Source organism: Martes martes (assembly GCF_963455335.1).
Source record: "Martes martes genome assembly, chromosome: 4".
NCBI classification, from domain to species: Eukaryota; Metazoa; Chordata; class Mammalia; order Carnivora; family Mustelidae; genus Martes; species Martes martes.
Window position 1 is genome coordinate 54,371,191 of NC_137891.1, and position 72,089 is coordinate 54,443,279.

Genomic DNA, 72,089 nt, shown 5'->3' on the forward strand with positions numbered 1-72,089 from the left:
TACCACTGCGTCTCCAGTCCCAACATCTGTCTTGAAGAATATTGATTCTTTATTGGAGCCATTGATCTCTCCTGCAGGTACCTCAGACTAAAGGTGTTCAAAGCTGACTTACAAAAATGGGAGATGGAAAGCTGTTATTTTTAACACTTCAGGGCAATTCTGTTGCCTCAAAAGGAAGAAATCACCAAGAAAGATGAAAAATTTAGAATGTAGGAAATTCAGATTTATGAACGTTAAATGTTAGTTTACCATAGGGAAGGTCAATAGACCCAAGTAGGTATAAAATTCTTCCTATATGCCCAAGTGTTAGAAGGAGTAACACTATGACTCATTTCTGTTCTGTTTTATTTTATTCATTTTGTCCTGATTACAAACATAATAAAATTTTATTACCAAGGAATTGGGAAAAAGAAACTAAAAAAGAGAAAAATACAAATGACTTCGAAGTTCACCATCCAGAAATAATAAGCAGTCAATTCTTAAATTATATTTTATTCCAATCTTTTTCTCTATGTATATATATTATACTCCCTGTTTGAATGCCATTTATTTACGTAACTATTTATATTTAGGTAAAATTACCACACTATGAAGTGATTTTTTGCTGTTTTTACTTAATGTTACATAGGGAATATTTTCATTTCATTAAAATTTCCTGTAATTATCACTTGTAGTGACGGCAAGTGTGTCCCATTGTCTGGTTATGCTATAATTTATCTCTTTCTTCTCTCTTTGTTGGTACTTTCCATATTTCCAATTGCATTTCTCTGCTTTTAAAGCCTATCAGACAAGAGGACAGGGCAAAGAACCAAACTCTGAGCACTGTCAGCCCCCAGAGAGAAGCCGAGAGAGGAAACTAAACGATGGAGGAGCTTGCTCTTTGATGATCATCCTTTACCTATACCTCAGATCTTATGTTTGATGATTTTCTTCAGAAAAAGTTCTAGAAATTGCTGTAACTAGAGTTGGGCTTTTTTTTCCTTTTCTTCAACGAAGATTCAATCTTCTTTATCTAATCTGCCCTGGGATTAATCAGGAAGCGAGTAGGGATGGCTTAAATCCAGCGGACCTTTTTACTATAACTTTACTTTGTCCAAAAAAAAAAAAAAAAAAAAAAAAATTCAATAGCTTGTCTTTGTAAATTACTTGTAAAAAAAAAAAAAAAACAACCTTGTCCTCGTAAATTGGAGACTTCTCCAAATGCATATGCATCTCCACATGCTCTTTCGTCAGATTCCTCCATAAGGAACAGTAACTCCCACCTCCCGCCTGGGAGGGATGTTTAAGGTTCTAAAGCTAACGAGGCCAGAGAATGGGGCTAGTGTTTCAGGGAGGGACATCATAAATATTCTCCTTGGTCCTCTAAGGGGGATAAAATTATTTAATACACAACCACGTATTTAATGTTTTAGGCAGTGCAAGATGCGCTGGAGACCTGTACAATTTGGACAAAGGACATAAAGATAGTTTATTTCGGTTTAAGAGTCTTTTCTCCATCCTAAGTGGCACTTTGAAACACCTATCAAAATCAACAGACTTGATTCTTTTGAAGGAGGTAATTGGTTGTTATAGCTTGAATGTTTATGTGCCCCCCCCTCCCCCGGCCCAATTCACATGTTGAAGTCTTTAGCCCCGGTGTGACTTATTTGGAGATGGGGCCTCTAAGGAAGTAATTAAGGTTAAATGAGATCATGAAGAGGAGACTCCGATCCCATAGGATTAGTGTTCTTATAAGAAAAGACACCAACAAGGCTTGTTGTCTCTCTCTCTCACCCCTGGCACGGAGAAAAGGCCATCTGAGGACACAGGGAGAAGCTGTCTGTTTACCAGCTGGGAAGAGAGTTTTAACAGGAACCCGCTATGCTGCCACCTTCATCTCAGACGTCCAGCTTCCAGAGCTGGGAAGAAAGAAATTTCTATTATTTAAGCCATCCACTCTGTTGTATTTGGTTATGAAAGCCTGAGCGGATTAATAGTTATTAACCTAACGTTAGACAGAAGCTCAGAGCACAGGGGACACAGAGGTTGACTCGCTGAACACCAAAGCCAGGATACATGTAAGAATCTAAAAAAAAGACTTAATCTCTGGTGTGTGGAAATAAGATCAATTTAGATAAATGAAACTAACAATAGGTTGTAAGTTTTATCAGGGTTTTGTTTTGTTTTTTTTTTCCCAAACTTAAGTGATTAATTTGCGGAGCTTCTGAAAAAATCAAACTCTTGAACTTCAAGGCCAGAGAATCTAATTTTGGCAACTGGGAGTAGGGTCTCTGTGCTTTATTTTAAGAAAGCATCCCAAGTAATTCTGATGATTAATTGGGTTTTGGAAGCACTAATCTAAGTATTATAGTGCTTACTTTTTATTGTTTCTTAAAGAAAGACATTGCTCATTTTCTGTTCTTCTTAAAATGAACATAAAAATGCATGGTGGTCAAACTGACTCACATCTGAGCCATCGTCTCTTATAATTAAGAAGGAATTTAATAAAATCTTGTGCTCATACTATCTCTTTATCACCTCATTCTTTTTAAATTCTCTTTTTAGGAAACTTGCCTTGGAGCATGACTCATCTTTTATTCAGCTTCAGAAGAAACATTTAAGTCTTTGTTTCATTTCCAGGGTAAGTTTTGATTGCTTTAGAGAATCAAGAAACAATAGATTCATCTTTCCCCCACAGGAATATTTCAGAATAACAGACCCTGATTTCATTTTTAGTCTCTTTTGTGCTATTCTTTGTTCTATTTGTAAAGAAAATTTTCTTCTCCCTCTTATTCCCTTTCCCTCTCCTCACCACCTCCAACATTTTCAGACACTCTAATTTTTATGTGATCTCATTTTTATAATTTGGAATTTGATCAAAGCTATTAAAAAAGGGAGCAGATGCTTCCTGGAAAATGCTGTTGTATCTTTGTTTTAGAGATTGTTCTATATAAGCTTCATGGATTTTTTTATTTTTCTGATTATTTACCCTTGTGTATGTCTTAGTTTGATTCAAAATCGACTATGATTGACTCTTGTAATCCTCTTTAAAACATTGTGGGGCTGACGTGGCTTTCTGTTTTATTGAATTGCATGATATAGCTGTGCTTGAAGGGGAAAAAGTAGTTGAATATTGGCAATTTCATGTGATCCAGCCTAATAATATACTTGGTGGCTGAATAAATGGAACCTCAGACAGAATAAGTGATTTTGCTCAAGGTTATCCGGATGTAAAAGAAAGAATTAGTTTCAATGTGCTCTTTCCCCTGAACTATAGTTGTTTCTCTTTATTTTTTAAAAATTTTTTAAAAAGATTTTATTTATTTATTTGACAGAGAGAGACAGCAAGAGAGGGAACACAAGCAGGGGAAGCAGGAGAGAGAGAAGCAGGCTTCCCACCTAGCAGAGAGCCCAATGTGGGGCTGGATCCCAGGACCCTGGGATCATGACCTGAGTGGAAGGCAGACACTTAACGACTGAGCCACCCAGGCACCCCAGTTGTTTCTCTTTAAAAAATATGTATATATTTACCAACATCTGCAACCTGTTTTCCTTTTTTCCACTAAATTGAAAACAATAAGATCTTAAGTTGTGTTACTTAACTTCTATAGCACATGCATACAGTTCTGATTCATAGAGAGGACACACTGCATTGTTATTGGTTTACATCAAGCAGGTTATTCCATGTTGCTTTGTAAATAGTTTTAAATGAACACGCCTTTTTAAAGGTGAGAAATAACTGTTATCATTTCTAGAACTTAAAATTACAGTATAAGGAATTTTGAGATGGGATATTTTTGTGTGTTATAATGGAAATGCCTAGTATATAAAGTAAAAAGGTGCTAATGTTATTTTATCTATGTGATAACTATTATGTCTAGAAGCTGCTGCAAATAATCAGACCAAAAGGGAAGTAGTCATAGAATAAGATCTAAGTCCTGGAAGTTTGTTCTACTAAGATTGCAATTAATAGAAATGTTGTTAGAGCTTTGGATGGAATACCAAAGTGAGGTTCTTGAAGTCATAACTGTTGAAGTAAACTTATTATTTAAATATTCTGGTTCCTCTTACTTCCTTGTATTCATATCCCTTCTTGTGTAACGCTGCCATGAGCAGGTTGGCCTGCCCCTCCTCTTGACTCATGCTCCATGTGACTCATTTGGCCAGTGGAATAAAGTAGGAGTGATAGTGTGTCAGCTCTGAGCAGAAGACTCACTTCTGCTTATGCTCCAGAGAACTGGTTCTCAAATGGGGGCAATGTTGGCAATATCTGGAAACCTTATTTGTTGTCACAACTTGGGGAATTTTAATGGATCTAGTGAGGAGAGGCCAGGGATCCTGCTGAAAAGCCTGTAACTCCCCACAAGAAAAAAATTATTCAGTCTAAAATATCAACAGTATTGAGGTTGAGAAACTGTGTTCTTTATAGATTCTGTCATCCTGCAAGAAGGTCATGCCTAGACTGGCCCTCAGGTCTTAGGAGGAAGATGAAAGACACATGGAATAAAACTAACTTGCAGAAATATGAGCCAGCCTGTCCAGGTAACTGACACTCAGCTTTGTGACTTATGAGAAACACTCAGCTTTGTGACTTACGAGATTTAATATAAATGATTTCATATAACTAAGTCTTGAGGGGGTTTGTTAGGCAGCAATAGCTAATTAATACAAGCTTGCAGCAAAGAAAAGGTGAATGTTGGGTGGCAGAGTCACAAGTCAGTAGACATGTTAATCAATTACCAACCGAAAGATAAAAAAATTAAACTATTGCAGTACTTAAGCCCTACCAAGAGAATATATTTTAAATTTTTTTCTGTGAAAAGAAATTCAGTTTGAACATTTGTATAATGACATTTTATAAGTCAAAGAATCAAGAATAATAGTATATTAACATAAACAAGAACCTCTGTTCTTATTAAACTAAGTAATTACTATTAAGTATACTGTATAAAATTCAGTAGCATCCATATTAATTAGGTGCCTTCAGTCCCAGGCATCATGATGAGCACTGTAACTACAGGGAAGAAAACAGTGCTTGCATACAGTAAGCTCCCCATACAGCTGGTATATTCAAAACTTTGTATTCATGTATTTTTAACGAGTGTATCATTGATTTAGGAAGAGTTCCTAACTTAAACAAATCTATTCTTGAAGCTCCAAATATTAATCTCTGCTTTTTCTTAGTTTTTACCCCTCTTTTCTACTCTCTATTGGTATACTAGGGGCTATTTTTACCTCCTCAGCCAACACAGAAATGAAAAGAAGATTAAAAAAAATACATGTCCACATACAAGTCAGAAGCACTCACACAGAAACGTGGGTACATGTGGAGGTATGTGACTGATAATCAAAGATTAGTAAGACAAAGGCAGTGGGGAAGTAGGATTCTGCCTAGAAAAGAGGAGTAGGGAGGCCTCATTCCTCAAAGACAAGAGGGGAAAAGGTTGAATTTTTCTATCACAAGCACTGGGGAGCAAAGCTAAAGAGACCTATTACTGGCTATTCTCCAATATATATTCCTCTTTCTTGGTCACCCCTTGCCTGTGGACGAACCAGAGTTCCACAATTCCAGAGACTGGAAGTTTCACCGAATGAAAAGATCTTGGAAACCGCATAGGGAAATGAGAATATTAAAAAACAACTCACTTGCCATTTGGACTTTTCCTACAAGCAGGTACAACAGGGAACATGTAACACCACATGCAATCCTAGGTAACCATATTTTTATTGCTTTGTTGAGCCTACATTCTATTTTCACCTGTGACACATCGATACATGCATTTCATGCTATTTCAAGATTTAAACATTTCTCATTAACTTTTCATTTTCAAAATATTCTTTGTCAATAATATAATTAAGTTTGTGATTATTCCTACTGAGGTCTGAAAATATGAAATCTTAGAAATGTTGTTTTTTTCCTTCTATAGTAATCCAACATATTTTCATAGCAGCAAGGCAGAATTCCCTGGTAGCATGGTTTCTATGCCTCCCACAACAGAAAGGCTAAAAAAAGGCTTCAAGTAGAGAGACTATGCATTTTTTCTAATTGTGGCAAATTAAAGTTGGGGTGATGAATAGATCCTAGGGTGAATGCCTTGGATCCCCTCTCTTGCTATTTATACCTGCTGTAAACATTCTGCAGAAACAGGACAGACTGACACCCACACTTTGAATTCAAGAAGGATGATTCCATACATACACCGAGAGGGTATGAAAATGTGTATTACTCACATAGCAAGGCTTTGTGGGAAAGCAAGGCAGACTTCTCAGGCGGGTCTAAAAATGGCCCAGCAAAGCAGCGAAAGAAAACTGGCTGGAGGTTTTTGTGGTAGTCACAAGGGTGTGACTGGGGTCACGATCTCACAGGTAGCAGGGCATCCGTGGTGTGAATTCCTCTGGCTCCCCAGGAAGGAGCCCCCGACTTTGCTATCTGCTTGCTGAGATATAGGCAGAAGGGGAAAGGGCGGAGTGAGGCTTAAAAGTTTTTTGTAATCAAACATCAGAAATGGAGTCAAGCTATTTCTTAACATACCTTTATGGAAAACCCTTTGGGTATGGATGGGACAATGGGACTTGTTCCCTTGTTTGAACATGGGAATATATAAAATGTGATGGGTTATCACTTGTGATTTTGTTACATGGTAAAGGTGAGGCTGTTGCTCCCGTGAAAAATAGCTCAGTATCTATATACATATGACCCCACCCACACTCATTCTCCTCTCCTGCTGAGCTTGAAGGAGCAAGCTGTCATGCTCTGAGCTGCCTATGGAGAGGGCCACCTGCAGGGGACTGTGGGCGACTCCTAGGGCCAAGGGCTTCAGGCCTCCTGCTCCAAGGAATCAAATTCTGCCAAGAGCCACAACTATATGAGTTTGGAAGATAACCCTGAACCTCAGATGACACCTTGATGGCAGCCTACAAGATCCCAAAGCAGAAAACTCAGTGTCCAGACTCCCGATCCAGTAAAACTGTGAGGTACTTAATGTATGTTATTTTAAGCTGCCAAGTTGATGGTACTAGATGCCTCAGCAATTAATATATATAATATCACTAATATACCAAGGCATGACAATTTTTTTCTAGACCTCTCCCTGTATCTTTTGGTGTGAGGAAAAGATATCTGATTTTAAACAAAAGATACTTGATAGGATTGTGTTTTTATTTTGTTTGAGTAGATGGCAAAGATATTAAAGCCAGAGGTGGAGGTCCTTCAACATAGTGGAGGGTCTCAGGATGGAATGGACAGATAAGAACTTCAAGGGGGAGAGAAAGGAGGAAACTACTGAGATAAGCATGGCATCTCAGGTGACCTCAAGCAGGGTTCTGCCCTGGGAATGGGAGGGCACTAGAAGCGGTAATTAATAAGATGTTTGTGGTAACTGGATGTAGGCAGTAAGAGATGAAGGAATCCAAGGTAATGCAGAGAACTTTGAGACAGTGGCATGCAGACAGTGACTAAATTATTCATAAAAACTGGCCAAGTCAGTGAGAGCTTGATGTGGGGAGAGGATTACTTTTACATTAAACATGTTGAATTTGCATGGACTAAAAATAGAGATGGGGTCAGGACCAAAATTCACTCCTCATGGATTCAGCAGACATGGCACTGAGGACCTTCAAAGGTCTGCCACTGCATAAGCCCTGGGCATAAAACAGAGGAACAATCCAGTGAGTAAGTAGGTACGTTCTCACGGCACCTGGGTGGCTTAAGTGTCTGGTTAAGTGTCTGCCTTCGGCTCAGGTTGTGATCCCAGGGTTCTGGGATCGATCCCTACATCAGGCTCCCTACTCAATGGGAAGCCTGTTTCTCCCTCTCTCTGTCTCTCTCTCTGTCAAATAAATAAAATAAAATCTTTAGAAAAAGTAGGTATATTCTCTGCCTTTAAGATGTTTGCATTCTAGTTTAGGCAGACATGTAATGGGTACATTCATACATTCCTACTGGGTGCGAGTTCCGTGACAGAGGTAGGATGAACACATTGTAAAGCCAAAAAGTTGGTGAGAATCTTTCTCGTCCTTCAGGACTCAGTTCGGGCTGACTCTTCCCCGACCAGGCTCTCCCTAATGCCCTGTGGCCTCAACAGAGCACCCTCATGTACCTGCCCCCTTCTGTGGTGACTGTTTGTCAATACCTCTGTTTTTCTTTTCTTACTAGAATGTGAGTTCCCTGAGGGCCCGATAGTCTCTTTCCTCTCTCCTTTGTATTCTGATGCCTCACACAGCCCTTGTTACAGAGTTGCACTCAAAGGTCCCTTGTTGAATGTGTTATGGTTGGTGGGGTAATTAACTTGTTTAAGGTGTGATTTGCACAAGGAAGGAGGGATTGGGCCCATTAAAAAAAAAGCCAGAGCCCCAGGGAGGGCTGTCTCTGGTACCTCTTCAATAGTCTTCCTAAAGCAAGCCTGTCAGCTCCCAGGACACACAATGTGATGGGCCTATTAAGGTTTTGCCTTTTTATAAAAAGTGACTTTAGATGTGTGGAATGTCGAATTGGCATTGTTATCCAAGGATACTCATTACCAGCTCAGGAGGCGTCTCCCTGTGGGCATATATAACCCTACACCCGGGAGAGGCCTTCATGACTCAGGCATTCCTCCTGCCATGCTGCAGGCAGGGGCACTGTCTGCCGCATTCGGTATGTACACTTCCGGGGTCTTGAATTGACTTGCAGCCTGTGGGGGCTTGTGGAAAACAAGCAAAACAATAGAAAAAAGCCAGACTAAAATCTGAGGGAAACAGCTCCTGTACCAGCTCCTGTACCAGCTCCTGTACCAGGTAGTGACGATCGTTGGCCAGAGAAAATAATTACCTTTATGAATGAGAAGGTCCCTTCAGTGTCCCACTTTATTCTTTCTGAATAATGAAAACTATAACTTCTGATGTTGAATGTTGTTTTCTTTCCTTGAAATCTCAAAAGACAGACTTGGCAAATGTTTTCTAAATGTTTGAGCTGTTTTGCCACCCACCCCCCCCAAAATGTGTTTCTCTATTTGGATTTAATGTTGCAGATTTTTGTTTCATTGAGGTGATATGGATAGAATAGCAAAATGAGCATAGAGCATTTTCTGTTTCTTGGTGTTGAAACCTTCCTCAGGGACACAGAACGTGGTAAAATGAAGTGGAGTGCTCCAAAGAACATGCCCTAAAGGGATTATCTGCTGAGTGGAGAAAGGAGTGGTGGTAAGTGAGAATACCCAGGCGGTGGATAATCCAAGTTAAGCATTTACCCACAGTCATTTAAACTGTTGCTTGTTGTGCACTGCAACATAGATCAATTCCTATACAGGTTCTAGTGTAAGGAAAACCACAAGGAAAGTTTAAGGTTTGAGGTGATTTAATTCTTCCTAGTGCTATTGGTAAATTCCTAAAAGAAAATATTTGGATGAAGGTGGCCTAACCAAATGTATATTAGAAATAAATGCAGTTTTTCAAAAAGAGGTCATTTGTGCCTTTGATTTATAACTAAGTCCACTGATGGTTACACAGCCACATGCTCTATCTTAACTAACCTTAGTCTAAATAGTGACAGAGAGCCAGAAATTTAGCAGGCTACAATATTTGGGTTTCATTAGAGTGCCTCTTATTAGTCACTCTGCCTGGAAAAAGGCCAGTCCTGGGTAAAAGATCAGATTCTTCATGATGCCTCCCAACTGAAGGCAACCGTTTCACACTCCTTCAAGGCAGAGGTTGATCCGAGACCAAGAGGGAAGGGAAGGAGACAGAAATCTATAGTTAGAAACCAAATATTTTTATAATAAAAGGTCATCTCTAAATGAAGATCTTTAAGTGGGAATTTTATTATTGTTCACCTGTCCTTTCTGCCCTTTTTGTGTTCATTATTTTCGGTTTGGATCCCTAATCTCTTTGTCCAAGTTTGGAAGAAGCCATATCGGCAACTGATGAGGAGGACTGCATATAAACTGGGGAATTTGTATTTGGATCTGGGTGCAGAAGAGATTTTAGACTTTCTTCAGAAAGGATATAAATATGTTTACATAGATATTAGCATTTCTAAAAATAGGTATAGATATTGGGCAGCCAAAGGGGTGAACTGTAGTAGTCATCAAGGTTGACTTCCTAACATTCCACTCCAAATGATTTGCACAAGATAATCATGATGTCTCATTTCCTTTGTCAATCCCAGGCAAGGAAATTTCAATGGAATATTACTATAGTGCTTCTGGAAAATGGTTTCCTGCTTCTCCAAAAGATACCCCCCAAATTATATGGTTTCATTGCTGACTCTGGAAGTTGTAGCTCTGGTTGTATGTAACATGTGAAATTTCTGCAGCTATCTTTTAACACTTTGAGGAATGGTCCAGCACGGGAGATCAACAGGAATCATAGAAATGGAAATTTGGAGTCTCTGACTGTGGACTCCATGATTTAAAATAATACATTTCATTACTGCTTAATCCAACTGGATTTGGGTCTTTTCTTATTTAAAGTAAAAAAATACTGGCTTGTGAATAGGTTATACATGGGCTGTTTTGGTTCCTTTAATACAGTGGGACCTGATGTTTTAGTTGATCTGCATATATCCACTGGGTATACATCAGAAGTAGAGTTGCCAGGCTTAACAAATCAAAATACAGGATACTCAGTTAAACTGGAATCTCAGATGGACAAATATTTCATGGGATATATACTGAAATTTAACTTTACCTGGGCATCCATATTTTATCTGACAACCATAATAAGGATATCTTGGTGATAAGCTATAAATAGATACTTTTTATGCTCCCGGCTATTCTGGCTGCTTACTGGCAAAGAAGACCATATTACTTATGGATGACAGTGCAGAAGAAAGGTGAGTCAGAGTCCTTGGCGCTCTTGTTTATACTGGGGGTAGGGAATTTAGATTATGTGTGACAATTTTTTTTTTTTTTTATGAAGAGCCAGATAATAAATAGTTTAGGCTCTACAGGCCTCAGTGTCTTTGCTGTCACCATTCCTCTCTGTTATTGCAGCTTGAAAGCTGCCACAGACAATATATTAATGGGGAAGTATGGCTATGTTTCAATAAAACTTTATTTAAAAAACAGATGAGCTATATTCACCTTGCAGGCTGTAGTTTGGTGACCCCTTATCTAGATCATCCAATGGGAACTGGTGATGGGACATGACTTGCTCACCCAATCCCAGAACAGTCTCTCTTTTTTTTTTTTTTAAAGATTTTTATTTATTTATTTATTTAACAGAGGGAGAGAGATCACAAGTAGGCAGAGAGGCAGGCAGAGAGAAGGGGAAGCAGGCTCCCTGCTGAGCAGAGAGCCCGATGTGGGGCTCGATCCCAGGACCCTGAGGTCATGACCTGGGCCAAAGGCAGAGACTTAACCCACCAAGCCACCCAGGCGCTCCCCAGAACAGTCTCTTAATACTTCATCTCTGATCCTATAATGTGCTAGATTGAGTTGCTGAGTTAGAAAATTTGATAAAGCCCCATTTAAAACCCTGTAGAGCCCAGGGCAATATTTACAGCTTCTATTGTTGCCCATATGCCAAAACCTTGATTAAATAGAACCTTCCTTTTCAATACAGAAATGAAGTGTGGAATTGGAGGGGAATGGCAGACAGCAAATGAAATTATAGGGATTGCAATGTAAGAGGCAAGATCCATTGTCCTAGTGTTAATCATCTCTCCCTGAAATAAATTTACTGCAAGCAAAATAAGAACATTTTAGATTCAGAATGACACAATAGAAAGAAATACCAACTCTAGGAATAGTAGTAGATCGTCAGAACAGGGTACTATGAGCAAAGTTTACTTGTGAAAGAATAGCATATCCAGGTTTGGTAAATCAGAAACATTAAATTACAGTTCAAGATGTAAGAGACTAACTGGAGGTACCTTTCTGGATCACAGACAAAAAGTTTAAACAGATAAAAGTGATGATAATAAATATGGAGAAAATGAGGCAAATTTCTTTTAAGGAGATAACAGAGCTCAGATTAACTTATTTCACTTAGCCTAATACCCTCTAGTTCCATCCACACCAAGTGAAATAAATCAATCAGAGAAGGACAATTACCATAGGATCTCACTCATATGTGGAATTTAAGAAACAAAGCAGAGGATCATAGGGGAAGGGAGGGAAAGATAAAACAAGATGAAATCAGAGAGGGAGACAAACCATAACAGACTTTTTAAAAATTCAACTAGCCAACTTATAGTACATCATTACTTTCAGATGTAGTGTTCAATAATTTATCAGTTTCATATAACACCCAGTGCTCATCACATCACATGCCCTCCTTAATGCCCATCACCCATTATCCCATCCTCTTTCCTCCAGCAACCCTCAATTTTTTTTCTGTAGTTAAGAGTTTCTCATTGTTTTTCTCCCTCTCTGATGACTTCCCACTCAGTTTTCCTTCCCATTCCCAATGATGTGCCTGTTTCTTATGTTCTACATATGAGTGAAACCATATGATTAATTGTCTTTCTCTGGTTGATTTATTTCACTCAGCGTAATCTCCAATTCCACCCACATGGATGTAAACAGTAAGTACTCATTCTCTGATGTCTGAGTAATATTCTATCATATAAATATACCACATCTTTACCCATTCATCTGTCGATGGACATCTCAGATCTTTCCGCAGTCTGGTTATTGTGGATATTGCTTCCATGAACAATAGAAAGCCTCCCTCACAATCAGATGCACTCGGGCAGGGCCCACTGTCTGAGTTGTAAGAAGTTCTCCTGGAAGTCTCTCATGTGCACTCAAGCTCAGAGCCCTTGCTCTAAAGAAACCAGTTCTCACGTCGTACCCTGAGCGAGCAGACTTCACTGCCAAGAGCTGTACAGCACGGAGACCCCCAGAGCCCTCACTGAGTGATTCTGCCCGGCAGCCCTGGGAGACATGTTTGGGACCCTGGCTGAGTGCTCCGCTGAGTGCTATGTTCTGAGAACACAGTTCCTACAGTTCCTCCATTCTAGGAGAAGACACGGAGTGTGAAATTTCTCACTGGGCGAGTGTCCTCAGTCCCACCCAGTCGCTGGGTGCCCAGAGTCTGAATGCAGCCATGAATTCCTGTGATGTTGGCTGGATCCCCCTGCCGCGTGCACCCGGCATCCAGCCCCACCCGTCTCCCTGAGACAAGGTAGTAATGAATCCCCGTAGGGTCTCGTTTGGACAGCATTCTAAATCTGGCCAGTTTGATTGTCCTAAATATAACATATAAGACTGGGGGTTGGGGTTCTGAACACATGAAGATTCTCTCTCCCATCATCTAGTGGAATCGTCTTCCTTTTATGGTCAAAAGCTGAATTGCTTTCCCTTTATAAAGCACAGCTAAAAAGGAAAAAAAAAAAAAGGGTGTAGGTGCCCCTTTGGATCACTGCATTTGTATCTTTGTGGTAAATACTTAGTAGTGTAATTGCTGGGTCATAGGGTAGCTCTATTTTTAACCTCTTGAGGAACCTCCATACTGTTTTCCAGAGTGGCTGTACCAGCTTGCATTCCCACCGTGAGTGCAAGAGAGCTCCCTTTTCTCACCATCCTTACCAACATTTATTGTTTTCTGTCTTGTTAATGGTAGCTGTTCTGACTGGTGTGAGGTGATATCTCATTGTGGTTTTGATTTGTATTTCCCTGATGCCAAGAGACTCTTAATCATAGGAAACTGAGGATTGCTGGGGAGGTGGGGAAATTGGGTGATGGACATTAAGGAGGGCATGTGATGTGATGAGCACTGGATATTATATAAGACTGATGAATCACTGAACTCTACCTCTGAAACTAATAATACACTATATGTTAATTAATTGAATTTAAATTAAAAAAATTAAAACAAAAGGAGACAACAGAGCTCATGGAACAGAATCTATAACAGAATCTAGAACAAAAAACAATAGCAGAAATAGTTCCTGACCTGAAAATAATATGGTTCAAGAAATCTATAAAAAATTTGATTATCTAGCCATATTCAGAATATATTTAAAAATATCTTATAAGCATCCAAGTAAATATAAAAATGAATATAATTTATATTGACATTAGATCTCTTTCCACAGGATTAGCTTTCAGAAAACAATAAAATAAAAAATTTCTACCTGCTCTATCTTGGGGTAGCCAAATTTCATGGGTGAAATGTACAAGACATTTTAGAAGTTTATAGAAATAAAAGCAGAATTTCCATCAAGTTATCCTTCTTACATAGATGCTTTCCAATTACTGAAACAAACTTGAGAATCTAAGAAGAGGTTGTAGATAAAAGAGACTAATGATAAATATTTTAGCCAGATAAACCTATAGAATTACTAAATATTTATACAGTTTGGTTTCAGATTAAATACATTAAAAATACGTGGAAAAAAGCCCAGTGTTTGGAAAGCATTTTTTTTTTTAAATACAGATTTAAACACCCTAAATTACATTACAGAAAACAAGGAAAATTGCAGGAGAGTGAGAAATAATGACCAGATGTATATAGAAAGAAAATAAAAGCCCCGAGATTCTCCTTAAATAATTATAAACTTTAAAAATCTGCTTATTGTTTTATTTCAAAATTAGATAAATATAATTTTGAGCACTTAAAAACACGAAATACCCACTAATAAAATTAAAAATTCAATACATACCAACTAAATTACGACAGAAGTTATAGACAAAATAGATTTTGTTTTTATAGTCCCCACCTCCCCTAAATAGACTTGGGAGGAAAAAATGGTCTTTAAGAAATACATCATTTAAAGATAATAATGTCCAAATGAAAATGAGCCCTTTAAAATGTTACTGTCCTCCACATCATATATGGGGAGCAGCATAAAAGGGGAATCCTGTTTATTACATATTTTCAGACTTAGTCCAAAACAGAATGGAAGCTTTCCTGTTCTCACACATCCTTTGGTCCTGCTCTTGATTTTCTCCAACCCTCTCTATGTCTCACTTCATATCAGCTTCATAGTGTTACTTGTTTTACACCAGTCTCCCCTCTTGGAGACATCAACCATGATGACAGCAATGGTGTTTCAGCATTGCGTGGCCTGACTCCTAGAACCATCTGACACATCAGTCCCCATTAACTATTTTCCTACTTACTCTGTGGCAGTCAAAATATTATGAAAAGTTATTAAACTAAATGTAAAATAAAACTTATTAAAATATAAGCACACTCATGTGAATTAAAGAACAAAACTTAACCATATGCTGTGAATAATTAAGACGTGGTGCAGTAGGGTTGCCAATAAAGACATAGGTAAATGTATATTTGGCAAATACTGATAGAAGTGTACCAGATACATTTCTAAGACCAAAACATTAAGTAGAATATTCACTATAAATTGATAATCCATTTTGAAGCCATAGCCAAAATTAACTCCAGTGTGTCAAACATCATATTAAAATATTATTTTAATTATCTTAAAATATATAAAACAACAAAAATAGAAGGAGAAATCAACATTTCAGATCAAGTTTATAAAAAAGGTTGCAAGGACATAGGAGATATGAATGGTAAATTACTGAAAATATGCTTCAGTGATGCTGACTCTATGGCATCTGTCTGAGGTCTTTATGACAATGAAGATGCTAATAGCAATAAATCAAATAATTTAACCACAAGAATAAATATCAGGAATTTTTCTAGATATTCTAAAAATATCATCTATCAGAACAGCCTGATCAGGTAGACATATTAATATCCATTTGAAATGTAGATATCTGAGATTATGAAAGGCTAAATTAACTTATCCTTGATCACATAGTCTTTCAAAGAAATGGACAAAATTTGAAATTGTATTTGTATGATTCCAGGGCTCATGGGTTTTCTATCATGCTGTGATGCATATTATGCTCAAAGACTTTCATCACCATAGTAGGAATGGAATGAACATGAATCATGGCTCCTCATTGAAATATTACACAATAATAAAATATTTATTAATTCTTTATAATAATATTTTGGTTATTTTTATAGACATTGAATAGGAAATTGAAGACAATTTAATCCTAACTGTGCAAACAAAATAGAAACCTTGTGTTTCTTAAAAAACCTTTTTGTGTTTTCTACAGAACGAGTAGCTTTTGCCTTTAAAAATTAGCTCCCAAATCCACCCCACCTAGGGTTTGGTAGCATTTTGGTAGGTCTCAGGGATCCTAAAATAGGAAGATTTCTGGAACATGGGGTCTAGTATTGCAGAAGAGTTGAATAAGGCACTGACCCATATAAAACATTATCAAAAATGTTTTTTTTTTTTAAATGGGAAGTCACCCTACCTCCAATTTTTCTGGCCTCTGATTATTATTGATCATTGGTTATTCAAGAATATTGTTTTATTAAAAAAACTTGTTTGTAAGTAACTTTATAACACAATTTGTTAAAAATATTGCTTCTTATGTTTAGATATCTGAAAAATAAGATATCTTCAAAGCAAGCCATTATTCGTCATATTTCTGTGAAGACAATTTTTTTCTTTCTTTTTTAAAAAAAGTTAACATATAATGTATTATTAGCCCCAGGGGTACAGGTCTGTGAATCGCCAGGTTTACACACTTCACAGCACTCACCATAGCACATACCCACCCCAATGTCCATAACCCCACCACCCTCTCCCGGCCCCCTCCCCCCGGCAACCCTCTGTGAAGACAATTTAATGAGAAATATAAAATAAGCTCTCCCTGTTGGAAAGTAGCTGACAGATTACTATCATCCTGGGCAGGCTTGAAACATTTTAGGGTTGAAACATTTTGTTTCACAGAATTTGGCCTTGCTCAGCCCTTATGGAGGTAATGTGTGGGTCCTGGGTCTTATCAAACATGTTCTGCTTAGCGCAGAGGAGGGATTATAGTTCTGGAGATGTCACTGCAATGCTGGGATAGTTAGATTCAAGTAAACTGACAGGCCAATATAGGCTTTTATTTCTTTTCCCAGTAAAGGCTGGTATTCCTTTCCCACCGAATTGGATGAATAAGTGATTTTATGATCAGATTGCGGTCTCCCCCTTACAGAGAGTAGAGCCTGAATCATACTAATACTCCCACCAGCAATTTTTATTTCAGGCCTGGAGTTTTAATTTGAAGAAAGATGTGCCATGGTGAGGAATCCAGCATCAAGTTTTATATTGCAGAGAGAGCCTTTTCTTAAAAAAAACAAAACAAAACAAAACAAACCTCGAACCCTCATGTATTGCTTTTCACTGTGTGGATCTCTAGCAGAGCATGCTGAGTTGGCCATCTAAGACTATGCAAATCCCTCTACCACATATAAAGCCCGCCTTTCCTGTTGACTCTGGTATAGTGCAGTTCGTGTTCACAGCTCCTACATCAATGGTTTGCAAAAGCAATGGGAGCATGTCAGTGCCAGAGTTAGCATGTGCTTCTGATGACTCTGGAGGTATATTACCTTCCAAATAAGGCAGCTTCCCAGAAGACATAATCATATCTCTCGCTCCAGACATCCCAAAGGCCAGTGATCCTGACTGCCTAGTGATGCACAAAAAAATTGTACAACCTTCATTTATGAAAGCTGCCAAACTGTGTAGCTGTTTTTTTTTTTAAAGATTTATTTATTTATTTGAGAGAGAGAGAGAGAGTGCTGGGGGCAGGGGGGGGGGCAGAGGGAGAGAGCGAGCAAGAATCCTCAAGCAGACTCCACACTGAGCGTAGGGCCCAACTAAGGGTTCCCTCCCAGGACCCGAGATCATGAGCTGAGCCAAAATCAAGAGTCAGATGCTCAATTGACTGAGCCACTCAGGCGCCCCAACCTGTGTAGCCTTTAATAACTACTTCTAAGAGTTAATTAACAGGGGTTGCAGTTCTGCTCAGCAAGTACTGAATGTTTAACATTTTAATAATGAAAGATTGATCTGGGATCTATTTTTAATTTTGAAAAATACTCTAATAAGAGATTCCCTAAGAAGAAGTGGGGAAACAATATGACTAAGAGACCAACCACCCACAGTAAGTTTATGAGGTTAATTGAGGGGTATGGCTGGATAATGGAATTTCTAAGAATATACTAGGCACAAGATGGAGAGAACATATGAGAAATGGCTCTCAAGTTCAATTCTTTTCTTTTAGTTTTTTTTATAGCTTCTAGAGTTCTGGGTCAATATCCTTGAATAAACAGTGAGACCGTACATTGTATTCAAGTCACCTAACCCATGACCAACCAATTTTATTTCAGTCAGGGGGAGAGATCATGCTTTGACACACCAGCAGAATGACAAAGTCTGTCATAGCAAGGAGAGGATAAAGATAAGCTCTTCCAGCACTTCCTGAGCTGAAAAATAATAGATGCTTGATCCTTCTCCAAATCTGATATTACAAAGTTCATCTCTAACCAGCCCGTGATTGCTTTATGTGGAAATGGTTGAGAGACACAATAAAAGAGATCCCATGAAAGGCAGAGTTTGATACTCACATGGTGCTCAGTGTATTATTTCAGTTGGATGTCTTGCTTTCTGTAGCGTTCAGAACTGATTCAAGAGCACTACCGGCAAGCTACCATGTTGCAAAGGTTGAGGTTCTAGAAACATTCTGAACAGAAGCAACCTGAAAGCCATGATATATTGAGAGTGTTATTGGTCACATTAGACATGCAACAAATATGTGTGAGGCAGGAGGCTTGATGGTAGGAGGCATCTCATTTCACTGGCTGGTCTGAGTATTTTGGCTAAACTTAGGTCTGTAATACAGAATCTGTTATGAATGGATGCAGCAAATCCAGTGAGTGAGAAACAGAGAGTGCTATTACAAAATCATTGCACAGAGACAGATAGAAAGACACACACACATGCAAACACATTCACAAGTGGTATTTGCGTATCTTTTGAATTCATTTCCCTCCTAAGAATTTCTGGAGATGCTGACCTCAACACTTTTCACCTGAACTTTTGTAATACATTTTAAATTATTTCCCAGTTCTTGAGGTGCCTGGGTGGCTCAGTGGGTTAAGCCTCTGCTTTCAGCTCAGGTCCTGATCTCAGGGTCCTGGGATCGAGCCCCATATCAGGCTCTCTGCTCAGCAGGGAGCCTGATTCCCCTCCCCACCCTCTCTGCCTGCCTTTTTGCCTACTTATAATCTCTGTCGGTCAAATAAATAAATAAAATCTTTTTAAAAAGTTATTCCCAGTTCTTAGTCTACCTTCCACAATATGCAAAAATTGCTATCACTAGACATAGATTTAATCATGTTACTTAAAATCTTCAAAACAAAATCTACATTCATAACTATGATATATTTAAGCCAGACTAGGACATTTTGTGCCTCCAGCAAGTTAATAATTCATTAATCCTTCAAAGCAATGTCTTAATATTTGTTTATGGATTATTTATGAATGAGGCTGAATATCCATGTGAAAAGGGAGAGAAGAAAGCACTCAGCCTCTCTCTGATTATCACACTTAATTCAGCTCTGGTCCCAAACTTGTATACCTTGTTCTGTCAAATGAAAGTCCCATTACTAAACAGACCAAATTTTCTTAAGAGAGAATTAGAATACTCCCAGAATATTCCTATGATGGAGCAATTTCACTCCTATGCATTTTCCCAAGAAAATGAAAACATATGTCCACAAAAAATAATTATACAAAAATATTTGTAACCATCTTACTTATAGTTTTCCCAAACTGGAAAACAAAGTCCTACTATTTCTCAGCAGAAAAAAGAATAAACGAATTACCAGACATTTCACACATTAGAATACCACTCAGTAATAAAAAGAACAAAGCAACATGGACGAATCTAAAAACAAGCACATTAAGTGAAAGCAACTAGGCACAAAAAAAGTATATATGCTGTATACATTCCTTTGTATCAAACCCAGATACAGGCAGAACTAATCTGTAGTGGAAGGACAGATAGTGTGTGTAAGACAGAATTAATTAGAAGAGGCATACGGCACTCTTGGAGATGGAGATATTCTTTGTCTTGTTCTGTATCTTGTTTCATAGGCATACACAGTTGTCAAAATCTATCCAACTGAACATATAAGATCCATGCACTTCATTTTATGTTAATTTTATCTCAGTAAAAAAGGCAGTTATTAGCCATTTGTTGTTGCTCAGAGGGATACCTTCTGGGGTATCATCCCTTGTCTCAAGTAGCTAATGAGTTTTCTCTAACACATTCAGATCTATTTTTTTTTTCCCTGAGAAGAATCCCAGTAAATATGTTTTTCTATACATCATTACTTTCTAAGAAGTTACTGGCACCCAGTGATCTTTCACAGCCCCATATAAATAAATGCATTGAACAACTACCCATCTGGTCAGTCCAAACGTGGTCTCTATAGCTGAGGATCCTGACAAACTTATCCCAGCCTGCCATTCTAGCTTCATCATCAACACCGCTCAACACCTGTATTCATTTCACCCACAAAGAACAGCTGACACTTCCTGAACATATCTGCAATTTATCCAGTGTTGCATACGGAGCATGGCTGCCTGGGTGGGACTCTCCCCTTTCACATTCACTACGTTTGTAAATGTTGCTGGACTACCTCACAGCTCTACCCTCATCTTAACTCCGTGTGAATTGGGAATATGGAGTCTAACTCACAGGATTTTATGAGTATAAATGAATGTGTGTATGTGGTTTGGAACAGAGTCTGGGTGGCTCATTTGGTTAAGTGTCTGTCTTCAGCTCAGGTCACAATCCCAGCATCCTGGGATCGAGTCCCACTCTGGGCTCCTGGCTCAAGGGGGAGCCTGCCTGTTCTGCTCCCTTTGCCACTCCTCCTGCTTGTGTTCTCTCTTTCTCTCTCTCTCTGTCAAACAAATAAATAAAATTGCTAAAAAAAAAAAAAAAAAAAGAAGAGAGTCTGACATATAGTCCCTTATACGTGTTACTTATTAATATTTCAATGTTATTTCTGATTTCACGCATTTGCTCTTGTTTTTAAAATTCATTATTATCTTCCATCCCATTTACTTTATTGTTAAAGGATTATCTTCTTAGCTTGGATGTCCTTAAAAAAGGGAATTTACATTTTTTACAAAAGTTAGGTTTGCATGGAACATGGAACCATATAAATGGAATGAATTATATTCATGGAAGGTTTTGAGATATTCATATATTTTTTTTTTCATTCACAGGACAATGTTAAGACCATTATGAAACTGATGTTCTGTTTCCTAGAGTTTTGTTCTCAGTATGCCTTCATGTTAAGGTTGCCCATTTATTTCTTGCATTTTATTTTAGGATTACTGTTATGGCACAGGTGAGCGAGTGAAATACTGGGTAAAGATCTTCTCTGTCACACTGACAGCTGTTTCTACATTCCACCTGCTCACAATTTTCAAAGATCTCAGTCTATAGAGTTTTCTCCTCTATCTGCTTTCTCCCCTTCCTCTCTCTCATGTAGCACTTTTTTTGTTTATTTTAAGAAAATTTATTTTGCAATATGATGACTAAACCTGTTAGTGGTAACAATTTCATATGGAAACTTTAAATAAATGTTTGGGTTGCTTGTTGCTTTTTGTTCCTTTCTTTGTGTAACAGTTACATTGTGATATAATTTACTTACCATCCATTTGAAGTACACAGTTGAATGGTTTTTAGTATATTCACAGAACTGTGCATCCATCTCCACAATCAATTTTAGAAAAATTTCATCACACCCCAAAGAAACCCTGTTCCCATTAAAAATCACTCTTCATTTCTCACCAATATCCTACCCTCAGCCCTAGGCAACCACTAATATACTTTAGGTTCCTACAGCTTTGCCTCTTTGGACATTTCATATAAATATATTATATATATTACAGAAGTGTTCTTTAAATAATCTGAATATGGTTTCTTGCTCTTAGCATAAAGTTTTCAAAGTTCTTTCACACTGTAGCACATATCAGTACTTTTTAATGGCTGAATATTCCATCATGTGTATATGCCACATTTTATTTATCCATTCATCAATTAATGGGCCCTTGAGTTGTTTCTATTTTGTGGCTATTATGACTAATGCTGCTATGACATTTGTGTACATAAATTTTGGGGTGGACATATGTTTTCATTTCCCTTGGATATATAAGTGGAGTCAAATTGCTGAGTCATATGGTAATTCCCTTGGCTGATTCTTGAATACATAGTCATCCTTCAAAATCCAACAGCATTTTTACTTCTCCACTTTCCCAAAAAGAGTTAGTAAATCACAGCATCTTATCTGCTTTCATAACATTTTATACATAAATGTATTGAGTGTTTTCTTGTTATTATAACTATTAGGTAATAAGTCTGTCTCCCCACTCATTGTGAGTCTCTGTGTAAGGAAATAAATTTTATTCATCTTTTCCCCCCAGTAACTAGTGCATAGTTTTCAATAAATGGTCAAATAACAAACTGAGCATATGTGAATAATTTGTGACTTAGTCCAGTTTAATAATTAAATCGATAGGCATTACACACTGTGGGTTAGGCGCTGTACTGTGCCCCGAAGGTACATGGATGGGTAAAAAGTTGTTCCCATTCAAGAGGGCAAAATAGAGAAAAATGCACGGGAAGGTTCCACACAGACACCCTGCCCACACTGGCTCACAGGGCCATGCCCACTGATCCTGATTGCCTAGCCTCTGGCTGCCTGTGCTCTGCAGGAAAGGAGATGGGAAGAAATGGGGGAAAGAGACAGGACTGATGGAGCAGGAACTGGCCTGCCAAATGGAAACTGAAAGGTGATGAATTATAGGAGGCCCCAAGCAGACCAGCAGGAACCTGTTTGGTTTTTTTTTTTTTTTTTTCCCCTGTTAAACATCATTTTATCAAGGTCTTTTAAGTATTTATTTATTTAGTTCAGTTAGCCATTGTATAGTACATCATTAGTTTTTGATGTAGTGTTCAGTGATTCATCAGCTGCATATAACACCCAGCACCCATCACAACACATGCCCTCAGTCTGTTTCCCGGAGGAGTCCATAGTCTCTCATGTTTGTCTCCCTCTCTGATTTCTTCCCATTCAGTTTTCCCTCCCTTCTCCTATCATCCTCTGCGCTATTGCTTATGTTTCACATATGAGTGAAACCATACGAAATTTGTCTTTCTCTGTTTGACTTACTTCACTTAGCATAATCCCCTCCAGTTCCATTCATGTCAGAACCTGGGTTTTAAAACAGAAACTTTTTCAGTATGAAGAGATTTGTGTTTATTACAAAGGCAAAGGTGAAGTTATATTTAGGAGCAACCTATTCACCAAAAGTGAATGGACCAAAACATGGGCAGGAGGGCAGTGGGAAAAGTGGAGCTCACATTAAATCTGAAGATGTTCGCAAGTTATTTATTCACAGCATAACACACGTTTGTTGAGCAAATACTAGGGTACACACTGTGCTGGCCCTTGGGAAACAAAGGTGAATAAGGAAATTTCATAACCACTGTATGCATACACAGGGATTGCATATATACGCGTATTTTTTCCTCCTTTGTGAGGCACCCTTGCAAATTTAATATTAGCTTTTGGGGGAAAAGAGCATAGTGCTAAACACAGAAGTCAACTGTCAGATTCATTCCAATATTTGGAATGTAATAATATGAAAAAGGTATGTTCTAAAATAGAGGAAACATGTTGTACAATATACTATATATGTTACATGTATCTATAAGATACTTATGTTACATAAAATTCCTAAATAAATGAACCTGAAAGATACTGAGTGTGAAGTGTTTTTTACACATGATCTCACTCATTCTTTATATTCACAACCATATTAGGGTAGGTAACTGAGATTGAGCTTGTACAATGTGCTGATATATTTTCTATGCTATTTTACCAAAAACTCCACCAGATAGGTGCTATATTATAGATGAGAAAACAGAGGCAAAGTCATTCACCAAGGTCATGAATTACTAGCCCACAGTCATAGAGTGAGTGGGCAAGCCAAAATATTGTACCGGACAGTACATGAGTATCTCTGCTCTAACCATTAGACAATATTACTTTCTATATAAGGTGGATTTTATACTTATTTTACAAATGAAGAAACTAGAGATGAGAAGGAGGGATAGGATATTCATAAGTAGTTCAAAAGAAGCTCATAAGAAATTAAACCTGAATTTTAACCCAAAATTGTGGATTCTAGTATCTGCACTTTCCTTAACTATATTTTTGCTGCACAATAAAGATTTTTTGAATGAGTAGTTGAGTAAATATGCTACTATAAAAATTATTTTTGTTTTAAATAGATCTCTTGGCAATATATAATTTTAAGTCTCTCTGTTGCATATCTTCAGGACTATGCTATGTTGGTTGGGGGATATATTTAGGGATGGGAATTTTTCATGATACCCTTCAAATCACATTTGAAGGAATTTGGGAACACTCTGTCCTGAAACACATTACCCTTAATGTTAAGCTACATGTCATTAATATGGACTAGCACATTAGGCTTATAAAATATAAACATTTTAGCCTTTAACATACATTGAGTTTTAAAGTGCCTCACATATGATTATCACAAAAGCACATTTGACTTCTGAGTGAGTTAAAAGAGCACTCTGTTTGAGAATATATGCTAATGATGGTTTTGTTGTGTGTAGCAATTTGTGTGGAGCACCGTCACTAATGAGATACAAGACATTTCCAAGTTATAAACAAGAAACTAGAGCAAACACAAGAAACTAGAGCAAACTAGAGCAAACTGTTTTAAAAGTGACAATGGAGTCATTATTAAGAACATGTTCTGTCCTCGGAAATTTAAACTCTGTGCTCCTCTATTCTCTTTTGCTCACCATTGGAATAATATGCTTTGTCTTGAGAGTGTTACTGTCCAACTTTCACAGAAACTTTTCCTTGAAGTCCTGAAAAACAATGTACTTTTTGCATATAGTCAATCATTTCTTAGTACCCTAACAGCATGTTGAGGGGGAAATAGAAAAAACCCAGGATATTTTTAAGGGCTGCATTCTTTGGTTCAGGTAAAGGATTTCATGGAATTAATGACTTCTGTCTTTTCTTTCTCAGGAATGTATATAAAGATATATTCGTTCCCATTGTTGACAATTGCTGCAAAGTAAGTAGCAAGATATTTAATCACAATACCTTTAAATAACACAAACTTATTATCTCACAGTTCTGGAGGTCAGAAGTCTGAAGTGGACTTTGATGGGTTAAAATAAGGTTGTTGGCAGGGCTATGTTCCTTCTGGGGGTTTTGGGGGTTAATCAATTCTTTTGCCTTTTCCAGATGCTATAGGCCAACTACATTTCTTGGCTGATATCCTTTCCTACCTTTTTCAAAGCCAGAATCTCAGCACCTTCAAATCTCTCTCAGACTCTCTTGCTTCCCTATTTTACTTCATAAAATCTCTAGTGATTACATTGACATCATTGGTGTTGCCTGTCACAGTAGAACAGGAGCAAATATTGGCAATTTTTGTCTTTTTTATGATATGAGGTTGGCCACCACATGTACAGAAGAAAGCTGATTAAATACTCTGATGATTGGATATACTCTTGCGAGATATGTCAGAATATTAGCTTTTGGTGAAATTCATTTATGAGCTTATTCTTTCAGGACTGTAAACTTCAGAGTCAAATAACAAGAAGCTTTTCTTCACACATGAAGCCAGAGTTATCATTTGTCAGTATGCCTTATTAACCAGATATTTTTATAGAACTTGAGTTGATGATACTAAATAATTGGGCAGCTTCTTTCTTACCTTTTGATATTAACATTTCAGGCACATTCATGAAGGTGTTCTTAAATAGCTGGTGGTATGAGACATCTCTAATTCAAATTTCAAATTTGCTTTAATTGAAGCCACATATATATTTTAATATTAGAAACAGGAGAAGAAGAAAGGAGAAAGTTACTTGACACCTATCAAACACAGGATATTTTAGGGTCTCTAGGAATTTGGAGAAATTGAAAAATATTTTAGTCCCTAGAATATCATCTAATTCAAGAAGGATTTCAAGCATGCAAGGATATTTAAGAAGTATTATAAAACACATTTAAAAAATAAGGATCTTATACAAAGATATTTTTATCTTATGGCACATTCCAATAATAAAGAGAAGGATTATAAACCTCCTCTTTGCTCAGTGGAAAGGATGGTGATGACAATGAATGATGTTTGCCTTGGGTGTGGGAACAAGGAACTGGAGTCATATGGATCACACATTTGCTCTCCCTTTATTTAATGTTTTGTTTGGATTCTTCTGAATGAACACACCAAAAAATACTAGGCTTTGTTGAAAACAGGTACTTTTTATATTATTTCTATTTTCTTAGTACCATTAAAAGATAGAGTGGGTTCTTCTGTTCTTCCAAGGAAGTTGACAGGTATCTTGCCAAAAATGCTTTCTCTTAAATGCATTCATAAAGACCATGGGAGAAGTATATTACCTTTTCTTATTATCATTTCTAAAGTTATTTTATTATGGTCACAGAAAATAATAAAGCCATATTCCTTAAATGGTTTTCAAGGGCGAATGACAAGATATTTTGTTTTTTAAGCTATAAAAACAAAAACAAAATAACTCAAAAGGAAGAAAAACAAGCAAAAAATTCTAGAACGGGCCACAGAATACATTTCATGATAGGGAAAAGCCATGAATAAGAGGATATCAAGTACAGCCCTGGGTAAATGAAAAAAAAAATCAAAATACATGAAAGAAAAAAATTGAAAAATGTGAAAAATCATGAAAAGACATAAATAATCATAGGAAATAAGTTCTGAAGAGCAACGAACATTAGTTAATTACTGCTCATTAATTACACATATGTCAGGGATGACATATTTGAGTATTTAGCAACACTAATATTTAACACAAATATTTTGCAGTATTTGCATATTTCAAAATTTTGTATATCAAAGTGTAAATTAGGAATCAAGGGATGCATTTAATTGTAAAAACTAAACCAAAAACATTTTCTTTGGACAACATATTCTCAGAATAATGCAATGGAGCCTCTATATTAATGTAAGGTAAAGGGACAAAGTAGTAGTGGGCTGCTCCAGAGAAGGCTACTGAGGATACTCTCAGGGGTAGAAGTGTGGAGAGAAGAAGAGGCATAAAAATACAGGTCACATGAGTGTTTAAAGCAGGAAGAAACAGAGAAATTATTAAACTCTTTACATGGAGAATCAACTTGGGTTTATTTTTAAGGGACATTTTGCAAAATTTTGCTTGGTTTCATCTTTGCTCTACTTTCAAAAGTATATACTCTCATTCTTGGATTGCTTTTTAGGCATGCCTGAATATAAGGTCTGGGAACAGTGATGGTCTAGTAAACTAGTTCTCTGTAAAAAACAAAACACAACACGGGGGACATTGGGAGATGGAGCAGAGAAGTGAGTTGGGGGAAATCAGAGGGGGAGACAAACCATGAGAGACTGCGGACTCTGAGAAATAAACTGAGGGTTTTGGAGGGGAAGGTGGCGGGGGGTGGTTGGATGAGCCTGGTGGTGGGTATTATGGAGGGCACGTATTGCATGGAGCACTGGGTGTGGTACATAGACAATGAATGCTGGAACACTGAAAAGAAATAAAATAATATAAAATGAAAAAAACCCACATAAAAGGAAAACAACCCCAACTTACAGAATTTGAGAATTTATGCACTGTAAATTCTTCCACCAGGGCTGATTTCCAGCTACCATCATGATGTGACTGAATGTGAAGTTAGGAAGAAAGGCACAGAATTGGTTCTAGCCTGCTTCAGCAATGGATTATCTGGAATTAATGATTTTGCTTTCTAAAATACATCTGCATAATTATTGAGAATCATATGGGGAACACTTTCCTTCTCACCTTGTGGACTTCCCAAACCCCTGATTGAGGACAAAGCAGTAGTAAGCATATCATAGGGAGACAAATAAATGTAAAAATCTATTTTATGATTAAAGGATTAAAATGAGAAGATCTTTGTTGCCCTTCTGTACTAGTCTGTGTCTCTGGTAAACAAACTCCAAGATGGAATTAAAGGTGCAAGAGACTTATTGTAGGAAAACATCTCAAACTAAAGGGAAAAGGAGTAGAATGAATATGGAGAGTCTTCAGACCATAATACAGGTCTGACATCTTAGAAAGGAGAGAAGGTATAAAGAACTGAATGGCCTCATCTACATGGAATATGAATTCCATGAATTGAGGAAAAGCCTCAATCTACAATGTAACTGGCCAGGCTGACCAGTAGGGAACCCCAAAGCCTGGATTAATTGTTAAGGTAGTCCCCTATGGACTGGGATGGCCCATCTCAAGGTCCCACTCTGGGTCCAGTTATTGGCTAAAAACAGCCTGTGAATAGAGTAGCTTATCATGGCAGATGTTTGCAGTAAGATCCCTTTGAAAAGACATCTGATTGGCACTCCCACACGGTTGCCATAACTTCCACCTATAAGATGCAAAAATTATGAGGTCTATGTGGTGGGGATTTTTATTTTCTTTGTTCACTGATATATTGCCAACACCTCAAATAATAAGTGGCATATAGTGGATGCTTCATAAATATTCTTTGAATTAATTAATTATAGCCCATATTATATGGCCTTAGCCATTCATTCATGTAAATGTTCATAAATGTTGAGTACTACACTTAGTCATTGCATTATAGAGATAACATGTGTCTTCTTGAGAAACTAACACACAGTTTCTTAGAAGACTAGTGACACCATTAAAGCATCACTGCAATGTTGTTTAAAGCCTATAACAGACTTATGAAGAACATCTTGAAGAATGACAGAGAAAGAGAAGTCAGGCAAAGCTTCACACCGGAAGTGGTTTTATCTGATTTTTAAGTCTTCAATAGTTTCATGAAATTTAGATAGATGGATTTTTTTTTTTTCTGAAATGAAGGAAAAGCATTCAGGTTAAAACACTGTGCAAATGACTATAAGCCCAGCCAACCAAGTTTATGGACCTCTCAGGGTAGAACCAAGAGAGAGCCTGAAGTTATTCACTACAATGTGTGCTTATTTCAATAAAGAGAATCTTTTGGACATTTACAAGATTCTATTTCTCCTACAGCTCCAGGTCATTTAAACCTACATTTGCTGGAGTTATCCCTTAATCAGCTGGTCAAGGGAAAAGATTTATGCACCTCAACTGCAATGGGAAGGAAAAAAGTAAGGGAAAATTAAAGAGCAGAAGCTCATTCCATCTCTCCTTCCATTCATCCATCCATCCGTCCATTCAACAATACTTTTTTTGTCTCCTCAGCTATTAAGTGCCATATTTTAAGGTCTATTTTCATCATAGAATAAAGAATAAAATATTTTAGAATAGAACCATAGAATAGAATAAATCATATCATAGAATAGATATACATCATCATAGAATAGAATAAAATATTCTCCATAGAATAAAAAATTCTACTACCATGTTACTGTGGTATGGGATCTCTTCCTGATCCTCTCTGTGCCTTCTGTCCCCATCCTTACCCATTCTAGGTTGTCAGGTATTTAGTAATGACATTGGGAGGCAGTAAGTAAGACTTCTATCTGGATACACCATCACAGCGTAGCACAGCTGTTCAGGACCAGGCTCTCCACAAGATTTAAGTCTTTCTATTCAATAGAAGTAATGTTATGGTAATTGGGTTATTGGCATTTTCATCTTCATTTCATGGGTTTGTTCACTTATTCATTTGCTCAAGCAATATTCCATATGTAACTTCTGGATGGGGAGAAAGTAGAATGCTAGAGGGTCATAAAAGAAATAATTTATTAAAAAGCTGGCATTGAAAATGTTATGATCTCAAAGCAAGATATTTTGGAATTTGAGTGGTTACAGGTAAGGAAAATTTTACCAGGGGGAGACCATGGGAGGGGGGCAGCTGTAGTGAGTAGAGGTCTAGGTCATTGCCTATGAGGCCTTTGAAGAACTGAGAAGCCAGGGAATCAGACATTTGCCACCAGGTGCTGAATTCTTCCAGGATTATGGTAGAACATGGAATAGACATGAAGTCTACATGAGGTATAGGAGTAGGAGTCTGCTGTGGGTGAGGAGTGCTAAGTGAGGTCTACAGATGAAAGGAGCAAGGAGGGGCAAAGAATGGTGTTTTCAGATTTAGATGTCTTTCAAAAATGATTTCTTTAGAGAGCTGGGAGCAAGGTCCAAGAAACAGTGGTTGAGATTGAGGAGAACCCAGAGAGCACCTCCTGATTTTGAGGACTAGAAGAGGGAGCAGCTCCCAGGTAAGGAAGGAAGCACAGGTACCAGAGCAAGACTAGGAGGTGGGATAAATGAAGTAGCTCAACTTCCACTGTTAGAAATTAAATGTGAGCTTGCCAGTGGAGATAGTAGAAAAAATTCAATTTTAACTTAGTCTTCTTATTCACAGGCTATACTCCCTCTGCTCCTACCAAAGCCTGACGTTTGGAAATGGTCAGGATCCATTATAGATTGTGGCCACAGTTACATTTGAGGACAGAACTCATTTTGCCTCCCTTCTTATCCATGAACACTGGGATGAAAAATCAGAGTAGGACAAATAGAAATAAGACAGCAGGCCTAATGGAAACAATAATAACTCATGTCTCCCTTATCTTATGGTTTTACAGGCCTGAGATGGATACCTGTATTTTCTCTCCTTGGATGGGGTGGGGGGAGAGAATATGAAAATGACATAAATTTGGTTAGTGCTAGCCTATTTTAGAAAACAATTGCTCTCTGCATTAGTAATGCAAGGACCTTTTGAAAACCTTTTGCAAAGTTGCTTCAGAGATTAAAATGAGTGTTCTTGTCATTTACTCCACATGGGAAAACTAGTAGTTTCCAGGTTATGTTTGAGGAAAACTGTAAAATAGTCTTTCTCCAAACAGTCTTTTTTTCACACCTTCCCTGTCTTTGGATACCACTGCCCTCTCCAAGCACCCCATATCTGTGGAAGCCCTTGGATGCTTAATCCCACTGCAATGACCCACCCAAGGTTTCTCATTAGAAAAGTGTCCATGTCCTTTCCATTCAACCAGAATCTTACTTATACTGTGTCCCATTTTTTGATTATGTACCTGTATTCTCTTTAGAGGGCTTTTAGCTGAGGTATTTAAATTCAAATGAAGGGATTTCCAGCAATCAAGGTACTGGGGAAACAGGGTAATATCCTTTAAGTTAGAACAAGAAGACAATTTGCTTAGTGCATCTAGTGCATCTACTGCATTTACTGCAACCTCCAGTAATCGTTATACAACATTTGTTATATAATGATTTTATATATATATATATGTATTCACTCTCTCATATATAATCATTATATATATAAGAGAGTGAAGCCCAAGTGTCTGAACTTCATGATTACAGAATTATTGACAAAGCCCAGAGATCAAGGAATCAAATAAAATAGTTGCTGACATCTGGTAGGCAAAATGTGCCATTCTGGGTTCATGCTAATTGGCTAAGGCATTATTCACCAGAGAAAACCTTGGATATAAGATCTAGTCAACAGCGTGTCTCAGACGCAAGATGCAGAGTTCTTGTCACCCTGGAGACAACAGAAAGAGAAGACCATGTCACTATCCTTGAGGACTTCAGCTACAACATAAATGAGTAAGAACATAAAACCTTATTCCTACTCTCAACACCAAGTCTATATGAGTATAGTGAATAGATTATAGTCATAATCTATGAAGGCATAGTTCAGCAAAGAGGTGATTTTTCAGGATACCTGGCTGGCTACTTAACTTTCATGTTTGTATTAATCTTCTTCTAAAATCCACCTTCTTTAATTAAATGTGGTAGCCTGTATTCTCTCTGAAGTAGTATGAATATTGAATAAAAAGTTACAATAACTATAGTTCAATTGGCATGTTGGTATGAAGTCAAGAACAAAAACATCATTCAGGTATATATTCATTTATACATCCATTCATCCATACTTTATTATATTTTCAACTAATTTTTATTCAAGGCTCAGCATGGGTCAGGCTTTGAGAACAATGATAAGTAATATGTAGCTCCTACTTTTAAAAAATCTGAAAATCTAAGTTACCAATGAGTAAAGGTCCTAAATACATTGTAAGAAGGGAGGATACAGAGCCTGAAATGCTGGTAGTATAAACTTGACCAGTTAAGTTAGATGCTTTGTAATTAAGTTTATTGTAGGTGGTGGTTCTAAGAATAAAAAAGTATATACACACACATTTACTTGTGGAAAAAATAATAACTCCTATGGAGGACATTAGGAACTCCAGAAATCTGTTAAAAGAAAACCAGAGCTGGATAGTAGCTAAAATGGTAGAAGCAGATTTTAATCACAAACTATTGCAATAAAGGAAAAGAGACTTCACTATAGAACGGGGCTCAATCCCAAATATTGTGTGGACAAGTGGAGATTTCTAGCCAAGGAGCAGGGTGGAAGGAAAAATTACTGAGTAGACATTAGAGGTAAAAGGGAGATTCTGGCAGAACTGACTTAACAGGATTCTTGCTGAAGGCTACCAGAGTGATTAGACGTCACCTGGGGAGTGATGGGGATGAAGAATTTGATTTGATGTCACTGGTGATCAGGTATCAAGGGGGAAGACTCTGGCAAAGCTAACATGAGATAATTTGTTCTTAAGTGCAGGCAATGTGAAGATGAACAGGGCATCCCAGTTGTCAGGGTCTAGAAGATGGCTCAGAATATAAAATTTGGTCAAGGAGAGAGTTTTTGTCATGACATAGCCCCAAATGGTATCTGCAACTGTGCAACTTAGGTGGAAGAGTGAGAAAAAATCTGGATACTTGCTGGTACAGAAGAATTGATGGGGTTTTGAGAGGTTTAGATTTTAGTACTGATCTTGTTTCTAATAGTAAGAGGGTCCATCTGTTTAAACCTCTCTGGCTTTTAATTTCTGTATTTGTAAGATGCACAGATAGGAATAAGCAGTTGCTAAAGAAGTCTAAGATGACTATAGAACAGCTCCCAGGCAGTCTGTCATGGCAGGGTGAACTCAAAAGGCCACAGCGATCTCTCTCCATGTATATATTCTATTCTTTACAAGGGAGCCTCTCATTTCTCCTTCATGGATCTGCATTTCATGTGTGCTTAACCTGCTCACAACCATCATTAAGTCAACGTGATCATTCAGTAAACACGGAGTGCCCTCTCTGCCCAGACCTTGGGCTGGGGACTGTGCTCTTGAATCTCACATTAGGGGGCACTCACTCATTCTCCTGAGAGTCACCTTTCCTTCTGGCCAGAGGAATAGGTTTCCCTGGTCAGAAGAAGCCCTCCAGACACTGTTTGGTCTACAAACAGGGAAGGGAATGCCTCTCAAGGAGGCATTTGGCTTAGAAATAGTTTTGATAAAAAAGAGGGTGATTGTGTAATTACCCAGACTCTATGTTCAGAGTACCTTGAAGAAGGAATCTGAGATGATTTTGAAGATGAAAACCCCCTTTCTTTTCATGAACTGGGTTTGGTAAAGGGACCCCACAAATGCTTAGATACAAGAGGATGTGCTGCAAAGAACTCTTTCTGAAAACAATCTTTGAGCTGAATGCCTGAATCATCCAACTATGAGTCTCCTTGGAATACCCAGTGTTATGGGTTGAATAGTGTCCTTCCAAATTCATAGATTGACGTCCTAACCCCCAAACCTCACAATGTGACCTTATTTGAAAAGAGAGTTGTTGTAGATGTAGTCAGTTAAGATGAGGTCTTTAGGGTGGGTGTTAATCCAACATGACTGGTGTCCTCATTATAAGGCAGAAATGAGGACACAGAAATTGACACAGGGAGAACATCTTATGAAGATGGAGGAAGAGATAAAACACCCAAGATTGCCAGAAAACCACAAGAAGATCTTAAAGCTTTGACAGATTTGATAGGAACAAATCTGATAGGGACAAATAGCCACAACTTGATCCTGTACTTCTAGCCTCCAGAACTGTGGGACAATAAATTTTTGTTGTATAAGCCACTCACTCTATAGTGCTTCGTTATTGCAACCCCAGCCACCCACCCCCCCAAATCCATCAATGGGGCTGAAAATATTGCACTGACATTTCTATAAGAACAGTTATGTGCGAGGGGCTTAGGGCAGGTTGGGACACATTTAGGACATTTATTACCTTACTCCCAGGAGTGGAAGCTTAGCATAAAGGAAACAAAATCAGCTTAAATGTACATCTAGGAAATAAAAAGATATGATATAGGTTTTCCTCTTTAAACATATGTTGACAGGATCTTAAAAAAAGGTATTGAAAAAAACATACTGAGAGGACCTTCTGGTAAAGATAGACACAGAGGAAATCTAGAGAAAATATAAGATAATAAAGAATTCAGCAAGTGCTCTCAAATGCCACAGTCACAATTCATTCGAGAAAAGTCTAGCCACATACAATGTTCAGTAGATAAAGAGAATGGTGTTTATATATATATTTTTTCTCATGTTATGTTCTCTACAACCAGTAATAGGACAGCCTGTGAAAGAATGCGAGGGTCAGCCAGAGGTTGACAAACAGAGGCAAAGAAGACATTTGAGGCTGATTACGATGGTTCTCTTTATGTTCACTATCCAGCTTTCTAGAAAATCAAGCCGGCAGAATCACCTTTAATTTGCAGTAGTTTTTGTTTGTTTTACCACTTTACAGGTCAGTGATTGTCACAAATGGTTTGAAGAAACAATCTTAGGGACACGGGGAAGTTTGGATGATTTGACAGTCCCAAATTAGGGCGCTTGGGGTGACTTACTGTCCTGGCCACGTGGATCCGCTCCTTCGCCAGTTCCTGCTTATGGCTGCCTTTGCCTTCTCTCACTCGGCACTGGCACGGGGGGCAACTTTCTGTCTCTTCTCCTCCCCCTTTCCTTTTTTTTTTTTTTCTTTAAGATTTTATTTATTTGACAGAGAGAGAGATCACAAGTAGGCAGAGAGGCAGACAGAGAGGGTGGGGAGGGGAATCAGGCTCCCCGCTGAGCAGAGAGCACAATGTGGAGCTCGATCCCAGGACTCTGAGATCATGACCTGAGCTGAAGGCAGAGGCTTCAGAGGCTTAACCCACTGAGCCACCCAGGCGCCCCTCCCCCCCTTTCCTTTCTTGAGCGGACTACTAAGTGAACTGGAAAAGAGAGGGGAAATATGTTGCATTTATTTCAGGCCTTTCAACTATTTTCATATTTTTAAGTAAAATATCAACAGGTTTTGCTCTTTTGCCTTTCCACTATTTGGCGTTTCCCTCGGCGAGCCCGAGGCACCCCTCTGAAGGGGTGAGGTGGGCACAATAAATTGCCACAGTGAGGCTGAAAAACATTCAATACTTGACAATAGACTCGAAGGCTTTTTCCTGTAAGGAGAAGGTCTGCTCTACTCCCTCAGTGCAGAGCTCTGCACCTTCACACACTGATGTGTTAGGAATGAGTCACAGACGTAAAAAAACAGATTTCCTCAGAACTGCTGGGGGTTAAAGTAAGGCCTGCAGAGAGGCCACGCTTGCCGGGATCAGACTTTCAGGTCCTCACCGTGACAAGAAAACAGGGAGTTGACAGAAGCTGCTGGCTGTCTCCCAACAGATGAGCAGCAACCGAGGGAACAAAACATCACCATGGAAACTGAAGGAATCAGAGGACACCCGGAGGACGCGAGATTTCCTTTACTTATGAGGTCACATAAGCCACAAGCCTCCACCAGGAGAAAAGGAGATGTGAAATCTTAGTGGCTGCATATTTTATCTGAAAGCATTAAATTACCCCAGCAGCTATATTGGACTGATTAAATGCAGTCTTCCTCCTTTACCACCCAGGCTTCAGGGGCTTTTGAGAAAGATTAGTCTTAAGAGAAGATAGATTCTCTTTGCGGTGAGGGTATGTTTGCTACTCAGCTTAATGTTATTAACTTTTGCTCGGTTTTCTGCCTGTTTGATATTCAGGATGAGATGATTCCGGAAGTAGATACCAACGACCAACGAGAAGGGGACATGAATAGGAACGTTCTGTGCCCTCTGTCATTTCTCTCACTCTCTTCGCTTCTTATGAGAACTGAGTTTTTACGGTTTTGCAATAAGAGCGACTATGGGTCTCTGCAGAAATCTTTTTCTCAGGCTCAACTTACTCCTGAGCACTGATTTTTCAGCCCTTTGGTTACCGGGTAGAATGAAGACAAGTCGGTTGATGATAAAGTCAGTAATATTGTGTTTCTCAAATAATAACCTAGGACCAGTTTTTTTTTTTTTTAATTCCTAAACTGTTATAGATGTAGTGCTTCTGTAAAATGCAATAAAAATGAGTCACTGAGGTCCAGAGAATTTCGGTGTGCTGCGAAGATCATGAGCGTTGGTGGTGGCACCGGCAAATGGCAAAACCGGGACATTAAGATAATCTTCTCTCCTCTCATTGTACTTGCACTTTTCCTTTTCTTCATATTCATAGTTACTGCACCAAAGACAGTTTGCTATGACTATCTCTTCTAATCTTGGTGTTTCATTATTATTTATTATTGGTGAGTGTTTGAGGGATATCAGTTAAGCATTTGAACTCAGGGCCTTGCCCTGGATATTGTACAACCACTCATTTAAAGTGATATGGTTCCGTCCACTCAGAGCTAATAATCAGATGTAATGACTGGGAGTAAGCTTTGCGTTTAGACCATGGTACATGCACCAGAACTCCTTGAACAAAGGCAGCCAAATAAAAACACGGAGGATCCTTGTTTTATAAATGACAACACTGCATTAGGAACCCTCTTGAGTGCAGGTAGAAAACACTCCCCAAAAAGCACTGGAGGTGGAATATCAGGATTCTTAATTACGCTAATTTCAGGTTTCTGGAAGGTAAAAGCATTTATGTTTCCATATAAGGACTGAAGATATAAAGAAAGTGTTTGAAGGGAAATGTTAATGGATATAAAAACAGGTGGTATGTAAATTCCTAACAATAATCTCTAATTTGATGTATAATTTTCTGGTGAACAGAAAACACAACAGTTAGCAGAGAATATGCTGCATTTGTTAGCTTAACTGCATTGGGCTCCATTAGACATTAAAAGAAAGTGTTTGCTCCTGTTTTATCTTTAGTTTTAAGAGAGGGTTTTTCCTATGCTCTGAATTAGTGTTAATAGGACAACTATTTCACTTTGGATAACTCCAAATTGCTTATTTAGATGTTTCTATGGTCCAGTAACTGAGCATGGATAATACGTAATTAGCTCCTAAACTCTACCTTAATAAGCAATATACGGCTGCTGTTCTATAGAACTTCATTGAACATGTCCCTAAGCACTTTTAGAATGTTAAATAGAGAGTATTACCTGGTATTTGCCTCAATGCAGTGAAATGCTCTCCCAATAGACATATAATCTATACAAAAGTTTCAGAAGAACTATTTAGGGTAGTGATATGAATACAAAATCTATTATATGGACTAGAATACAAAGAACATTTAGGAAATTGAAAGTAGCTGTATACCTGGAAAGTCCTTCCAGAATTCAATTTCACTTGAACACACAAAATAAAGCACCAAAATAGAATATGTATACTGTTTTAGAAGTAAAAAAAAAACAGACATTTGGGGCACCTGGTAGCTCAGTCATTAAGCGTCTGCCTTCGGCTCAGGTCAAGATCCCGGGGTCCTGGGATGGAGCCCTGCATTGGACTCCCTGCTCAGCAGGAAGCCTGCTTCTTCCTCTCCCACTTCCCCTGCTTGTGTTCCCTCTCTCTTGCTGTGTCTCTCTCTGTAAAAAAAAATAAACAAAATCTTAAAAAAACAAAAAACAAACAAAAACCCCAGACATTTAAATAGGTGTTAGGCAGTATGACTGGAGGAAATAAGGTAAACAGCTGAAATTCATTTAGAAAAATTCTTATAGTTTATCTAAAATTCTATCTTGAAATGGTAAGATCTCTGAAATTGTTACCACCAAGAACATTCTTCCTCCTCCTGAAAGTTGCCTTATGAGCTTTGAGAGGCTTAGAAAGCTTTCTGCAACATGTTATGATTGCAAGAAGGATCACAGGGCAGAAGGGAGATATAAAAATAAAGTTGTTTTCTGAAATAGTAAGAAAATAAGAAAGCTAAAAATTTTCCACTGATTACTCAACTGAATTTAGAACTGAAACAATGACTTTCTGATTCTATTAACAAATTCTTTAATTGGACGCAGGAAGAATTTTTCATGATTATTTCACAGAGAAAAATAGTTCCTGTAAACCTGTGGACTCTGATTTTGGCATCTTTGAATGAGGTAAGTGGATTTCAATAGCAGGTTTTAAAGATTTTATTTATTCATTTGACAGAGGGAGATCACAACCAGGCAGAGAAGCAGGCAGAGAGAGAGGAGGAAGCAGGCTCCCCGCCAAGCAGAGAGCCCAAAGCGGGGCTCCATCCCAGGACCCTGGGATCATGACCTGAGCTGAAGGCAGAGGCTTTAACCCACTGAGCCACCCAGGCGCCCCTATTTGATCAACCCACTGAGCCACCCAGGTGCCCCTCAATAGCAGGTTTTAAAAATCTGTTTAGCTATAATTCATAGACTTGGGAATTATGTAAAAAGTCAAAGTTGTCAACAAAAGACTACTTCAAAATACATTCAGCTAGACATGTAACTGAAATAGCTTAAAATAAGCAAAACTTACTAAAATTTCTATTTGATTATTCAGGCATATTCCAACTTCATATATCTGTGTATTAAAGACTGTTGTTATTTTATGTATATATAAAAATATATTTCTTTCTAATTCTGAAGAAAACTTTCAGTCACCTTATTTTTTTTAGAATTTTACTTTTTTTTTTTTCCTTTTTTATGTATTATCAGTTTTTTGATTATTGAAGTAAAGCATGCTCTTGGCATGAAATAGAAGAGTATGAAAATGTGAATGCTAACTTCCTATCTTAGTCCTTACTGTAGGTGGATCCAAGAGTTTTGAGTGAGGGTAAATGAGTTTGGAAGGATTTAATAACCAGGACTATTGGAGATGGCAAAGGCATAAAAGTTATTGAATGTGAATAAAAATAATTATGTTGGAATACTCAGAAGAAACTCCAAGGATTTCTCGACTTTGTTGAGACACAAAACAAGGACAGAAGGATGAAATATTCAAAGGCATCTTGACACCCAGATGTAATCTCCAACTATGGCTGAACTGTGCCTGCCCCACTCTATTTCCTTGACAAGGGATTTTTCTCCCTGCTAACGACATAGCAATTAACTTCCACAAAATACAGCCAGTAATTAGAGGTGGAGCCACATAGTCTAATCAGTTCCCCAATGAGGGAATGGTCTGGAAAAGCTACCAAAGAACTCTGGATACTGGTACCATACTGCTCCTCCTCCAGACTCTAAAATAAAACATTGTCTTGGCTGCAGCAACATTTTGTGGAAGAATCATGGTCAGAACTGCCCTGTAGAGTTGATATAGGTGCTGAGCATTCTTGGCACTCTCCATAAGCTTGCTTCTTTAACCTTAACATCACCAATGAGGTTTGCATCTTACTGAGCAGGGGTTCAGTAGGGTAAATGAGCAGAAAAATCAATCAACATCTCCTCACTCAGAAGCAGCATAAAGGGTTAAGGGGTATTACATTTTAGTTCTCTTTTTTATATGCATTTTAAAAAATATATAGCTGAGATTATACTGTATCATGTCATTTTATTGCTTTTCTGCATATATATGCATACCTATCTAATTAGATATGCATATATTTTTTATATCATTTATCATTCCTCACAAAAATGATTTTAGTGGTTGCATTTTTGCTAAGATTTTTTCATGTTAACGCATTTTAAAAATATCTAAATATTCCATTTTTTTCTGTCATCTTCAATTTCTTTCTTGAGTGTTTTATAGCTTTCAGAGTACAGATCTTTTTACCTCTTTGGTTAAGTTTTTTCTGATGTATCCTATGGTTTTTGGTGCAATTGTAAATGGGATCAATTTCTTGATTTCTCTTTGCTGCTTCATTATTGGGCACAGAAATGCAACAGATTTCTGTAAGTTGATTTTGTATCTTGCGACTTTACTGAACTCAAGTATCATTTTTAGCAATCTTTTTGGTGGTGTCTTTTGGGTTTTCTATATAGAGTATCATTTCATCTGCAAATAATGAAAGCTTGACTTTTTCCTTGACGATTTAGATGCCTTTTATTTCTTTTTGTTGTCCGCTGAGTTCTATTTTATCAGTATTCTTTGCTTACCTATTATTCTCTTAATAGAAATGAAAATCATTTCCTTGTTCTATTATTACAAAAACGTGGCAGAGAAAACCCTCACATGCTACTATATATGTTTCTATATGCGTCTATATATGTCTACCTGTCTGTGATAGGTACTTAAACATACGATCATAGCATTGAATAGTGCACGTCTCTTAGATAGGACTGCCACGATCGTGATCAAGAAGTCATTCCAAAAAGGAATGTTTGCCTCCTTTATCCTGTCTTCTCTTCCAAGTTCTTCTTTTCCCAACATACATCCTTGTCTCAAAGTCCCTCAGTTTGCTATCCCTTATCGCTTCCTTGGGAAACCCAATTCTTCTCCACAGGAAGAGAAGTTTTCTCCTCTTGGTCCAGTTCAGTACTGTGGACACCTCAGTGGTCCTCTTAGAGGAGCACCTTAAGAGGCCCTCCTGGGCTTGAGCACAACAACTGTACAATGCAGTGGGATTTCTGGAAGTTCTGGGGTTTCAGTTCTGGTTCAGACTTCTCACTGGAATTACACTCAAATTCCTTCCAAAATGGTTACTTCATTACCAGGTCTCCAGGATGGTGGTATAATTTACCAAAACAGTATCATGTTTGCTCCCAAACAGTGCAGTCTACATTTATACTTAGGGAAAGAAGACTCTAGAGAGCATGAGATGAGTGCCCTCCTTAATGCCCATCACCTAGTGGTGTGTGTGTGTGTGTGTGTGTGTGTGTGTTACTTAGCCATGAAAAAGAATGTTATCTCGCCATTTGCAACAACGTGAATGGAACTAGAGGGTATTATGCTAAACAAAATAAGTCAGAGAAATAGACATAGAAACAGACAAATATACGAATTCGCTCATATGTGGAATTTAAGAAACAACACAGATGAACATAGGGAAAGGGAAGAAAAAATAAAATAAGGTGAAAATAGAGAAGGAGAAAATCATACAAGACTCTTAACTATGGGAAACAAACTAAGGGTTGCTGGAGGGGAGGTGGTTGGGGGATGGGGTAACTAGGTGATGGGCATTAAGAAGGTCACTTGAAATAATGTGTACTGAATGTTATATGCAACTGATAAAAAATTCTTTAAGTAAACATTGTTTTACTTGACTTAGGAGGTTGATGTAAAATTTTACAATAATGTTTGTAATCTCTCTTATTATAATAATCATATACATTCACTAAAAAAATCATGCTCCCTGGTTAGCATTCTGCTATATTTTCAGGTTTTAAAAATATAAATAGGGGACACCTAGGTGGCTCAGTTGGTTAAGCCACTGCCTTCAGCTCAGGTCATGATCCCGGAGTCCTGGGATCAAGTCCCATAAAGGGCTTCCCCTGCTCTGCAGGGAGCCTGCTTCTCCCTCTCCCTCTGCCTCTCCCCCTGCTTGTGCTCTCTCCCTCTCTGTCAAATAAATAAATAAAATCTTAAAAAAAAATACAAATAGATAAACAAAACTGATGTCATTACTATTTTTTCCATTTTGAGTCCTTACAACTCAATTATAATGTTTCTATACTATTTGAATATTTATAAGGTTGGTTCCAGGACCCGCAGGCTTTAGGAGGCCTTTCTGATTTCCCTTTAGTCATATGTGTCAATATCAAGGGGAAATACATGGCTTCTTATACTTGCTCATTTTCTCACTTGGTTTGGGGCATATATTAACATGAGCATTTTTTTCCTCTCAAGTTGCAGATTCTGACTGCCATAGTACTTGCACATAATTTTTTCTAGTGCTTTCCTTCTGTCAATTGCTGAGCATCCACTGAAAAATTACCAGGACTCCCTGAGGGCATTTTGTTGTGCATCACCTCTGTTGGTGATCATTAACCAAAATTTGTGAACTGGTTTCAAAAGCACCACTTTTGAACCTTTTTGTGGTCTGTTGAGCTCACAGGTGGTTAGTCAAACAACTCCAGCCAGAGCTGGTGTTTGCCATTTGTCATCTCACAACCCTTGCTTTGACCCTAAAGTGGCAGAAGGACCACATCCGTATTATCCTTGGCTGGGTAATGTAAACGGAATGGCAATGTTTCAGCACCTGAAATGAAATGAATCTTAATCAGAAAGCAAAGTGATGGGATCAGCATATTTTTTTTCTGAACTGAAATAAAATCCACATGTAATGTATAAACTTTCAATTTAAACTTTACTTCAGAAACTCTATGAATACTGTATAAAATGTAGTAATATTCTACATATTTCAGTAATAAATGCTAACACCTTAGGGTGCTTATAATGTACCAAAAAATGCCCTAAGCATATCACATGTGGACTGTTTGTGTTCCTCCAAAATTTTTATGTTGACCTTAAATAGTATTGTGAGTGGGGCCTTTGGGAGGTAATTAGGTTTAGATGAGAGCATGAGGGGGTAGTCCTTAATACGGGATTAGTGCCCTTAGATGAAGAGGCCAGAAAGCTTGCTTCTAATCTTCTCTCTTCTTGCCATCTAAGGGCACAGGCAGAAGATAACTGTAAGCCAGAAAGAGAACCTTCCCCTTGAATATGACCATGCTGAGACCTTGATCTTGAATTTCCCAAACTTAAGACTGTTTGAAATAAATATTACTTGTTTAAGCCACCCAGTGTATGGTTATTTTATTATAGTGCATGAATCAGGCTAAGAAATGAGTGAGAACTTTATGATTACAGATGAAAAAGAAATTTGGGAGGTAAAGTAACCCACAACAAGGCCATTTTTCCAGTGAGCAGGGATAAACCATGACCATTAATTCTAGCATCCATCACCTCACCACCATGCTGTATTGCCTCCTCCCTCCCAGAGACCTAAGCATGGAAGGAAAACCAACCTTTTTGTGAAATATTGACAATCCTTGCATAAAGCTGTTAATACACTCAAGTCAACCTAGTCCTGGAATTTGGGAGATCCATCTTATTGATATTGTACTGAGCCCAGCATCACAAATGATCACAACAACTTCCAGGATGTTGTTAGAAAGTTTTATCCATATTACCTATTTGGCTAGAATTTAGCCTCTTGTTCATTATCATGTTTCATTTTAAAGTGATGCTATTTTTTTTTCATAGAAACCAAATGGATAACTTCACCCGTTCATTTACTCAGTGTCAAATGTACTAGGATGGAAGTAACTAAGAATTTTGTCTTTAGATACTCATTCCTTCTCATTCATTTATTCTACACACACTTATTTAGTGCCTACTCCATGTCAGACACTCTTCAGGGCACTGGGAAACAATGAGGCGCGAAACAGATAAAAGTTACATATGTTCACAGAATGTACATTCTGATGAAGAAAGGGGAATTGATAATAAGCAAATAATTAAGTAAATCAATACTCAAGATAATTTCTAGTAGTGGGAAATACCGTGAAAGTAAAGCAGAAACAAATGAATGAGGGGATGCAGTCAGAGATCATCTCTTAAAGATGTCAAGATTAGAGTTGATATTTGAATTATGAGTCAGAAATTCTAGGGAAAAGCATTCCAGGCAAAGAGAACAGTGAGTTCTAGACTCAGAATTAACTTCCATCTTCCAGAGAATAAGGTGAGAAGAATTTTTTTAGGCTCAGTTTGATTTATTTCAGGCCCTAGGCACAAACCAGTTTGCATGGCTAGATTAAATAACCTAATGAACTCTGACCCACATGCTTGGGCATTAAGGTTGTCAAGTACCCATTTGGGTTTTGTTTATGTCTTCCTTCCTGTTGAATGACATCCTATTTGAAATCTTTCCAGCATTGAATTTAAAAAGGAAACATAGGTCATTTAAATGAGAGAGCAAGCAGACAGGGGATGCTGTAAATCAGAGCATTACTGATCATGATTAGATTTTGAACATATTCCAAGAATACTCTTTGCATTCTCTCCAGCCTCTTCTGATCTGATTGATTTATGCTAGAAGTTATGATCTCGTGTTACAGTCTTCTATTGGTTTGCTGCTGGTATACTAGCGTTTTATAATGGCAGTGATAATGAGCATAATGAAATCATTAAATTCCCCCTAGCCATTACCAGAAGAATTTGGGGTGGGAGAATTTATTTTTTTAAAAAAGAAATTCCATTTGAGTCACTAATCCAAATAATAAAAATTCACATGCCACTAATGACTCAGACCACTTCACCAGAAAGTGCCTTAGTAAACGTATTGGGTAAGGCCATTAAGGCAGATGACAACACATTGTTTGAGCAGAGAAAGGATTTACAATTAAAGGCTTAAAGATAGGACTTTTCTTCTTTCCATTACCAGAATTTCCCTTCTTTATCAATGCATTGTCTTATTAATATCCTAAAAATATAAACAGAATCATATAAGCTGCTTTCTAATGTCTAATTTCAGAAATAATAAAGAAAGCATACAGGGAAAGCAATATATATTATATTACTAGTATCATAATGCCAAAATAATAATGCTCCAAAAAGAAAAGTGAGTCTTAAATTATTAGAATCATCAAATGACCGGGCTATGAGAAAACCTTGGAATTTATATCAATTTCAAAAGGAAAATTATTTGTTAAATAATTTTGAATATTTACTGATATATTTAGAAAGTTCACTTAAGTATTTATTTTCAAAATGTTGTAGACCATTTTAGCTATTGTGATTTGCTTTTTCTATTCCAAAAGAAATTCTAGAGTCACCCTGTTGTTAGCCAATATCACAGGAATGTTAATGGTTCTCTCCCAGCTTAGTTGGGGGAGACAAGTATGTTCCCTCGGAGGCTTTAGAAAAAATCTTAATGCTACATTTACCCTTTTTAGAACTAAATTTAGCCACATAGGTAGTTTTTCATAAGTCTTTTTAATTGTGTTTCTGAGTGGATCTGGCTCTGTACAGATACTTCTCATTTAAAAACCAAGTTGCTGCAACAGTGTATCTGTCATAGGCAGAAGTGGTGTTGTATCATAGAAGTCTATAGTGATGAAGAATGAAAACTTCCCATTTGGTGACTTGGAAACCCAAAGATTTAGACATAGTTGGGCACTCAGATGCCTCTCTCATGCTTATCATTATGGCGTATCAAGTGGGATTTATGGTCCTCAGATAAACATAAAGAGAGTTCTATACATTCTATTCTTCTTACCATGTTGGCACATATTCTCAACCTGCATATTGTCAGACCACCCGACATGCATGGAATCCCAACATAATTTACTCCATGGGTGTTTGCTGGCATTTCAGGAAGCCAGGACCACTCATCATACTGCCTTATTGAAAAAGCAGGTTGAGCTGATCTTTATGAACATCAGCAACCATCATTTTTTAAAGCAGAATTTATGTGAAACGTTATTAAAAGCAACAGTGCTTATGCTAGCATAGCTGATAGTGGTATACTTAGAATCTTGATTGGAAGAAAAACATTGAATATCTTCTTTTGTGTGGCAAATTTGAGGAAAAAAAAATCATTCTCTTTAGTAATTATCCAGAAGCCAGTAATACCTAGAATGAAAAAAAAATCTATTTTTTGTTCCTTCAAAGTATGATTAATATTCAACAAATGTCAACTATGCATGCATATAATCAGATAAGACAAATACTCAGGGAATGTCTTGGAAATTATTTTGTATTATCTGAAAGACAAGTAAAATTTTAAATTCTAAGCATAACCAGAACAATTATTTGATAGTTATATGTAAATCTATTAATGAAATATGTAAATATAAGATAATATATTACTGAATCTTAGCAAGTCATTTTTATTCAGAACACTTTGGGAGCTTTGTACATAATGAAGTGTGTTGAGAATATTTCAGCTTAGTTAATAGCTATCTTTAAAAAAGACACATTAAACATTTCTTTAAGTCATAGGCTGGGAAATGTTTGCAAAATGAATTCAAATCATTAGAGTTACTTAAATCCGTTAAAAATTTTTTTTCTAAGGATTTTATTTATTTAACAGAGAGAGACACAGCAAGAAAGGGGAACACAAGCAGGAAAGTGGGAGAGGGAGAAGCAGGCTTCCCGCCAAGCAGGGAGCCCGATGCAGGACTCGATCCCAGGACCCTGGGATCATCACCTGAGCCCAAAGCAGACACTTAACAACTGAGCTGCCCAGGCACCACAGATCCATCTAGATTAAAAAAAATCTAGAATTTTACAAAACTGTCATAAGGATAAGAAAATAGGATTAGAAAATAAGTATCTGGTTGAGTGTGATTTTTAAATCTGGCTAAATAAGAAAGATAATTTATTAGAAGCTTAATTTATACTTCAGAGGACTAAAAGGGAATATTTTAGATTTATTAAGTCAAGATTTGTTCTAGATATGTCAGGTTCATGATATCACTGACAATGGTATTTTATCATCACTTAGACCTTTCAGACAGAGTATCAAAAGAGACAGAAATGAACAAAACAGCATTACATCAAATTTTGTTGGTTTATTTAATTGTCTGTGGAAGGAACCCTTATTATATACAATTGAAAGTATTTTTAGTCAAAACTGTGATAAGTATTATTTGTCACTTTCTCAGGTGAAATTTAACATATCCATTCATTCAGTAATTCAATGAGTAGAAAGCCCACCAAATATCAGACCCATTTTAGGCACTGGCCATTTAGAAGTGAACAAAACAAGAAGAAACACTCCTAACTGTGAGTAACACTATCAATTAAGTACAGAAATCATAAATATAAAAATAGATGTGTCACGCTGGCTAACATTAATTCTTTTAAATACACATCAGCTGCATTCATGTCCAAAGGTTTCAGGAAATGACATTTGCTCTGAGAGGAATAACATATCAGTATACATTTTATGTGGAGCATAGCTGATCTGCAATATTCTGGAACTCTCACTTCTTAAGGAAAATAGAATCCTAAACTGAAAATCTGACTCAAAATTTCTCACTTATATTTTCACTTGAGTGAAAAAAATTCTACAAGTAGTTGAACAGGTAGATAAATTGGTAAACAAACAACAACAATAAAAAACAAACACAATGCTCTACATCCAGTTTCCTTTAATATTCTCCAGAAGCAGTTCAGTTAGTTGATAGCTAATAATTAGGAAGGATAGTTAAGTGTGATATGTGCCAAAACTACCATCATTTTTGGCACAATTGCTTTGGCAACCTGATAGATGAAGTAAATAACTCTACCCAACAGGTTAAATCACTTAGTGATACAGAGGTTCACTCTGAAGTTAAGTGATCCTGATGGGTTTTTAAGGATGCATTCAAATGCACACATTACAGGAGCTATGTACTGGTAGGTGTCCGATAACTCTTGTACTCAAAAGCTTCTACTTCTTTAATATATTGACATGAAAATGTTAGAGTTTCTAACAAATACTTGTGTGACTATGAGAGTTGATGCAATGCTACCTCTGAGCAGTCTTACCTTTGATTTCAGGTGTCCCTTGTGGGGTCACTTTTTATTTTGAGATTAATAATAATAATAATAATAGCATGGACTAATACTTGCTGTTTTGAAATAACAATCATACTATGATAATAACAATAATAGTCTCCATTTGTTGACTAATCTATGCCAGGCATTGTGCTGAGTGCTTATGTACATTATCTCATTTAATCATCTAAGCAACTTAAAATTTTTAATAGGGGAAACTGAAATGCAAGGAAGGAGTGTTATGAAGACAGTAAGGGGGGATGGGAGTCTGGATTAGGCTCAAATTTAACCAATTCCAAAGTCTATTTCTATAATCCCAGTTCAAAATAAAACCTCATCACTTTTAACATTTGTAAAATCTAAAGTTATAACCAATCCTGTTTGAATCATGACCTAGATAATGTCTGATATTTAAGTTCCTGCCAACAATCTTTATTTTGAGGAGTTTTCCCAAGAGCTCTTACCAAAGTTCAGCTGGATCAGTAGATATTTATGAAAGATCACCTAAGAAGAGTAATCATATAATTTTAGGATTATTCAAGCTTTATATCAGTATTAAGCCAGAAATATAGAAAGTTACATGATTTGATTATTAAGTCGGCTTTACAAAACCAAAAAATTCATCTTATTTCTTTTAACGTATTAACCACCGAGTACCATAAAATTTTTGAGCATTATGAAAATGCATGCAATTGAACGACTAAGAAGGGGCTGCTGGGGTGGCTCAGTTGTTTAAGCATCAAGACTCTTGATTTGAACTCAGGTCATGATCTCAGGGTCGTGAGATCAAACTCTGTGTTGGGCTCCGTGCTGGGCATGAAGCCTGCTTGGGGTTCTTTCTCTCCCTCTCCCTCTGCCACCTCCTCCCCACCCCGCCCACTCAGGCATGCAAGCTCTCTCTCTAAAAAAATTGATCAACTAATTTAAAAAAGACTAAGATGAAAATAAAACTAAAAATACAATTATGACACAGCCAAATATACTTCATGATCCTGAGATATGTCTGCCAATTTGACTTAGAACTTTCTTAAAGGCCAGTCGAAGGGAGGATAATATAGTTGTTTACAACATGTAGAGTCTACAAAAGATGAAAAACTAAGTATGATTCAAAAAAAGCACAGTGTTTCCAGATTCTGAATTATGAGAGAAATTTCTCTGCTGGGATCTAATAAAGAGGAACTGTTCTTCATAGCACCTGACACAAGATTAAATACGAATTTCACGGAGTTGCTTCTATTGTCTTTTATCACTGAGCCAAACCAGTACCGTGTAAATTTGGATTTCTCTGGTAGTCAATGGAGTGCATCATGTAAAAACTATTCCATAAATAGTATTTCTCCTGGGCTGGCTTCTGCTAAGATTTGGACTGCACGAGTTTAAGGTTGTAGTCTTTGGCAAGAATCTGCAATGCTGGCATTCTACGAACTGATTAAAAATAATTCCATTTGTTTTGATATAAGACAAAAATTTATTTTTTAATGAAAAAACCATGATCTTCACCAAGAAACTTGTTCAAATAGATGGCTATCCTACCTTTGGGTGGAGCTAGGTCAAGAGCAGTGAAGGAATAGAAAGGGTTAAGAGGACCTGGACTGAAAACCTGGCTGAACATCAGTAATAGGAGACATGGAGCAAGTGCATACACTTACGCTGACATGTTTCCTTCCTGAAGTTGGAGACAGAAATAATTATTTCATATGGTTGTCATGAAGAGCAAGGGGATAGAAGTAGAAACATGTGTGCTAGTGCAATATTCTTTTTTAGAATCGATTTTTTAAATTATAATTCTTCCTTGCCACTCACACTTTGGCATACCCTGGTCTTTGGTGTTATTGTTATCTGTTAAATCAAATTAAATTTAAATGCATGCTAGGACAAATAAATAACCATTTATATACTCATCCATGTCAATGCCATGCTTAAGGCTATGCAAGGTGGAGAACAGAGTTATTATCCGATGGACTTGATCAGTGGAAGCAGGTGTGCTAACTCATGAGAGAGAAACCAAGACAGAGAGAGATGCAAGTATCCTAATACTCTTAAGTTAAAAAACCACAGGCGGGGGAAGCATCCATGTGTGTTTGGGTGACTCTGGAAGCCTAGGTGCTGGTGGTTCACTCCCTGGATGGAGCCTGGGTATACTGCTTGCCTCTTGGAGAAATCCCACAATTAGTATGCCTGCACATTAAACATGGTGCCGACACACTAAATGAGAAGTGATTGAAGGAGATGCCTGGTTATGGACTGCTGTCCTGGTTATGGACTGCTGTCTAACAAGCAGGGAGAGTTAAGGGCCATGCTCAGAACCAGCACGGTATGATTCCCACAGTACTCTAGTGGTAAGGGGTGAAGTTTGAGTTTGGAAAGAGTAGCATAGCAGCACTGAAGAAGCTGAGCACAAACAAATTTGAATTGAAGACAGATTTCAGTATTAGAGGTGAAGGTTAAAAGGCAGTGTTGATTTTGAAATCAGTGATTTGCTACTTCTGGCAGTCAGCAACCCTATTGAAGAGCTTGTACTCAGGGTGAGTGACTAAAAGAGCTGTCACACATCGGCTGATGGCCACCTCTGCGGAGCATAGTATGAAAGGAAAACATGTCTTCCTCCCTCTGTGCCTACTCACGGTGGGCTGACCTCTGATGAGTGAGCCCTGGAGAGAGCAGCAGGCAGTAACCTGACTGGAGGCACCAGTCCATAATGACAGAAGAGAAAAGCCAAATTGCTAAACCACAATAACCCTGTTATTAGTTTTCTGTTGCTGCCATAATAAATTATTATAAAGTTAGTGGTTTAAACAGCACAAATTTATTACCTTACAGTTTTGTAGGTCGGATATTAAACACAGATCTCACTGGGGGAAAATTGAGGTGTGAGTAGGGCTGCATTTCTTTCCAGAGAAGAATCTGTTTCCTTGTCTTTTCCTGGTTCTGGAAATACCTACGTATTTGCGCTCATGGCACCCTTCCTCTAATTTAAAGCCAGAAACATTGGATCCTTCTTCCTTCTTTACATCTCCTTTTGACTCTGATTTCAGCTGGGAAAAAGGTTCTCTGCTTTGAAGAACTCATATGATTAGGTTGAGTCCAGGATAATCTACTTATCTCAAGGTCCTTAACCTTAATCACATTTGCAGGGGTCACCTTTTCCTTTTAAGGTAATCTATTCATGGGTTCCAGCGATTAGGATTTAGACATTTTGGAAAACTCTTCTGCCTACCAGAAACCCATTAGAAATGAAGAAACTTTATCCAAGATAACTTTCCTCCTGTTCTTCCACTCCACCTCCCATCCTTGTCTGGATTTTGGGGGTGTTAAGTTCTATCCTTTCTGGTGACCACAGCACTGGCAAATTTTCCATATGGCTACCATGGTGGCCAATGGTTGCTAACAATAGCATCAAGGCATATGTGAAGGGGAGCTCATCTGTCCGCAGGAGCCTGAAAGAATGGCAGAACTGATTCTCAGGCATTTGTGAACACTCCAAGGAACTGGGAGTTACATGAAAAGGATCTGGGAGAAAAAACTGCACTTTCTTACGTGAACATCTGGAGACTTAGAAACAAAAAAGTTGTTGATTAAATATGGACTAATTTTTTTCTTAAAAGCTGGTGAAAGTTGGGACATACCAGTTAGAATTGAATGAATACATATATTGTTTCTCACTGTTACTGCGTTTTGGACTACATTCAAAAGCCTGACTTGCTACTTACAAGAATAAATACTGGAGTGACAAACACACACATACACAGGGGGATAGAAAAAACCATTTTTAAAATTAAACCTCTATAGATATACAAGATGTAACTTCCTTGCTCATTCCCCAGGCGGGAGCCAGCAATAATCTATTAATAGCATCCCCTAACATATAACACTCTGCAGATGTTCCTTACAGCTGTATTTTTTTCCCACACCCAAACCTGTTATCAATTATCTATGTTTTCATTTTGGGAGGTTAGAGCCAGGAAGAGCATTAACTCTAGTGCTGTCATAGCATTTATTCTCAGCATCAGTAAGGTTGTAGTAATTTTTGCATAAAATATGTATTTTTGTAATCCAACAAGCATTTGCCTTATGGAATTTATTAAAACTCATTATCTATCATGAAACAAGGAGTAACAGTATTGCACAGCCATACATCTTCCACCTGTGAAATCTTGAAATCAGGATGATAGAAATCGTAACAGTGGGCCAAATCAAAATGCAAGAGCGGGGAGGGTAAGGGATAGGAAGAATAAAAGAATGATGTGCATGTTTTGCACATTCAGGGAGAAAGAATGATTAACAATAGGTTCTCAACTCTGTGAGACAGCTCATTTTCTGAAGTGTTTTGGGGAGCTCTATTTTGGGCACCAAGTGAAGCACAGCAACTTGAAAGAGACTTATTGATATGCAAAGAAACAAAACATCCTGTAAGTATGGAATGATCTTCTTTTCATTTGGCAGGGTTGTTGCATGTACTGAATTGATGGAAACTTCTTGGGAATAAACATATGTTAGAGAGAAAAGGAAAAGCCATGACTAAATACTTCATCTGTTCAATGGACCTTCCGTAAATGTGCATAAGCTCGGACTTTTAAGAGAAAATAATTCAATATATGTTTCAGATTTCAAATGTTATGATTGACTTAATAAAGCAAGCTGTATTCTCTTGTCTGGTTGAGCTGGAGTGTGACTCATAACTATCTCAGTCCATACCCAGTTGCATCCAAGAGCTAGAATTTTGGTCTTAGTCATCTTTTATAAGAGAATACTTGGCAACAAAGGAGAAGGATCCTGGGTAATGACAGATCACTAAAGTATTTCAACAGGTTGTTTTTTGGCATAAAATAAATAGGCAAAGTTGAAAAGTTTATACTTATTTTATGGTGGGACTATACCCAGATCCTTCAAGAAGCCTCATCCTTCCCAAGAAACGTAATCCTTCCATTTTAGTAAGACCTGGAACAAAACTTTAGGAGAAGGTTGAAGCTTCCCTGCCTTTGGCTGATCTGCCTCTTCAAAGAGATGGCCCTCTGTGGACCTTAGGGACCCATACATCAAGCTTTGCAAAACATGGGTTAATAGTCACTGGGTCCTGATCTAGCTGCTCATTTTTTTAATAAAATTTTTATTTTAAGTACTCTCTAAATCCAACATGGGGCTCGAACTCACAACCCTGAGATCAGGAGTTGCATGCTCTATCAATGCCTTCATCTTAACATGGTATCTCCTCATGTGTGTCTGTGTTCCAATTCGCCCCTTTTATAAGGACCACTCACAATAGTGGATTAGGGGTCTGTCTTTACATCTGCAAAGATGCTATTTCCAAATACATTCAAATTCTAAGGTGTTGGGAGTTATGTCTTCAACATATACATTTGGGATCGGGGGGACACAATTCAATCCATAACAGGGAGTTTCTTAATATAAATAAATTTTGATTTCCCTTGTTATGGTACAAAAAAAAAAAAAAATTGCAGCCTGGCCTTTGTGCAGAGGTTAGGGCATGGGGAATTTGTTCACAAAGTTGAATGCATGCCGACTGTGCTACCTACCAGTCTACAAGCTTGGGAAAACCCTACAGTAGCCCCTGAAACACAGAATTTGGTAGTTTCACAGCGTTCCCCATATATAATCCACTTTCACTCCCACTGGTTTCTCTGAGCATGGAACTGCTTTTTTCTGAATGAGCCTCAGATGATGAAGCTTCTGCCCACAATAATGGTGGTGGCAGTGGTGGGGGTGGCTTCTGATCCCTTGAAAGGCACTGAACACCAGAGGCAACCACCATGTGTGTGCAGAGAGTGGAAGATAAAGGATGATCTGGGCAGTCTGTGGGGACATTTAATGAGCATTTGTTGCCAGCTTTCTGAGAACAAAGCTTTCTAGCAGTAAAGCTAATTAAAAAACATATTGCGTTGTTATTGTCTAAGGCCAAATATTCTTCTGTGAAATACCATGAAAATGGCAAGCCTAGCCATTTGTCCCTCTTATCTGACACTTAGGAGAGGCATTCATTGAGTTTCAAAAGCTGGCCTTAATATTGACAGACAGACCAGATTTCATGGATGTTGTCTTATTTGATCTTCTTCTTGGCAACCCTGTGAGGAAGAAAAAGGAAGTTTATGAAGTTTGGCAAACCACTGAAATGTGCTTCAAAATTTGTGGAGTTAGTATTTATATCCAGGTTTTATCTGACTCCAATTTTAAGCTGATTCCATAATATCAAACAGACGGAACTGGGCATGTTGTAGTATGACTGCGAACACTACGTTCTGATTTCAAATATTTTGTCCCAGGAGGCATTCCCAGGAATCCACACAATGTCTCAGTAGGTAGCAAGGAGATGTTGCAGAAACCTAAGGTGCACATCACTTGGTTCTCTCTACCAAAAGTTGTTTTGGACCGCAAAACAACTTTCACCATAGTTGGAAGTGGTTATCCTGACCAGCACGACAGCCTCCCTCCTGGAAGATTTCTGTATGCATAACGACAACACTTAGCGTCCTTAACTCCACGAAACTTACCTTTTACTGAACATAACTTCCTGACTAGTAAAGGTACACCTGAACTTTAATATCATCTAAGCATTCCTCCATGTGTGGAATTTAAAATTCTTATACTCCACACACTGATATCGGGCAAGTTAAATGCCTTACACAGCATTTTACAGATACAGCAAGTGACAGAACTGTGACTTGAATTCACATCTCTATGAGTTTCAGCATGACACCACGCTGCACATCTCCTGTGGCAATCAGTGTAGTGCTCAGCACGTATACTTGTTCCAGGGATACCAAAATAGAAGTCAAGACACTGAGAAAAAAATAAAACTTGAAAAATGATGAAAACTGTCAGTTCAACAAGGAGACCTTGGCTTATAGGTTTTCTGTGATTCTGATTTCATTTCTTTTCTGTGTCTACGTATCTGTAGGGCAATGTTGACTTTAGATAATATAACATGTGGAAAGCTTCTCTTGAGGAGAAATTAAACTTCAGAAAAATCAAAAGCAAGTTGACTCTGTGAGGGAATCTGGACACTGGTCGTCATCTAAACCTTCTTATGAGGGCTGAGGGGCAGAAGATTGTTGTGCATTTTCCAGGACAGCAATGTTTCTGGAACTTTGAATGATGACCTGTTGGGGAATGAGGTGAACAGGTTGTGTTTACATTCTCAATGAAATCATATGAATAATACAGCTAAGCATGTCCAATAAAAGAAAAAGAAAACACATGTCCTAAAAGTTCATGTACAAACATGAAATAACCCTAGCCCCAAGACTCTGTCATTTCAGGAACTAAGGAATCTTGGTCAAGCAGAACACGATGTTCTCCCTGCTTGAACTCTTGTCTCTTCTGGATGAGATTTTAAAAAAAATGATTTTATTTATTAATTTGAGAGAGATTGAGAGTTAGAGAGCACAAGCAGTGGGGCTGGGGGAGCAGCAGAGGGAGAGGGAGAAATAGGCTCCTCACCAAACAGGAAACCTGATACAGGGCTTGATCCCAGGACCCTGGAATCATGACTTGAGCTGAAGGTATATGTTTAACCAACTGAGCCACCTAGGCAAACACCTTCTGATGATGATGATGATGAAATTGTTTTAAACATAGTAGTTCAAAGCACTGAAAATGTTCTCTTTGCAATGCTTTTAACTTTTGAATCAAAAGCTGTCATGATTTGTTACCCTAGCCTTTCATTTTATTTGGAAATTAAGATAAATATTTTAATAAAGCAGGAAAAGATAATGACCCTGACATCTTTTCAGTTATGGTATTAATAGATAATTATGATGATCAGAAAATACAGCCCAGGCAAGATTATGAAGAGGATGATGTTTTTCCTGGTGCCTCAGTCATGTGATTCTTTCTGTATGTTGAGAGTATCCCTTACTATTCCTCTCAGATATTCATGGTGATGAGAGCTCTGGCTGTGACACTGCTATTTTCATTAGATATTATTCAGCTAACCTGACTGTATGGTGAGTGTATCTTGGTTGATGCTGACACATAGATAGGCAGCTAATTTAAAGAGAGGCATAGAAAAGTTCCCTGGCTTTGATGGAACAAGAAAGAGAGTGGTAAAGGCCAGTGATTTATAGTCTGACAGAGAATCTGAGTGCCTAAGAAATTTTCGTTTCCATGCTTTTCCTTTTATTTAATTAAATGTAGGTTTTCCTTCTCCAAAAAATTTTGGGCAGATGAGAGGAGGGCTGAGACTCTACTATTCAATCAATGGTATTACAAGCCCAATTTGGGAACCAGTGGTGTAAATTGCTCTGGTGTGTAGTCTGGTAATATCTATCAAGGTTTAAAGTACACATACCAGTCACACTGAGTATAGAAAAAAAAAAAACTGAAGAGATTAAATAGCAACTTCCAATAATACATAATATTCTCACAGTTGAGAAAAAGACAACACAACACAGAGTTAATGCAAGTCTGTTAAGTAGAGAATTCAACAAACAAAACAGGGGAAGGGTTTTCAAAGAATAAATTGATTAAAATTTGTCTGAAATGAAAAGACTAGATGGATCGATCAAAAGGACCCTTGATATACAAAGACAAATTGATTCAGAATTATAGAAACTGAGACATATTCTCAATAAGTTATTGAACTCAAAGGATAAAGAAAGAATTCTTCAGATGTCTGGTCAAAAAGTAAATATCAACCATGATGGGAGAATATCTAGGTGATTTAATTTCTTTCCCATAGCAACCTTCAATGCAGCAATGTCTACAAAGTTCTGAGGGATAAAAAGTGTAATGCAAGTTTATTGTACTCATCCCACTTTTCTTTTTTTTTTTTTTAAGACTTTTTATTTATTAATTTGACAGATAGAGAGAGCTTGAGCAGGAGCACGGGGGAGAGGCAGAGGAAGAGGGAGAGGCAGACTCCCCACCAAGCAGGAAAGCCCAATGCAGGACTCCATCCCAGGACCCAGGGATCATGACCTGAGTGGAAGGCAGACATTCAACCGACTAAGCCACCCAGGCACCCATCCCAGTCATTTTCCAAGAATACATGCTACACGGAAGCTTTCTCAAAGAAGAAGCATCATATGACACCCATAAGTCCCTCTGGTGAAAAAGACAAACAAACCTTGAAATCCAGCCAAACATGAACTATTTCAAAAGATGGAATTTAACATGTAGCAACTATGGTAAAAGACTTTAAAGTATTCAAATCCTTTTAGTAAGTATTTAACCCACTAAAATATAAAAACAAGATTAACTAGTGAAAGAAATTCTGATTGCAGATCACAATTTGAATGTCATTCTTTCATACATAGTAAAGATAACACAAGTGTCACAGATGGAAACGTGAGCGGGAGGTGAGGGGCTGAAATGTACTGATGCTAAGCAGTTCCTCTCTCATTGAGAAAGACAATCAAAGATGTCTGAACTGGAAACGCATTTTTTAATGTCATAGTTGATCTAATATCAGTGTTTTAGATAATATTTTTTTCCTGAAACTTAAAGAGATATTGTAGAGTCACATATATTTTGTAAGGAAATATATTCATCTGAGAAGACTGGTAATTTCTCCTGTGTGTTTTTTTTTCAGTTAGAATCAAATAAAATTTAATTATTCTTAAGGTTTAAAGTGTATATATACATATATATATATATATATACACATATATATATATATGTAAGATGACCCCATTGTTTTAGTTATTTCTATATTGTTTATGGATCTATGTATTTATATAACTGTTATTCCACATTTGTGTGTGTGTGTGTAAATATATATTTATGTATGCACACATGTATGTTTATGTACACACACAGGTACATATATACATACACACATGCATACCCTGACACACATACTCTCTGATAGAGAGACAGACAGCTACTGGCAGTAACAAATACTAACACTGAAATATTAACACTGAAAAATGCCTGTGACACTAGCCCAGTCACCTGCCTTCCATGAGAAGTGTTTGTTCTTAGGTCTTTTTGGCCAAATACACAGGTTCCCACTGTACACTACTAAATTAGTAGCAGTGTCACTGTTAGGTCCTCTTTCTTTATTGGAAAAACCTTGAACTTATATCAGAAGGTCTTTCAGCTTCATTTGTCTTTACCAAAACCCCTTAACTTCCCCCAGAAACTCTTTGTGACTAACACACTTGACCAAATACCCATAAACTCTAATGATAATGAAGTCTCTTGTCCCTGGCCTCTCAGGCCACACCTGATTGGTTTAAGGATGAACATCTCCTCGAGCTGGGACAATGCACCTGTATACAGAAATTTGGGCATTTTTTCATGCTCTTCTGGTTTGAGTGACTAGAACTTTGAATGCAATGTCACAAATTGTGAAGACTCATTTTCCACCATGGCATCTGGAAAGCTGAGAAAAGTGGAGTACAGGGAGAAAGAAGCAGATGTTATAGTGGAATAGACACCAAAGTGATGGAGCATCTCATTGTCTTCTCACTTCTCAGTCACTGGATTGTGCACCTCTCTTCTCCTAACAATAAATTCCTCTTTCAAGTTAGCTTCAGACAGTTTCTTCTGCTAAATAATCCAATTATTATATGAATTTAATTCTTTTTTTTTATTGTGCTACGTTAGTCACCATACAGTACATCATTAGTTTTTGACGTAGTGTTCCATGATTCATTGTTTGCAAATAACACCCAATTCTTAGGAAAGATAAACATGTAAGAAACTTTTTATGGCATTTCAGTCAATGTAGTGAGATCTATAATAAAAACATCGGCCACTTCAATTCCTGGTATAATTAAAAATAAAAGTGTTATTTCAGAACTACTTACTTTTTCAACAAATAGTCATTGAGTTTACTATGACCCAACTACTAGTCTAGCTACTTGAACAAAAAAGACAAAAATCATAACTTTCGAGGAACTTCCATTTTGGTGGAAGCATATAGCTTACCAGTGTCTGGAAAAAGTTGAAAAGTAAAATATTTGGGAAACAAATGGGTTCGTTTAGGAGTAACCATTTCAAAGTTTCCTAAAAGATAGAGAACATTTGCATCAAGAAATGAAAACATCTCTCAACACAATGAGGCAATACTACATATTTTTGCGTTGCAAGATAACCTTGATAAAATAGAACAGTAAAAATATTTTAGACACTTGTATTTCAATGCAGTTACCTAATGAAGGAAATTATGCTTCCAGCTTTTAGCTTTTGATAACACATAGCTAAAGAGAAGCTGTTTAGAAAAATTCATTTTGAGGTAACAAAACCAAAAATGTGTCCAAGAAATATTTGTTGTATGAATGAATGGAAAGTTTCTGATATCAAACAGCTCACACCAAAAGTAGGGGAGATATTACCACATTTTCAACCATTCAAACCCTGTCTAAAGGAAGTAGATTTACTTACTAATTCTCTATTCAGCTGTGTCAAATACAAAATTCATATCACTTAAGTTTTCTCAATTAAATATCTTCTTATTTAGAATTCCTAGTATATTTTTATTCTGCCTATTCATTATGGTTATGCCATTCATTCATGGATGTTATTCCTCAATTTATTTCTTTAAAGACCATATACATATTTAAAGTCATTTCCAAATTTCATTTGCTATCAGTGTTTTTCCTGAATTTTAATTTTGTTATTAGTGTTTCTAGAGGGTTTTCAGTGGCCCAGGCTCTGAGAAAATGCCCAGTCTTGAATTGGAAGCTCAGGTTCCTTAAGTAAGATAAGATGAGATATAATGAAGCTATAATCACTGAGAGGATATCCTGGTCCATATCCTGGTTCGAGACCCTATTCTCCCACCTCCTTCATTATGTAACTTCCCCAAACTGTATCTAGAGCTCTTTTATATTAAACAATTTTGGCTCCTGACTCTTGCTATTTTCCTGAATAATAACTCCAGTCTGCTTCAGCAGGCTTCCAGATATAGAGTCCAACAGGGTTTATGGCTTTAGCCCCCTATGAGATATGTTTATCCTGTGTTTTAGCATAGCTATTTTCTTTAATATTTCTCCTTTCATTTTTTGTCTATAGTTGCTATATGTCTGGAGTGAAAGGAGTATCAGAGAGTGAACTTACCAATAGTAACTTGGTTGGAAGTTCCAAAATATTGTTCTCAATTACTCCTCCAGACTCCAAGCCAGGAGGAATGGGAAATATTATTTTATGCAGTGAGACCATTCCCCTTTAAGTTCTATCATATAGTTGAACTGAAATTAAAAACAAAAATGTTCTGAAATGTCCTCTCACTTGCAATAATGTAACATAAGCCATTTTTATGATTAGGCAATTTCTAAGCAGTTGATCTGGTAGAACTCCATAGGGTCAGGCCCCTCAAAAGAGTTCTTGGCACCATCAAGAGAATGATCACTTATTAATACACTGTGGGAGGTGGCAGAATATAGAAATCATGAATTTTAAACTGATTACAAGAAATATGAAGGAACTTGCTCAGTGTCAAAATATTAATTAGAGGTAGAACTGAAATTAAGTTTTAGGTTCCTTGGCTAACAGGTCATTGTTCTTTTCATAATACCATGCAGTTTTATTTATTTCTTTTTCTTATATAAATACAATGAATGTTGAGCATTTAGTGACATAATCTGCAAAATGTCATATTATCTTCCTGGGTTAGAATTAATCAATGCCATACCAATTTGTTGGTATTGATGCAAATGTATTTTTGTTGAGTTCATTTTTATTATGTCAAAAACTAAAGATAATGTTGGTATTTACCTTATTGTTTTATCCAATTAATTTCAATTCAAATATTCATTAGGTGAATTTACCTTTGTGAGATTAAAATATTTCAGAGTATTCTTAAAAATCACAACTTTTTATAGCTGCAAATTGTTGTAACTTTATAGCATCAAGTTTTTAGGCTTTTAGAGTTGTATATCTTTATAAAAACTTGTTCATTCATTTTTTCCATTTCAAATATTTATTGAGTGCCTATTATATGGCAGATGCTATACTAGGTATCTGATACATAAAGTGAACAAATATAGACATGTTCCCTGAATTCAAAGAATTGAGACTCTAGTGGGAGAAATAGAAAATAAAAGTAATAATTGTAAGATAAATGAAAATTAAAATGATTGCAAGTATTTATGAAAGAATGATATCAGGTCTTATGTGGAAGTAATCAGAGGATTTGACTAAATTGAGAATCCAGGGAAGGATTCTCTGGAGAGAGGGTCTAAAGGTCATGCAGAAGCAAATTATTTGAGGGGGCGGGGGGAGAACATTCCCAGCAGAGAATAGGATGTGCAAGGTCCTTTGGGAAAAAGGTCCATGGGTCCCTCAGTGAATTAAAATAAGCCAATAAGGTTGGAAAACATTCAGCAAAGGAAAGGTGGCACAAACTGAGGCTAGAACAGACAGGGCCAGGTTATGCATGGATTCACAAGCAGGTTAAGGTATTTGGATTTTATCTTTAGCATAATAGGGAGGGTTTAAAGTGTTCAAAAATCATTCTGGCTGCAGGTGAATATGGGCCATAGGTGGAAGCAGATAGATCAGGTTTGGGCTGTTGTTGTACACCAGGTAAGAGAGAACATTAAGCTGGATGAGACAGTGGGAATAGGCATGGAAAGAAGTGAATGAATTAAAAAGGTATTTAGAATATGTGAGTGATAAATCACTAAATTCTACTCCTGAAACCAATACTGTACTATGTATTAGCCAACTAGAATTTAAATTAAAAGTTGAAACAAAAAATACATAAAATGACAATTAAGTAGAGGATTAAAAAAAATAGTACTTAGAAAAGAAAACTAGCAGATGATGAGAAGGGATCAGGATGGTTCTTGGGTCTCCATCTTGCATATCTGACTACATAATGATGTCCTTTGCAGAAATAGGAACCACGGAAGAAGACCTGGTTTCAAGGAGAAGGTCAGTTTTTCAGTGGTGTCTTATTAGTTTGAGGTGCTTTGAAGATATATGACAAAAAGATGGAGCTAAGATGGCAGAGTAGAAGGACCCCTAGGCTTTCCTTGTCCCTTGAACACAGCTAGATAAATATCAAATCATTCTGGACACCCAAGAAGTTGGTCTGAGGACTGACAGAACAAACTGAACAACTAGAGGGAGAGAAGAGGCCACATTGTGGGAGAAAGGAGGTCTGAAGACAGATTTAGGGGGGGTAAGGATAGTGGGTTAGTGGAGGGGAGGGATCCCTGATTGTGGAGAGGAGGCGGGGGAAATGAACAGGGGACTGCACAAGGAAAACACTTCCCCAAAGCTATTGACTTGGAAAATAAGAGGGATTGATACCATGAGTGAAGCTCAAAGACAGGAATTTTAGAAGTCTGTGCCCCGGCTGGTGTTGAGCTCAGTGGTCACTTCAGTGTTCCTGTAGAGAAGGAGGGTAGAAGCCAGGGAGCTGGCAGTGTAATCTGAAGATCCCCGAGGACACGATGGGAGAGATGGCTCGCTTTCTTGGAGTGCATCTGGGAGAGGTGGCATTGCCTCTCAGGACAAAAAGAGTTGGTGGGCACCATTATGCTAGCTTTACTCCAAACTTCAAGCTCCTCCATATTGGTGCAACTAACCTTCTGGAACAAACCTGCACCAGCACTAGCATGGCAAGACTCTTCCCCAGAGGACCAGTGCAGGTCCACACCGTGTGAGGTCCCTAAAGTTTGGAATTTAAGAACTCGGCTGGGCTGCCTGGAGTAAGACACAGGTGCACTATGCTGCCAGATGGGCAAACAGCCCAGACACATACAGGGTGAAGGCAGGGGACTAAGGAATGCCTGAGATTCATGAGGGGAGGTTGTTTGCTCCTCTGGGAGGGCTTCTTGGACAGCACTGGGTGTGAATTCCCCTTTCCAGGGACAAGGGAGAGGGCTGGTGCTATTTTCTCTCCCCACCCCTCAGCATAAACTGACTTCAATAAGGAGTTAAACCGCTTATATCAAGCCCCACCCCCCTGCAGTCTGCAGGTGCTGCTTTACCAGGATAAGTGTGCCTGAGAACCAGAGCAGCAGTCGCCTTCCCCAGACCAGCATAAACCCCCAAATGCATGAAGTCTACTGAGTATAGAGTGTTGCAACACTTCAGTTGCAGTGGAAGTAGCATCAGGTCTCTTCTAACAATCAGATCCAAGCACTCCTACTTAAAACTCACCGCATTCTGGTTAAGGTCCAAATGCTGCCCACTGCAGGCAAGAGGAAACTCTGCAGAGAACTGATCTGAGGGAAAGCAGCCAGACACAGCAGCAGAGTGCAGACAGCACACACCAGAAACACTTCTTGAAGCACCAGGCCCTGGACAGTGTATGACCTCTTCTTAATAAAGCCATATTCCCAGGAGCAAGAAACATAACAGGCTTTCCCAACACACAGAATACAGAGACCTAAACAAAAATGCCAAGAGAGAGGAATTCATCCCAAAAGAAAAAAACAAGAAAAGGTCATGGCCAGGGATCTAACTGAAACAGAAATAAGTAATACTCCTGACTCAGAATTTAAAATAACAATCATAAGAATACTAGCTAGGCTTAAGAAAAGCATAGAAGACACCAGGGGGTCCCTTGGTGTCTAAAATCCATCCTAAAAATTAGGATGAAATAAAAAATGCTATAACAACTGAGATGTGAAACCAACTGGATGTAATGACCACGAGATGAAAGAATGAATAAGTGATACAGAAGATTAAAATTAGGGAGGGGTGCTTGGGTGGCTCAGCTGGTTAACATCTGATTCCTGATTTTGTTTCAGGTCATAATGTCAGGGTTATGAAATTGAGCCATGTGTTGGGCTCTACACTGAGCAAGAAGTCTGCTTAAGATATCTCTCTCCCTCTCCATCAGCCCCTCTCCCAGCTCACATGTGTTCTCTCTCTCTCTCAAAAAAAGGGAGAGATAATAAAATTATAGAAAATAATGAAGTTTAAAAAAGGAAGGAAAGAAAAATATTAGATCACAAAAGTAGGCTTAGGAAACTCAGTGACTGCATAAAGGGTAATAACATTAATATCATAGGCATCCTGAATAAGAGGGGAAATAGGGACAGAAGCTTTATTTGAAGAAATTATAGCTGAAAACTTCCCTAATCTGAGGAAGGAAACAGATGTCTACATCCAGGAGGCACAGAGAACTCCCATCAAAAACAGGCCAACACCAACACATATCGTAATAAAATTTGCAAAATATAGAGATAAGGAAAAAAATCTTAAAAGCAGTAAGAGAAAAGAAATTCCTAACACTTACAAGGGAAGACAAACAAGGTTAGCAGCAGACCTCTCCATAGAAAATTGGTAGGCCAGAAGAAAGTGTCATGATATATTCAATGTGATGAATGGGAAAAATATGCAACCAAGAATACATTATCCAGCAATGCTGTCATTCAGATTAGAAGGAGAGAAAAAGAGTTTCCCAGACAAACAAAAACTAAAGGAGTTTTTTCCTTTAGTTTTCCTTTCTCTGCAAGAAATATTAAAGAGGACTCTTTCAGTGGGAAAAAGAAAGCAAAAGCAACAAAGACTGGAAAGGAACAGAGAAAATCTCCAGAAACAACAACTTAACAAGTAATACAATGGCACTAAATTCATATCTATCAATCAAAACTCTGAATGTAAATGGACTAAATGCTCCCGTCAAAAAACAGAGGGTGTCAGAATGGATTAAAAAAACAAGACCCATCTATATGCTGCCTACAAGAGACTAATTTTAGACATAAAGACACATGGAGATTGAAAATGAGGGGATAGAGAACCATTTATTATGCTAATGAACATTTAAAAAAGCTGGAGTAGCTATACTAGTATCAGACAAACTAGATTTTATTTATTTATTTATTTATTTATTTTTTACAAACTAGATTTTAAACAAAAGACTGCAACAAGAGATGACAAAGGACATTATATCATAATAAAGGGGTCTATCCAACAAGAAGTTACAATACAACAAATGAAAATACAACAAATATTTATGCCCCCAACTTGGGAGCATCCAAATATATAAAACAATAACAAACATAAAGGAATTCACTGATAATAATACAATAATAGTAGGAGGCCTTTACACCCCACTTACAGCAATGGATAGATCATTTAAGCAGAAGATCAACAAGGAGTAGTGCCTAGGTGGCTCAGTCCTTAAGCATCTGCCTTCGGCTCAGGTCATGATCCCAGGGTCCTGGGATCGAGCCCCGCATTGGGCTCCCTGCTTGGTGGGGATCCTGCTTCTCCCTCTTCCACTCCCCCTTCTTGTGTTCCCTCTCTTGCTGTATCTTTCTCTGTCAAATAAATAAATACAATCTTAAAAAAAAAAAAAGGAAATCAACAAGGGAACAATGGCTTTGAATGACACACTGGACTACATAGACTTAACAGATACATTCAGAATATTTCATTCTAAAGCAGCAGAATAGACATTCTTTTTGAGTGCATATCGATCAAAATCTAGAAAAGGTCACATACTGGGCCACAAATCAGGCCTCAACAAATAGAAAAAGACTGAGATCATACCATGCATATTTTCATATCACAATGCCATGAAACTTAAAGTTAACCACAAGAAAAAATTTGGAAAGACCACAAAAAAATGTAGCTTAACAAACAACCTGCTAATGAATGAATGGGTCAATCAGGAAATTAAAGAAGAAATAAAACAATACATGGAAGCAAAGGATAATGAAAACGTGATGGTCCAAAATACTCAGGATGCAGCAAAAGTGTCATAAGAGGGAAGTAAATAGCATTATCGGCCTACCTCAAGAAGCAAGAAAAATCTCAAATACCCAACCTAAACTTACGCCTAAAGGAGCTACAAAAAGAACAACAAATGAAGAAAAAAGTCAGCAGAAGAAGGGAAATAATAAAGATCAGAGCAGAAATAAATGATAATAGGAACAAACGAATGAACAAATAAAAAACAGTAGAAGATCAAAGAAACCAGGAGATAGTTCTTTGAGAGAATTAATAAATTTGATAACCCCCCAGTCAGGCTTATCAAAAAGAAAAGAGAAAGGACCCACATAAAATCATGAATGAAAGAGAAAAAAACACAACAAACACCACAGAAATACAAACACTTATAAGAGAATATTATAAAAAATTATATGCCAACAAATTGGGAAAGCTGGTAGAAATGGGCAAGTTCCTAAAAACATATAAACTATGAAAACTGAAACAGGAAGAAATAGAAAACTTGAACAGACAGATAAACAGCAAAGAAATTGTATCAGTAGTCAAAAATCTCCCAACAAACAGAAGTCCAGGGCCAGATGGTTTCTCTTTGGTAGAATTCCCAAACATTTAAAGAAGAATTAATACCTATGCTTCTGAAACTGTTTCAAAAAACAGAATGGAAGGAAAACTTTCAATTTCATTCTATGAAGCCAGCTTTACCTTGATTCTAAAACCAGACAAAGACCCCACTAATAAGGAGAATTATAGGCCAATATCTCTTATGAACATGGATAAAAATTTTTCAATAAAATACTAGCAAATTGAATCCAACAGTACATTAAAAAGAATCATCCACCACAATCAGGTGGGATTTATTCCTGTGCTGCAAGGGTGGTTCAATATTCACAAATCAATCAACATGATACACCACATTAATGAAAGAAAGGATAAGAACCTTATGATATTCTCAGTAGATGCAGAAAAAGCATTTGACAAAGTACAGCATCCACTCTTGACAAAAACCCTCAACAAAGTACAGACAGAGGGAACATACCTCAACATCATAAGGGTCATGTACAAAAGACACACAACTAGCATCATCCTCAAGCTGGCAAAACTGAGAGCTTTTCCACTGTGATCACGAACAAGACGGGATGTCCACTCTTACCATTGTTATTTAATTTAGTACGGGAAGGCCCAGCCTCAGCAATCAGACAAGAAGTAAAATGCATCCAAATTAGCAAGGAGGAAGCCAAACTTTTACTGTTTGCAGAGAACATGATACTCTATGTACAAAACCTGAAAGACTCAACCAAAAAATTGTTAGAAATGATACGTAAATTCAGCAAAGTGACAGGATGCAAAAATCAATGTACAGAAATCTGTTGCATTTCTGGACACCATTAATGAAACAGCAGAAAGAAAAATCAAGGAATCAATCCCATTTATAATTGCACCAAAAAACCTAAGATACCTAGGAATAAACCTAACCAAAGAGGTAAAAGATCTATACCCTGAACACTATAAAACACTTATGAAAGAAATTGAAGATGACATAAAGAAATGGAAAAACATTCCATGCTCACGGATTGGAAGAATAAATATTGTTAAAATGTCTATAGTACCCAAAGAAATCTACACATTTAATGCAAACCCTATCAAATGTCACCAGCATTTTTCACAGAGCTATAACAACCAACCCTAAAATTTGTATGGAACCACAAAAACCCTGAGTAGCCAAAGCAATCCTGAAAAAGAAAAAGAAAAGCAAGAGGCATCATAATTTCAGACTTCATATTACATTACAAAGCTGTAGTCATCAAGACAGTATGGTACTGGCACAAAAACAGACACATAGATCAATGGAACACAGTAGAAAACCCAGAAATGGACCCACAACTATGGGGTCAACTAACTTTTGACACAGCATGAAGGAATATTCAATGGAAAAAAGACAGTCTTTCAAAAAATGGTGCCGGGAAAACTGGTCAGCAGATTGCAAAAGAATGAAACTGGACCACTTTCTTACAACATGCCTAAAATAAATTCAAAATGGATGAAAGACCTAAATATGAGACAGGAAACAATCAAAATCCAAGAAGAGAACACAGGCAGTAAACTTCTTGACTTCAACCATACAAGTTCTTACTAGGTATGTCTCCAGAGGTAAGGGAAATAGAAGTAAAAATAAACTATTGGGACTTCATCAAATAAAAAGTTTTTGTACAGCAAAGGAAGCAATAAACAGAACCAAAAGGCAACCTTCAGAAGTGGAAAAGATATTTACAAATGACATATCCAATGAAGTGCTAGTATCCAAAATCTATAAAGAATTCACCAACTCAACACCCCAAAACCAAATAATCCAGTTAAGAAATGGGCAGAAGACATGCATGGACATTTTTCCAGAGAAGACATCCAAATGGCTAGCAGAGCATTACTGTTCTCTTCAATCTTGGATCCTTCATGCATACAGAATGCCTGCAAACAGTAAACATACAGTATGTATTTACTGAATAGATGGCTTAATGTCCATCATCTACATGAGAACACTGAGCCACTTAGAGGTTAAATTCTTGGCTAAATTTATAGCGGTTAGGAGGAATGTCAGACCTTCTGAGGCCAAGTTTAGTGCTCTTTCCGTTTTAGACTTGCAAGGATCTTAGAGATAAAACTAATTTATAATGGATCTATTGATTGGGTGTTTTGTAGTTAATTTTCTAGAGAAAATATTTCTGTAAAGCTTGAAAGAATGGCATTTGAAAGCAAAGCCCACCAACTATTCTGTCTTTTAAAACCTCACATTATCCAGATAATTAAATTGTGGCCACGCTTAAGAGATAAACAGGAAGTTAGTCATTGCTTTGTGAAGTATAAGGACTATCAAGCAGATGCATTTTAAATTAGATTCTAGTAAAATTCCTTACAAGTAGCCAGCAAACCCAATACAGGTGAAATAATAATTAAGGAATAACAACTAACATAACAATACTTCTTAGATATTTTCTACAAAGTCCACTTATTCCTGGATGGTATGAAATGAACACAATATATATACTTTTTCTATTATGACTATAATACAGTAACAGAGGCAGGGGGAGAAAGAGAGATGGGAACAGGATATTTTAGATCCCGTCTTGGATCCACATTCAGCCCCAAATTATGGAACAGTCAAATATTAATCTATAAAAATCTTATGGTACTTCATTATTCTCCTTGAATAATATTATTAAGCCAAATACCCACTGGTCTGGGTCCATATTTTAAAGGGTAATTAAATTAAACTTATTAAAATAATTTATCTATGTTACTTAATTACACTTCAGGAACTACTGGATAAATGTAGTATGTGCTACTACAAGGCATATAACTCCAAACAGCATTTTCTTTCCCCAATCCTCCCCATTTTTGAATACATTTTCTCCCCAAAATTCATTTTCAAAGGATTTAACTATTCCCTTTGATGTTTAACCCCATAATTAAAATACTATACCTTATTAATATGGTGGTTTTTTTAAAAAAGATTTTATTTATTTATTTGACAGACAGAGATTGCAAGTAGGCAGAGAGGCAGGCAGAGAGAGAGAGAGGAGGAAGCAGGCTCCCCACTGAGCAGAGAGCCCAATGTGGGGCTCGATCCCAGGACCTTGGGATCATGATCTGAGCTGAAGGCAGAGGCTTAACCCACTGAGCCACCCAGGTGCCCCAATATGGTGGTTTTTAAAATGTTACAAATTATATAAATTATCTTTCAGCCTTGGTGTTGCTTTTAAGAGTTCTAATGTCATTCTCATTTCAGTCCTTTACATTTGACTTTCAATTCTGACTTGTTTCTGGAAACACTCAGAATTTTTGAAGGCATTCTACTTCAAATAGAAATTAGCTCTCTATAATGAAAGGCAAGGAATTAGCTTTAATATATGCCTCTCAAAAGTATTCTCCTCCACCTTCATCATTTTGCTGATACAGTTTCATATATGTATATGTGTATACATATATAACTCTATATAAATTCCTTTCTTGAAAAAAAATTGTTATCTGGAGTTAATAATTTCTATTTCTTCTCCTTCATCTCCTCCTTCTTCTTCCTCTTCTTTTTCTTTCTTTTTGTATCCTTTCCCACTTTATCCTCCTCCTTCTTCTTTAGCTTGCTTATGCATCCCATTTTACCCACAATCTACAAATCAAATTACATCAGGTAATATCTATTTTATACTTTTTCTTGGGAACAGCCTAGTTCCAGTGGTTGTGTTCTTGTGCTCCTACACTCAGCCATGGGAAGACCATAGCCCACAGAGATACTCCAGATAAGAATATAGACGCGTATGTGCAGGAGACCTAACCTAATCCACAGTCTGGATCCAAACCCAACCAGAGAATATGAAAGCTACAAACACACAGAGACAAAAGATAATAGTTAAGAGAGAGAGAGAGAGAGAGAAGAAAAAAGAAAAAAACAGACAAGATAGCTTAAATTTCCACAAATTCTGGAAAGATGGACAGTTCGTGCTGCCTTTTGTTGAAGAGCCATTTCATTCATCATTTTATGTAGGATAATTAAAGTACATGGACTTTCAAAAAAAATCATATGAAAGAGGATACGTGTATGCCTGTGTGTGTGTGGGCATGAACATGCATGCGCTGGTTCCCCAAAGAAGTGGAGTGTAACGGAAAGCTTTATTTTATTTTATTTTTTTGTTAGATTTAGAATGCCATAATTCAGTAAATAATTGTTGCATCACCATAATAAAACCCACAGAGAATTAGGAGTTGCATCCTTATACGTTACTTTTTTTTCCAATGAAACCTTATTTGAGAATGTTTTTCTAAATTTCTCTGAGACACTAGATGTCTATACAAAGTCAGGGCACTGTTAAAGTGCATATTATATATGATGTAACAAATGAGGCAATTAATTTGGATTTGTTTCCACAGAATAAGCTATTTGATATTTCTGTACTCTTTATGGCAGATTAGTTTTGATTATGGTAGATTATTATATTCTTTCTGAGTCATTAAAAGCTATTACCGACATGTACCAAACTGTGTTTTAAAGCATTGTCATTATGTTTAAAACGTATAATTTGTAGATAAAAGTAAAAGCATGAAGCTTGTCAAATATCTTTTATTTCATATCTCAAAAAAGTAAGAAAATCCCTCACTTCAACGTTGAATTATTTTAAGTAGAGAAGTCAGTGGAAAAAATGAGATTTAAAAAAGGAAATATTATCTCAATATTTGCAGGGAAATGGTGGTGAAGTTTACTAGTGCTTTTCATATCTGATTTTTCTCTCCTTCCAGACAACACAGGAAAAAAGTACTTCCCAGACCCCTTTGCAGGTAGGCAGGGTCATGTGACTAGTTCTAGCCAGTGAGATGCAAGTGAAATCCATGCATCTTATTTCCAGCTGAAGCTTTTAAGAACAAGTATGCCACTTCCATAATCTCTCTTTCTCTCTGACAGTGACAATGGAGGCAATTAATTGAAATGGCAGCACTCAACAAATAGTCTGAGTGACTACATGGAGAAAAGCAGCTCTGGAAAGACATTTGACTGACATCAGACTTGTGCATGTGAAAGACAGATTTTATTGTTTAAGACTCTTTTGCTATAACTAGTGACTAAAACAGGCATGTCTTATACAAAATCTGTTTATAAATTTTAACTTTTTTTTAGATTTTATTTATTTATTTGTCAGAGAGAGAGAGAGAGAGCACAAGCAGGCAGAGTGGCAGGCAGAGGCAGAGAGAGAAGCAGGCTCCCCGCTGAGCAAGGAGCCTGTTGCGGGACTCGATCCCAGGACCCTCGGATCGTGACCTGAGCTGAAGGCAGCCGCTTAACCAACTGAGCCACCCAGGTGTCCCTAACTTTTTAAATGGAAACATACTTTATTAGGACAGAGATACTATTTGAAAGTACTCCAAGGTAAATATTCCTTTAATCAAACAATTGTTTAAGTACAAATAAATAAAGCCACTTAATTTACATTGTTTTCAACAGATTAATCAGATCATAAAGTTATATGATTAAAACATTAAGAGGTTACGGGTGTGAATGTTAGTCTTCATTGTTCGATAAAGACTTGTGCGTGAGGAGAAAGGGAAATAACTTATATGTAGTCATATTTTGAGCCATTAAATTAGGTCACACACGTGAGAACAATTTGTAAGCTGAAAAGTATTATAAAATATAAGGAAATCAGTAGAATCATTATCATTACCATTAAATCTTGCTTTATTGAGAGTCTCAGGGATGGCCGTACACTTAGGAGCAGGTCTACATATATTACTCTGCTAGATGATATAATAAACTAGTAATTCAGTCTATCAACTAAAGTTGTTTGTACTACCTGGTACTGAGCAACCTACTTAACTGACTTGCATGTTAATTGACAGTTCATTACCTTGACTGATATAGTAAGTTGTTTTGATTTCATGTAGACAATCTTAGACAGTTACAAATTATTATCTAAGAAGCTCATGCTCCAAACACAAAGTCAAGGACACCAAAGACACTACAAAGACTGGCAGTGACTCTGCCCAGAAGTATGAGTCCTGTGTGTTTGTGTGTGTGTGTGTGTGTGTGTGTGTGCTCATGAGTACGTGTTCACAGTTTTTCATATTACATATTTTAGATATCCTGGTATTATTCTAATCTGACTACTTGACAGCAACTTCAAGACCTTAAGCAACTTACCAAATTTTGTAGAAGTAGAATGTGCTAAATGTAGGGCATTGACTCTGACCTTCTGTGTTCAAAGCCAGCATCCTGTCCATCAGACCACAGCTTCTGGTAGAGAAAAAGAACCAAAAAAGCTCAATATTATAAGGCATTTAAAAAACATGTTATATTTTGCTTTCTGACTTATCTGGAATTATTATCATGCTTAATGTGAAAGAAACATAAATTCATATTTTCTATACTATAATCCAATAGTCTCAATCCTGTTTATGCCTTACTTTCCTGTCTTTCTAAATTTCTATCCTCATTTTCAAGCAGATAAAAAGGAAAATTAATTATGAACATTCACTAGTAAATGTTACTATAATGGAATGCTAACAGAAGGATCAGAGTTCCTTGTACTTTTTCCCTGTCTATTCATATGTCCTTAATATCATCCTTGTCCTGAAATTTTTGCTGTTGTAGAATTGTATTTATCTCCACAATCTGTTTTTAAAATTTGTAATAAATTTCTCAAATCTTAAAGAAG

General features: G+C 37.3%; 1 long non-coding RNA gene across 1 annotated transcript; it reads left to right on the forward strand.

Moving 5' to 3' along the window:
* The first annotated feature begins 1,806 nt into the window (after nucleotides 1–1,806).
* LOC308342340 lies at nucleotides 1,807–56,874 on the forward strand. Its single transcript, XR_013966774.1, has 4 exons — nucleotides 1,807–2,057; nucleotides 2,545–2,620; nucleotides 24,877–24,925; nucleotides 56,116–56,874. It is a non-coding gene; the product is annotated as an uncharacterized lncRNA (long non-coding RNA).
* The last annotated feature ends 15,215 nt before the right edge of the window (nucleotides 56,875–72,089 follow it).